The sequence below is a fragment of the Durio zibethinus genome, chromosome 1 (genome assembly GCF_047325235.1).
Source record: "Durio zibethinus cultivar Kanyao isolate XHJ-2024 chromosome 1, ASM4732523v1, whole genome shotgun sequence".
Lineage (NCBI taxonomy): Eukaryota > Viridiplantae > Streptophyta > Magnoliopsida > Malvales > Malvaceae > Durio > Durio zibethinus.
This window is the reverse complement of record NC_143162.1, coordinates 34,070,976-34,134,871: the sequence shown is the minus strand read 5'-3', so window position 1 is coordinate 34,134,871 and position 63,896 is coordinate 34,070,976. Positions and strand designations below refer to the sequence as shown.

The 63,896-nt window shown below is 30.1% G+C and overlaps 5 protein-coding genes across 6 annotated transcripts; 3 read left to right on the top strand and 2 right to left on the bottom strand.

The window, feature by feature from the left end:
• The first annotated feature begins 22,921 nt into the window (after positions 1-22,921).
• On the top strand, positions 22,922-31,856 carry LOC111312465 (serine/threonine-protein kinase CTR1-like). The gene is made up of 16 exons (XM_022912735.2): positions 22,922-23,131; positions 23,204-24,212; positions 24,442-24,740; positions 24,847-24,991; positions 26,707-26,822; positions 27,384-27,592; positions 27,673-28,095; positions 28,207-28,247; positions 28,904-28,972; positions 29,336-29,436; positions 29,525-29,609; positions 29,692-29,790; positions 29,876-29,944; positions 30,385-30,516; positions 30,714-30,808; positions 31,190-31,856. Exons 2-16 carry the CDS (start codon positions 23,352-23,354, stop codon positions 31,284-31,286), a joined length of 2,841 nt encoding a protein of 946 aa, XP_022768470.2. The 5' UTR covers positions 22,922-23,131; positions 23,204-23,351; the 3' UTR covers positions 31,287-31,856.
• Positions 31,857-32,840: 984 nt separating this feature from the next.
• Positions 32,841-33,984, top strand: LOC111310800 (uncharacterized). Its single transcript, XM_022910199.2, has one exon. The coding sequence runs from the start codon at positions 33,192-33,194 to the stop codon at positions 33,828-33,830; it is 639 nt and encodes a 212-aa protein (XP_022765934.1). The 5' UTR covers positions 32,841-33,191; the 3' UTR covers positions 33,831-33,984.
• A 16,890-nt stretch (positions 33,985-50,874) lies between these two features.
• Positions 50,875-51,749, top strand: LOC111311317 (uncharacterized). Its single transcript, XM_022910691.2, has 2 exons — positions 50,875-51,170; positions 51,293-51,749. The coding sequence occupies exons 1-2, from the start codon at positions 51,020-51,022 to the stop codon at positions 51,493-51,495; spliced, it is 354 nt and encodes a 117-aa protein (XP_022766426.1). The 5' UTR covers positions 50,875-51,019; the 3' UTR covers positions 51,496-51,749.
• Positions 51,750-51,844: 95 nt separating this feature from the next.
• On the bottom strand, positions 51,845-55,651 carry LOC111312464 (geranylgeranyl transferase type-2 subunit alpha 1-like). The gene is made up of 8 exons (XM_022912734.2): positions 55,509-55,651; positions 55,231-55,393; positions 54,852-55,012; positions 54,641-54,745; positions 53,478-54,269; positions 53,197-53,377; positions 52,767-52,953; positions 51,845-52,411 (listed from the first exon to the last, which is right to left on the bottom strand). Exons 1-8 carry the CDS (start codon positions 55,622-55,624, stop codon positions 52,023-52,025), a joined length of 2,094 nt encoding a protein of 697 aa, XP_022768469.1. The 5' UTR covers positions 55,625-55,651; the 3' UTR covers positions 51,845-52,022.
• Positions 55,652-57,429: 1,778 nt separating this feature from the next.
• On the bottom strand, positions 57,430-59,913 carry LOC111312462 (double-stranded RNA-binding protein 1-like). 2 transcript variants are annotated; one of them, XM_022912732.2, is made up of 3 exons: positions 59,712-59,913; positions 58,833-59,095; positions 57,430-58,560 (listed from the first exon to the last, which is right to left on the bottom strand). In XM_022912732.2, exons 1-3 carry the CDS (start codon positions 59,734-59,736, stop codon positions 57,709-57,711), a joined length of 1,140 nt encoding a protein of 379 aa, XP_022768467.1. In that variant the 5' UTR covers positions 59,737-59,913; the 3' UTR covers positions 57,430-57,708. The 2 variants fall into 2 exon arrangements, with proteins under 2 accessions (XP_022768467.1, XP_089622360.1); XM_089766234.1 differs by lacking the exon at positions 59,712-59,913 and having other exon boundaries at positions 58,833-59,414.
• Between the last annotated feature and the right edge of the window lie 3,983 nt (positions 59,914-63,896).

Genomic DNA, 63,896 nt, shown 5'->3' with positions numbered 1-63,896 from the left:
TTGTATTATATATTAATTTATAATTTTGTATATGAAATTTAATAATTTTCTTTGTTATTTTGATATTTATATTGTTGTCAATTCTTTTGATATTAGATTAATTCTTGTTATTTTTGTGTAATTATTGAAGATTGTATTTATTATATAATTATTGAAAGTTATTTGTAATAAAAAAATTTATATCAATTAGTGTATCAAAAGATTAACTTATTTAAAAATATTCTTAAGATTAAAATCTAAAAATTAAAAAATTTAGCGTAAAATCAATTTTTAATGAAGTAACAAGTAATATTAATATTTTTAAATATAAGTTTATTTTTTTTTTATACAAAACAGCAAGTATGCCCTCACATGAAGAGTTTCCGAGTAAAAGAGTAGAGGGCGGGCCAAATGATGATATAGGTTGGTATTTTGGAACACCTGTGCCAAATACAAGAGGAAATGTTTCATGTAACTTTATGGTAAAGTTGTAAAAAGAAGAATAATACGTTTCAAAAAACACATTGCTCATAAAACTAGCAATGTTGCACCATGCCCCAACGTTACTGGTATGTTATGTTTTTATAATTCTTTTGAAAATATTATTGTTAATTTTTTAATAAAAATTATAAAATTACATAAGCATGTGTAACTAATTTTCTCTTTTTTTTAAAACTATATTATTAATATATATAGCAAGAGAAAGTATGTTGAAACTCCTTCAAGAAAGCAAATAAAAAAAAAGTTGATAACAAAAAGAGAAAAAATAAATTTTTATCACAGTTAAGAGGCAAAGATGATTATGAAGGATTTATTGATGAAGATATCGCTACTAGACAAGCCGTGCGAAATAGTATCAATCACAACATGAGTGGCACATAAGACAAGAATTCAGACAAAAAACTGGTGGTTAAAGTAACATATATGAAGAGAGATGAAGCTCTCATGGCTCAATTGCTGAATATTTTGAAGAAAGAACAAGGAAATCAACTCCAAATGAGTTTGAATTTTCATTAAATGTAGCTATACCTAAATTGGTTAGAAGTAAGAGTTCAAGGCAACCAAAAGTAACTAATTCATTTTTAAAGACATTAAGAAGAAAAATGGGTGAATCAATATCAAAATTTTTTATATACGATCGACTTCCTTTTCAGTTAGCAAATTTTTCATGATTGCATAATTTGATTTCTATGACAGCAGAAGTTAGCCAACATATAAAACTTCTAACACCTTATGAGGTCTCATATATGTATTTAGAGTCAGAGTATCAATAAGTTCATGAATAAGTTAATGGATTAAAAGCTTATTGGAATGAATTGGGTGTCACTTTGATGTGTGATGGTTAGACCAATAGTTTGAATTAAATGCATATCATTAATTTCTTTGTTTACTATAGTAAAGAGACTATTTTTTAAAAATCTGTAGATGCTCAAGTGTTCGTAGTAGAGATATAAACTTTTACTACAGATTATTAGATGAAGTTGTGGAATAAATTGAAGAAAAATACATTGTTCAAATAGTCATTGATAACGAGGCAGCATTTAAAGCCGCAGAAAAAAGATTGATGGAGAAGAGAAAATATTTGTATTAAACAACATGTTCAGCTCATTGTTTGGACTTGTGCCTTAAAGATATTGGAAAAAAAATGTGGCAAAGGTTTTGGATGATGTAAAGAAAGTGACTTGTTTTATATACAATCAAATTTAGACTGTTAATTGGATGAAGAAATATACACAAGGGAAGCAAATACTTTTTTCTGCTCTTACCCGATTTGCCATTCATTTCATACAGTTAGAAGAAATAATGAGGCAAAAGCAAGATTTGAGATAGATATTCAATTCAAAGATTAGTACTTAGTAATTAGGACAACTATTTAAATTTAGCATCTTTTTATGATATCATTGTTTAAAATATTAATTTAAAATATATTATTCTAAAAATTTATTGATGAATATATAGGAATTTAAAGATTCAAAATGGGGAAAACAAAAATCAGGACCTGCTTATGAAGCCAAAAAAATCATTTTGGAAAAATATTTAAAAAAAAAAGTAGAATATATAATAAAAGTTTATGAGCCTTTGGTAAAAGTGTTGCGCCTTGTGGATGGTGATGAAAAACCAACAATGGGCTTTATTTACGAGGCTGTGAATAGAGCTAAACAAGCAATTTAACAAAATTATCATTATTCTGCTAAATATGAAAAGATTATTGACAATAAATGGAGTTTCATGCACTTTGACTTACATTCAACTAGTAAGTAAATCAAGAATATAGATGATATTTAAAATATATATTTTATTTTTATACTTAAATTGCTTATATATTTATTTTTTATTACTTTAATATAATATTGTTATGAATTATGTTTAGGTTACTATCTAAATCTATAATTTTAATTTGGAGTGAAATATTCTATGAATGTATTTAAAGAAACATTAGAAGGTATAAAAGCAGTTATTGAAAGATTAGAACTTTTGATAAATACTCAAATTAGAATGATTAATCAGGTTAGTATTTAATACTATTTTATAACTTTAACATTTATTTTATGTATTAAAAATTGAATTATTTTTTATTTATTCATTTATTATTGTATTTTCAATCGACGTAGTTGTTATTATTTCGAGACAAACGTGAAACATTTGGTACTTCACAAGTATAAAGAGCTCGAAAGCAAATGAATCCAGGTACATAGTAAATTAAATAATTATAATTTATTTATATTATTTAATTGTATAGCACATTTAAATTAATTTATAAAATTTTATACAGCTGAGTAGTGAATGATATATGGCACTTGTGTTCCTGAATTACAAAAGCTAGCAATCAAAATGCTTAGTCAAACAACATCTGTATCAAATTGTGAACGTAATTGAAGCATATTTAGCTATATTCACACCAAAACAAGAAACAGATTGAAGTTTGAAAGACTTCAAAAACTTGTATATACCTATTATAACATGAGGCTAAGAATGAGACATCAGAAAAGAATGAGCATTGATGAGATAAATAATAGTTTTAATCCTATTAACCTTGACCATATTTTTAAAGATGATGATCCACTAACAGAATGGCTGTAATAGAAAAAAAATCTTCTGTTAGATGGTTTAAACTCTGATTGGTTGCCCGTAAATAATTCTGATAATGAAATAAATGTTGAACAATAACGCCAATCTCAAGAAAGGATGTGTCTCATTCAAGTTCAAGTCTAACACCAAGTCAGAATGATGATGGTGGTGGTTAAGTCCAGACGATGATGATGATGGTGATGGTGATGGAGATAGTGATAGTGATGATGCGAATTTTAGTGATAATATGGTTACAAATCGACCTTACAGCCCACTTGAAGGAGAATTTAGGCTTGCTGTTATTGGTGGATTTTTCACTAATATGGTAAAATACGAAGTAAATCCATTTTTTAAATCTAGTAAGGGTCAAAGTGCACATATAACTCGATCAAAAAGAAAAGACAAGAAGCACCACTATGATATTTCTAGAGGTTATTCATCTTCAAATGGGAGACCAAATTTTAGTAACTTTGAGTATAGTGAATCATCTACTAGTACTAAAAAACATTACTATCCATCGGAATAACTTAATTTTTGACCTCCCCATGGTTATCCACCTTCATATGGTTATTATCCACCTCAAATGTATCATTCACCTCCTCAAATGTATCATCCACCTCAAATGTATCCTCTACCTCCTCAAATGTATCCTTCACCTTAAATGTATCATTTACCACAAATATATCTCCCACCATAAATGTATCATTCTTAAATATATCTTTCACCTCAAATGTATCAAGAACAAATACCTCAGGGATGGAGATGGAGTCAACTTGGCTCTCAAAGTGAAGATAGAAAATTTGATCCTCCTCATCATTCTACCATGTAGTAAAATTTAAAATATATATCAATAATTGTAGTTGATGGAATTTGAAATTATTATATTTTTAAGTTTGTAATTTTATTAAATATAGATGCTTGGTATTTAACATATTATGTTTTGTTAATATTTGATTTGTCTAAAATTAATATTGAATATGAACTTGGCTAAAAAATATTTTATGGATAAACCAAATATGAATGTTTTTTATAATCTAAACAAAATTGTGAATAATTTTTTTAGAGAATAAAAAACATAGAGTGTCATAAACTATTTTTAAAATTATTGAATAAGAGTTTTTATAATTATAATTATTACATTTTATAATAAATTGTGTAAAAAAAAAAATCACAACCGCGATGACTGCAATGATCGCAATGATCTTCGTTATATCTGAAAATGTGATAAATGCTACGTGACCAAAAACGTGACTGCGACCGCTATTTAAATCCTTGAGTTAAGCATATACAAGAATAATACACAATCATGAACAAATTGCCAATGCTCAAAGATTCAAAACAGGTTTCTTCTCTAAACCTTTTAACTTATTTATCAGAATGAAGATATTCCCTTTAAAGGTATTCTAGTTACAGCATAGATTCTATGTCATCATCACCTCCTTCTAAGTTGTTAGCAGTACATTCTTTTTCTTGGATCAAATCTAGGAAAAAGAAAACATGACATGCATTGGTTGATATGAATGGGTAACAATAATTCTATAAATGGTTTAGTGAAACTAGAGTAATATGAAAAAATATTTAAAAACTTTTCAGACATGAGGGCATACCTTATCAACAGTGTTCTCATATCTCTCCCACAGTGAACTAAAAATTACCTCATCATCTACTTTATTAGGAGAAAATACCAAAAAGAATGTAGAATCAAATGAACTAGTAATATTTCAGCTCAAACAAAATGAAGGTTCAGGTGCAACCAAGGATTTAAATAGCAGTCACGGTCACATTTTCGGTAGCATCATGTTTATCACATTTTCGGATATAACAAAGATCATTGCGGTCACTACGGTCATTACGATCATCGCGGTCATCAATTTTTTTTTTACACAATTTATTATAAAATGTAACAATTATAATTATAAAACTCTTATTCAATGATTTTAAAAATAGTTTATAACACTCTATGTTTTTTATTTTCTAAAAAAAATTCACAATTTTATTTAGATTATAAAAAACATTTATATTTGGTTTATCCACAAAATTTTTCTTGGCCAAGGTCATAGTCAATATTAATTTTAGACAAATCAAATATTAACAAAACATAATATGTTAAATACCAAGCATCTATATTTAATAAAATTACAAACTTAAAAATATAATAATTTTAAATTCCATCAACTAAAATTATTGATATATATTTTAAATTTTACTGCATGGTAGAATGACGAGGAAGATCAAATTCTTTATCTTCATTTTGAGAGCTAAGTTGACTCCATCTCCATCTTTGAGACATTTGTTCTTGATACATTTGAGGTGAAAGATATATTTGAGGATGATACATTTATAGTGGGGGATTCAATTGTGATACATGATACATTTGAGGTGAAAGACACATTTGAGAAAGTGGATGATACATTTGAGGTAGATAATAACCATATGGAGGTGGATAACCACAATGAGGTCAAAAATTAAGTTGTTTCGATAGATAATAATGTCCTTAAGTACTAGTAGATGATTTACTATACTCAAAGTTACTAAAATTTGATCTTTCATTTAAAGATGAAGAACCTCTAGAAATATCATAACGGTGCTTCTTGGCTTTTTCTTTTGATCGAGCTATACAAGCATTTTGACCCTCACTGGATTCAGCAAATGGATTTACCCTATATTCTACCATATTAATGAAAAGTTCACTAGTAGTAGCAAGCCCAAATTCTTCTCCAAGTGAGTTATAAGGTCGATTTACATCCATATTATCACCAAAATTTACCTCATCATCATCTGGACTTAAACCACCACCATCATCACTCTAACTTGGTGTTTGACTTAAACTTGAATGAGATATATTCCTTTCTTGAGATTGGTGTCATTGTTTAATATTCATTTCATTATTAGAATTATCTGTAGGTAATTAATCAGAGTTTTGACCATCTAACAGAGGATTTTTTTTCTCTTGCAGCCATTCTGTTAGTGGGTCATCATCTTTAAAAATATAATTAAGGCTAATATGATTAAAACTATTATTTATCTTATTAATGCTCATTCTTTTTTGATGTCTCATCCTCAGCCCATATTATAATAGGTATATACAAGTTTTTGAAGTCTTTTAAACTTCAATCTGTTTCTTGCTTTGGTGTGAATATAGCTAAATGTGCTATAATTACATTCATAATTTGATACAGATGTTGTTTGACTAAGCACTTTGATTACCAATTTTTGTAATTCAGAAACACAAGTGCCATATATTATCCACCACTTAGCTGTATAAAATTATTTAAATTAAATTTGAATGTGCTATACAATTAAATAATATAAATAAATTATAATTATTTAATTTACTATTTATCTAGATTCATTTGCTTCCAAACTCTTTGTGCCTATGAAGTACCAAATATTTCATGCTTGTCTCGAAATAATAATAACTACATCGATTAAAAATACAATAATAAATGAATAAATAAAAAATAATTCAATTTTTAATACATAAAATAAATGTTAAAGTTATAAAATAGTATTAAATACTAACCTAATTAATCATTCTAATTTGTAAATCTATCAAAGGTTCTAATCTTTCAATAACTGTTTTTATACCTTCTAATGTTTCTTTAAATACATTTGCAGAATGTTTCACTCCAAATTGTAATTGTGGATTTAGATAGTAACCTAAACATAATTCATAACAATATTATATTAAAGTAATAAAAAATAAATATATAAGCAATTTAAGTATACAAAATAAACATATTTTTTAAATATCATCTATATTCTTGATTTACTTACCAGCTGAATGCAAATTAGAGTGCATGCAACTCCATCTATTATCAATAATCTTTTCATATTCAGTAAAATAATGATAATTTTGTTGAATTACCTGTTTAGCTCTATCCACAGCCTCATAAATAAAGCCCATTGTTAGTTTTTCATCACCATCCATAAGGTGTAACACTTTTACCAAAAGCTCATAAACTTTTATTATATCGCATACTTTTTTTCAAAAATCTTTTTCCAAAATGATTTTTTGGCTTCATAAGCAAGTCTTGATTTTTGTTGTCCCCATTTTGAATCTTTAAATTCCTATATATTCATCAATAAATTTTTAGAGTAATATATTTTAAATTAATATTTTAAACAATGATATCATAAAAAGATGCTAGATTTAAATAGTTGTACCAATTACTAAGTACTAACCTTTGAATTAAACATCTCTCTCAAACTTTACTTTTGCCTCATTATTTCTTCTAACTAGATGAAATGAGTGGTAAATCGGGTAAAAGCAAAATGAAGTATTTGCTTCCCTTGTGTATATTTTTTTATCGAATTAACAGTCCAAATGTGATTGTATATAAAACAAATCACTTTCTTTATATCATCCAAAACCTTTGCCACATTTTTTTTCTTCTCAATATCTTCAAGGCACAAGTCCAAACAATGAGCTAAACATGCTGTCCAATACAAATATTTTTTCTTCTCTAATAGTCTTTTTTTTGCTACCTTAAGTACTGCCACATTATCAGTGACTATTTGAACAATGTATTTTTCTCCAATTTCTTCCACAACTTCATCTAATAATCTGTAATAAAAGTTTACATCTTTACTACGAACACTTGAGACATCTACAGATTTTCAAAAAATGGTCCCTTTACTATAGTAAACAAGGAAATTAATGATATGTATTTGATTCAAACTATTGGTCCAACCATCATGCATCAAAGTGACACCCAATTCATTACAATTAGCTTTTAATCCATTAACTCATTCATGAACCTATTGATACTCAGACTTTAAATACACATCTAAGACCTTATAAAGTGTTGAAAGTTTTACATGTTGATCAACTTCTGCTGTCACAGAAATCAAATTATGCAACCATGAAAATTTTGCTAACTGAAAAAGAAGTTGATCATATATAAAAAATCTTGATACTGATTCACACATCTTTTTTTTTTAATGTCTTTAAAAATGAATTAGTTACTTTTGGTTGCCTTGAACTCTTACTTCTAACTAATTCATGTATAGCTCCCCTTAATGAAAATTCAGACTCATTTGGAGTTGATTTATTTGTTCTTTCTTCAAAATATTCAGTAACTAAGCCATGAGAGCTTTGTCCCTCTTCATATATGTTACTCCAACCATTAGTTCTTTATCTGAATTCTTATCTTCTGTGCCACTCATGTTGTGATTGGATATTATCTCGCACGGCTTGTCTAGTAGCGATATCTTCATCAATAAATCTTTCATAATCATCTTCCCCTCTTAACTGTGATAAAAATTTATTTTTTCTCTTTTTGTTGTCAGCTTTTTTTTATTTGATTTCATGAAAAAGTTTCATCATACTTTCTTTTACTATAATATTAATAATATAGTTTTAAAAAAATGAGAAAATTAGTTGCACATACTTATGTAATTTTATAATTTTTATTAAGAAATTAACAATAATATTTTCAAAGGAATTATAAAAATATAACATACCAATAATGTTGGGGCTTAGTGCAATATGGTTAGTTTTATAAGCAATGTGTTCTTTAAAACGTGTTATTTTTCCTTTTACAACTTTAACACAAAGTTTACGTAAAACATTTCCTCTTACATTTGGTACAGGTATTCCAAAATGTCAACCTATATCATCACTTGGCGCGCCTTCTATTCTTTTACTCAGGAACTCTTCACGTGGTGGCATACTTGCTATTTTGTATAAAAACAAAATAAACTTATATTTAGAAATATTAATATTATTTATTACATCATTAAAATTTGATTTTACGCTAAATTTTTTAATTTTTAATTTTTAATCTTAAGAATATTATTAAATAACTTAATCTTTTTGATACACTAATTGATATAAATTTTTTTATCACAAATAACTTTCAATAATTATATAATAAATACAATCTTTAATAATTACACAAAAATAACAAGAATTAATCTAATATCAAAAGAATTGACAATAATATAAATATTAAAATAACAAAAAAATATTAAAATTCAGATACAAAATTATAAATTAATATATAACACAATCAAAATATAATATTTAATTTTAATTATTTTTCATCTAACTTATACAAAAAAATTTATCAAAAATTTTCATCTAAAATCTCTATATATATTATATTAAATTATTAATTTCTTATTTTTTTAATTATAAATTTTCAAAACCTCTAATTAAATTTTATCTAAAAAAATTTCAAAAATTAATTACAAAATTAACTAAAAAATTCAACCCCCACCCCTCCAACGCCCCACTACACCCAATCCCTACCCACCCTATCCAATCTCTCCCAACGTGCCTCAATATCCCCCAATTTGTTTAATTCTTTCTAGCAAACCTATTTAGAAACGTAGCTTGCTCTCTTCTATTCATCTTCTTCGTGCTTCTTGGCTTTTCATAATTTTTTTTTCATCTCTCATTTTTTTTCGCATCCCTTCATCACTATCACTTGTCTAGTACCTACGGAATACCTCGTTCATCTCTCTCAAACTCTCACAACAGACATCATTTTACAAAAAATTTACAAAAACAAAAAAAGTAATTTAACTTTCTTTTCTTACCTTATTTGATCTTGAATGTTGATTGAAAAATTAAAGCTGATTTGAATTTGGGTGCCGAAGTGTGATTGAATGGTTGAAACTTGAAATAATTCATTTGTTTTCTAGCTCGTTTTTTTATTAATTTTGATGTTAAAGATCTGAAACTTTGAGTTTTATTTTTTGTTTTTGCTTTTACTTTTACTTTTACTTTTGCAGGCTTATTGTTTTATTCTGCAGAGTTGAAATTTTATTTTTTTCTTGAACTATTAAATCTGTGAGTAGAAAAATGAAATAGTGGCAATAACAGTCAGTTATTGCAGCTATTTCCCATTACGTCGTTATTTTGCGACAGTTACGCTCTATTTTTACTGTGAATGAATTTTTCAACATCATTTCATCCAATAGCGGTGATGGGTGGTGGCACTACCACAATTTTACAGCCACTATTTCGTTATTAAACCACTATTTAAATCTTTAGGTGCAACAATTAAAGATCAAAAGCATGCAACAACACCCAACAGATAAATAAATCCTTCTAGCCACAAACTAGGTACAACTAGACTCTTGCAAAATAAGGAACTAATCAACTTGCTCAACAATAAGTTTACACTAAAGTGCTAAAGCATCTCCAAAGTTTACTTACTCAGAAAATCAGTTGTAGCACCCACAATAATGGAAAATTATTTAAACAAAATAACAATCTGTAAGCATCAGGAACCTAAAGCAAATCCTTGGAATAGGAGGAGACAAGCTCTCCCCTTATGCCCCTAATGAATCTTTAGTTTGGCCACTAGATGTCCGACGAATAAGGTCGGCAACACGTTTCACAATGTTCATTCTTTTCGCCAAGATTTATGCAATAAGTATTCAGCTTCATAATACAACAATCAAGAAGCAGATGGTCATCCCAAAACTTTATTTTTCGCCAAGATCAACTCAACTGTTGATATTAAACCACACACAAACAAGGATTTAAATAGAGGTCGGATAGCGGTGTCGCGACCACTATTTTGCGATCGTGCCACTATCCGTCACCGTTATTGGAAAAAAAATGGGGGAAAATTTTAATCTTGTCTATAACGGATGAATCGCGATCGTGAATTGCGGTATAACAGTGAATAGCGACAATAGCGGTCCGCTATTACCGCTATTGCCGCTATTCCTATTTTCATTCAAAAATTTTAAAAAAAAATCATTTGATTTTCTTTAAAAACTTAAAATAAAAACAACAAGAAAGAAAATAAACATCAATTTACAAATTCAGAAAAAAAAAAAAAACCCACAAAACTTAAACTTTCAAAAAAATCAATTCTCTCAAGTTCAACTTCAATCAAAATCAAGTATATGCAATTTAAAGTAAACAATTAATTCAACACTCAAATTATCTTTTTTTTTATTTCCAAATTTGCCATGATTTTGTGTGTTTGGGATTAGATTAGGCTATGTTACATTGATAGAATGAGGCAAGAGATGCTGAGACTTAAAATAAGAGACAAGAGATGAGTGTGAAACTTGAGATTTATAGAAGCAAGCAGATAGCACACACCAAATAAAAAGAGAACTGAGAGATGGGGATGAAGATAAAGGTTTGAAGAAAAGAAATTATTGAATATAAGGTGAAGGGATGAGAAGTTGTGTGGGTCTGTGTAATTTAGTCAAGAGACAAGGGAAGTAGACTTGAGGTTATTATTGTTGAAAATCGCCCATAACATGGAGCCTGTTAAGTTTGATTTATTGTAAGTTCATAAAAAGCAATTCTTTTGACTCATAAATAATAATGCTCTTACTTAATTTATGAATACCTAATCACTTATTATTTGATTTATGCATAATATAGTTCGGTAATAATTTGATGAATACGATAATTAAATAATTAAATATATTATTCGTTATGAGTATTTATTTTTCACATATTTATTTATCTCTTTTTATTTTTTAATTATTATATAAATAATTTTTTAAATATGAATATTTTACTATAAATATTTTTCTTAAATAAATAAAACACATGATATGATATAAATTACTTTAAAAATTATAAAATAAGAGGTTTTATGATTAATAATTAAAATTATTATATTTTATAGTAAGTTGAGCAAAATTTAAAAAAAATTCATGATCGCAATAACTGCAATGACCGCGAAGGTCTCCGTTATATCCGTAACCGTGACAGATGCGATCGAAAACGTGACCGTTACCATAATTTAAATCCCTGCACTCAAATGCTTCAATAGAGTAAAGCAGGCAGTTATAAATTCAGTTATACAAATAATTCAAACCATAAATTTCAAATTTTTTTTATTTATTATTTTCAAATACTTTTTATCATCTGAGTTCTAATGTCCTCTTCTTTTACAGAAAAATTCAACGCCGAAAAATTCTAATTAACTAAAACCAACCCTAGTTATTACATGCTCACGAAGAAAATTAAATTACAAAAAGATGATCAAATGGAAGCCATTACAAACATTCTTTAAAACGGCAAACATTCAAGAACGCGCTATTAAAGATTAAGAATCTTGAAAAGTAAAAACTTAAAAAATCTCTTCGATATTCTTCAATCATTCAAGCAATGAAATTAAAGACGAGATAAGTAAAGAAGTCGTTAATTACGAAAGATAAAAATACCTGATCAGATCAAACGGCTAGAGTTGTATCTAGAATTTTAAGGTTTTTGGTGCAAGATTTGAGTTCTGATGGTTTTCTCGAGCTTGCTTCGATGGCTCTAATGATGAATGAAGAAAGGGAGAATATACAAAAAAAAAAAAAAAGAGTGAGAGAAGAGCAAAAGGAAAAAGGAAGAAGGTGGAAGTGAGTTTTAGCTTGAATGCATGGGTTAAAGAAAGTAAGGACGAATTTTATAATATTAATTTCAAGATTGGTCCTTTTTCTGTATATAAAATAAAATAAAATAAAACGTAACCGACTTACTTCAGGCGTATGATGCTGTCGTATTAAGCATTTCGGTAAAACGACATCGTTCGGTCAGTTGGAGTTTTATATTTTTCAAATTTTTATCCTATTGCCAAGAAAATCGACCCTTTTGTCTGATACGTATGCATTAAAGTTATATTTGATAATTTAAAATATGATATAATAATATAAAATAAAAATAGTATGATTTAAAATTTAAAAAATTTATAAATAAGTTTAATAAAATTAATATTTTATATTTTATAATTTTATATCGATATAAATTATAATAAATAATTTTTATATAAAATACGATGTAAATATAATATTTTACACAACTTGATAGCATAAATTATCATATTTAATTAAATGTTGCTTTCTTTTTTCTTGATGGACACAAATTAAGAAAAAATAATAACAAAATAAAACATTATTCAGAGTGAAGCAACCCTAGTTCACATTTTTCTTTTCTTTTTTGACATTTAATTTTTAAAATAAATAAATAATTAATTAATTAATTAATAGAGGTCCACATGATTTATTCTGTCTTAGATAAATAAATATAATAATAATAGTAAAGGCTTAATCTAAATGCTCTTATTTTTCATAATAGGGATAAAATCTAAATTTTTGTTTCTCTATCAACTTGAGCTTCCTCTCTCGTATCAAAACCAAAAATAAATTATAATTAAGTTGATATGCAAGTGAAATAATATAAGGTACCTTTTTAATGGTCATGTATGATATGCATCATATATGATAATGGTAGTTTGAATTTGGATTTTTTTTTAAATAAAATAAGTTTAATGAATAATTGGACATAATTGTTTAAATATATAAAATAATAATAAGTGTAAATGATCACAATAATTAATGAAAAATGTTGGTTATAATTATACTTAATTACTATTTTCTACATTGATGGAATGATAATAAAGCACTAATTACTCTGACTCAATTTTATTAAAAATAAAAACCAAATTAACAACTAAAAAATTTCATTAATATTATATTTGGCAGAAAAAGAAAAAAGAAATCAGAGGAATGAAAATTATCTTTTTTTTCATTGCAATTGGCTTGAATGATAAAAAATAAAATTAACAACTAAAAAATTTCATTAATATTATATTTGGCAGAAAAAGAAAAAAGAAATTAGAGGAATGAAAATTATTTTTTTTCATTGCATTAGACTTGAATGATAAAAAAATAAAAATAGTATAGGTAAAAATGTAAATAAAATTATTAATTTAAGTTGAATGAATTTTTTTTCTTACATTTGGAATGATTAGATTTAGAGGAAAATGAAAAATGCAAATGCCATTTTTTTTCTTCCATTTTCTCATTTCTCTTGCCAAACGAAGAAGATAATTTTTTTCTCCTCCTCTTTTTCCTTTCTATTTTTCCTCCTATTAAACATTTGTTTGAGAAAGTGGTGGGTTTTGGTTCACTGGTCACTTTCGTGGGCTGAAATAAGTAGGGATGGTAGCTTAATTCATATTTGATGAGTCTCCATTTGATCTTATTTTTAATAATTAATTTTTTTTAAATTGAATTTTAAGTCAAATCGGATCAAGCAATTATAAAATAAAATTGAAATTGAGTTTTAGGTAAATTCGTTTTAATTTGACTTAATATATATTTTTTTAATTAGTTATTTAATTTTATATTTATATTAAATAACAATATTTTATTAATTTATAATAGGATTAGATTAGATACAATTTCACACAATACCAAATCAGATCGATTTGAATATAAAAAATTTTTCAAAAAATAATTAGATCAAGTTAAGATAAAAATAAATCTATCTCAATCTGATGTATTGCCATCATCTTAAGGCCACAAACTACAAAGCAACCTTTAATAGGCTGACTAATAGCCCAAGGAAATTTAGAAGGTTTTCTTTTATCACATTACTGGGCTTAATGTTAGCATAAATTTTCTAATCTTAAAATGTCTTTAGTACCAGCCTTGTTATTAGAGATCCCAAAAATATTTTTTTACCTTCTGATTCTGAAGTTCAAATTTGAGAACTTCCAGTTTAGAGTCGATTTCAATACAACTGAATTAACAACTCATTGGTCTCAATTGGAGATCGTTATATACAAAAATGGGAGTAGAAATTGTCAAGAACTTTAACATCAAGATCTATCAATAATTTCTCCATTACCAATAGGAAAAGCATGCTTTTGTTTTATAGTATCTAAGCATAATCCCTTAGCATTAGCATGAGGCCTTTAGATATTTTGTAAACAAAGAATTTCAATCTTTTCATACACTTTGTTTAATCAAAATGTACCATATTTAATATATAAATAAATAATGGAAAGTGGAATTTGCATCATATTATGTTGATATATAATACTTAATGCTAGTGGCTTTGGTTTTATATGCTCTCTCCAATCTTTTTCTCTGGCTTTTATTTGTAATCTCCTTCACTAATGACATAGGGTTTTAGTTTTTCTGCCTGTCGTTGTTTTTTTTTTTTTTTTTCTTTCAATTTATGGTGGATGACTCGGACCATAAGAGCACAACCACATCAATCACTTTTTTTTTTGCCAATTAATCTTGAACCTTTGGTTAGATTCATTTAAAAGGCTCACGTGAGTTTGTGGACATCTCTTGCTTTTCATGCTAACCAAAGAAAACTTTTTACCTAAGATTTCATGAAGATTTCCTCCACGGAAATGGTATTGTTCCAACCTTTGCTTTTCACACGAATTTGAATAACAACAACACAAATATAACACTCTAACGCAATTTAAAGTGATTTTTAACAAATAAGTGATCACGTGTATTATCTATTAAGATTTTTAATTTAAATTTTATTATCGCCTACAAAGGTTTCCCCCCATTGATAAAGCTATTTGTTTCGACGTATAGAGTTATAAATAATTATAAAGTTCATTTATGTAATTATATTTGGATATAAATTAGGTTTGAAGAACAATAATTGGGGAAAAATCTTTTCCGCTACTTAAAAAATGGTAGAGATTTCCATTGTTTTATCAACGGTTAATTAATGGTTGAAATTTAATGATTTTAAATTGAATATGAAAATAAATAAAATTAATCAAAAAATAAAAATGATTTACACAAATATTAACCATAGATTTAGGTGAACGCACGTTATTGACCCTTAGATAGAGTAGTGAAAATTTTTACTATTTTTTAAGTAGCGGAGAAAATCTTCTTCCTAATAATTGATCACCCTGTTATTTTACAATCTTTGGAAGAAATTTTTATTTTTGTATATAAAAAGTCATAGCTTTAAGATAGAGAAAAAGGGTTATAAGTACTTATATTTAAATTCAAATTTGTTTGATAATGTTTATTAAGGATGATTGCATAAAACAATATAACTAAATTCTATGTTCGAAGTTCTCTTTCATTTCATTTTGGAGAAGTCATGGATTGACCAGCATGGCCAAGAGCACAAGTTATTTAATTTGTTTCAGCTCACAAAGATTAGCTTTCGATAGGAGCATTAATCCTCATCTCCTATTCCTTCTTTATTCTATAGTGTTTTTAAAAGCCAAAAAATGGTTGGGACTAGGGATCAGTTTCCCATGCATTTGTCTTTAAAAGAATCATGAGAACGTGACAATGGATACATTGGCATTATAAATATGAGTTTCTCCACTTCTCCTTATGGTTTTGTTAGGATATTGTCTGGCCTCCCTCAGCTTGCAAAGATCAATTCGTACAGACAAATTTTGGTGCTGGGGAGTCAGGAAGGCATTTAAACCCAACCGTTTGCTGAGTGAAGTACTTATTTTGGAAGCTTGTGACCTAGCTAGCAAATTATATCTTTCTTTTTCTTTGTTTGCTCTTTTTTTATTAAAAGTCATAATTTACGGATAAAAAAATTATATATATTAAAATTTGAATTCAAAATTTATTAAATATTACTTTTTAAAATTGATTGAATGAATCAATTAAATTAAATTTTAATTATTTTTTTAATCTATAACTTGATATTCTTCTTATCTCAAATGCATCTTGCATTAGAATAATATGCGTCCATTATAATATAAATCCCATGCTTATTTCACCATTCTATCTTGTATTAAGTATTTCAATTAATCAAGAATGATTGGACCTCACCTCACTAGCTACTTCCTATATTTTGGAGTGATTATCGGAAGCAATCTCTTGTCTTTTTGTTACTCATGTCTGGTTGGAATAACACAATTTGTCTATTAAAAAAAAGAAAAAATAATAAAAATAATTCAACAATTGGATAAAGCAAACAGGGGGTGAAGGAAGAGTAAACTGATTTGGATTGATGGAATTAATTATGAATATATCAAATTTTGTTGGGCCACTTTACGATTGTAATTCTTTGTTCATATAACCTAGAAATTAGTCCATATCAAACAAAAAACCTTGAAAGGAGGGAAAAAAAAAACCTACCCCACCTCCCCAAAATCAAAGGGATGCTTTGGCGAGTTCCAAATTTTCACATTTTTATTTTAGCTTTGATTGAACAATATATAAAAGCTAATTATCTTTTGAATCAATTAAAGTATCATTGAAATTGATACACAAATATTACAAATTTCAGAAAACTTAAATGTATAATATTTTTTTCAATCAATTATGTAATAAGATAAGAAAATTTAAAGATAAATTATGAGTTAAAAAAATATATGAAATTAATGATATATGTTGAATTATATATATTTAAAGTTTAAAAATTAAAGTTGATATTTATTTAATTAATTCGTACAATCATTTTTTAAAATACGATTTTTATTATATTTGAATTCAAAATTCAATATTTATAATATCTTTCTTATTTTTAAGTTAAAATATTTTTTACATAAAAAATATTAAAATTTAAAATTTAATTATTAAATTAAAAATTTAACACTTTTATCAATATTATTAACAAATTAAATACATATTCAATGTTTGGTCGTAAAGGAAAAGAACAAACTATATCAAATAACGTGAACTTCTCATATTTTTCATAAAATTCCTTTTTAATAATTTAGGGACGAAAATTAAACCTGATTATCAATTTCTGGTACGTATAAAAAAATTGGACCACAAAATCTATTACTACAAGTTTTACCAAATCATAAACATGATACGCAGCACAAAGGCAAAAAAAAAAGGAAGCGAGTTTGCAAAGCGTTGTCACGAGTAATAAAGTTTGATCATTCACGTGTAGTGTGGGAGCGACTCAACCAAATTTGGTTAAGGCCGTCCCACATTAATTGATCAGCTAACTCTTTTTCGCAGTCAGACGGACCATATTCAACCAATTTGGTCTCTCTTTCTCACCCTGCTCGGTTGGAGGCGTAACATGGATTCTTTATGGGCTGTCCTTTTTTTTTTTTAATGATTAATTTCAATTTTTCTTACCAAATTAGGATTTAAAATTATGATGATTTAATCTTTTTTTTAACGCACAATTTAGGCTACAATTTTTTTTTGGTTAAACTCTTGTCCTTCCTGTTTCGTCTGAAGCTCCAAAAAATGACTTGAATTCTCACATCTTATAAGCTATAGGGATTTAATTGTTTGGAGTTTAAAAGTTTAAGCCCTATCTTGAATTTCAGTACTCCAAATGCTATTAATAAAATAACCTATATAAGTTTTGATCTTAGCAAGGAGTATTCCTATAAAAGAGGTTTGATTCAAGAAGTAAAGCAAATTTCTCTATCGATCTACACCCCCCCCCCCCCAACCTTTTTTCCCCATCTTTATCCTCTAATATTTTGGTCCACGTGTGTTGACATGCATGTATGTGCCCATTAACAAAATTGGTGCATTTTTTTAATACAAAAATGAAAAATAATTAAAAATAATTAAAAAATAATGAATAAAGAATACCAAAATGTACCAGTTATTTTTAAATAAAGAATACTTAGAACTGAAGTGGACATAGTTTTATTGTATGCAATATCAATTAAAAAATTTTAAATATATGGTATTCCCATTCAGTTTGGGAGGGCACTAAGCTCTTAGATTAATATATCCTTAGCAAGCAACCATAAGTTCCATTTTTCATCATCAAATTTGGACCCACTGCCGTGATTCTTTGACTTTGATGAAAAGAAAACCTTATTATAATCTATTTAATATACTTTCATGTGGAAAATAAAATATGCATCATTGCCTTTGGCTATTGGAAATCGTTCATTTCACTATTTTGTTTTTTTACATACATTGCAGTAAGGATAAACTTTCAATAACTATATTGTTTATATTATAATCCATGCATTTTATATATACATTATATATTCTAAATAAGATCAAAATTATAAATTGAAATTTCACACCAAACCATAACAAACAAAGGTACGAGTATGTATGTACTTAATTTTTTTTTATTTGATAATTTTATTAACTTTAACTTTTGAAATGAAACATAATAGTGTTTGATATTATTTTTTAAAATTATTATAGTTATCAAATCATTGTGGTGATTAAGTCATTTTGATGATCACCACTGATTTTAGATTACTATATTTAATATTATATTATAAATCACTAATATTTTTAAATCATTGTATTTTGTGTTATATGAAAAAATAAATCCTATAATACGATAAATTCAAAAGAACCTTATAAAAAAATCAAAGTATCTAATATTTATCGAATCAATAATTTATAAAATAATTAAACGTTATTTTATAGAAAACTATAAAGTGTAAATCAATTTAATAAAATAATTTCTAAAAAATTATTAAATAAATTTATTATCTCTTTTATAATCAATATAAATTTATAACATAAAACATTTTTTAAAAATAAGTGATTATAAAAATTGATTTTTTTAATTTTTAGTGGGCAACTTTAATGTTAAATATAATTTTTATGAAAAATTTAATCAAAAAATAATATTAAAAATTACTTTCTTATTGTGATAAAATTTTCTCATCATATAAGTTAAAAATCATATTGCTTCTCAAGGTAATGATTTTATTATTCCAATAATTTAAAATCACTCCCATATAAGATATGATTTATAAAGCTATCAAATAAAATGATATAATTATTAAATATAGATTAATGTGATTTTTAAATAGATCACTTCACGCAAAATATTCTTCCAATGACAAAAGTTAGTTGTAGGCTTAGTAGAATTGACTGAATTTGAAAAGTTGCTCGATATTTAATCGAATTTGAACATAATTCAACTCAAATTAATTTTAAAAAATTAATAAGCATAATTCGTTCAATCCAAATTTAAAATGATTTATATATATACATACAAATATAACTTTATATGATTTGAAAGTATAACTCAAAATAAAAATTATTTAATTTTTTAACTCACTAATAAACTTGAGTTGAATACAAAACAAAATCATTCAAAATCCGGGATGAGTTGGATACAAAACGCTCAATAGCAACTTCTATTTAGTAGCCCGTCAGTGAAATTTGACTCCTCTTATTTTAGTACGATAAAGAAATATACATCGATCCAAGGGCGAATGCGCTCTTGCCTTCTGGCACAATATAGCAACGACTACGAACTGTATCGCAGCCAACGATGTTGCATCAGCACTCGTGCTACTTGTCAGCTTACGGCGCTTCTTTAAAGCATGACGTGAGTTTTACATGCAAGAGAACGGAAGAGGAAAGTATTGTTTTTTTTTTAAGAAAAAAAAAATTTTGTGGCTCGCATTTTAAGTGAGTCGGTGAAATTCGATGAATAGTTACTTTTTTTTTTTCTTATCCTTTTTGTTTTGTTTTCTGTTTGTTTATAACGAAAACCGTGCTGGATTTATTCTATCCCTTCTGTGAATGGGAAAACTTATTTTTTAATCCCTTGCTTTAAATAAAAATATACAAGTTTTCCGTTACCCTGTTTTTTATTTGTAGCCAATCACTTCATGTGCAACGTGAAGGCCCTTTTCTTTCAACGAGGAAAATCAAATCAAGCCAATCAACCAATCAAACAAGCTAAGCACACAAACTTATACAAGTGAAGACATCGTTTGTCTTCATGATAATTGGATTAAGACAAGAAAATCCAATTGGCGAATCAAAATTCATCAGGCTTCAAATCATCAAACTAATTAATTAATGAATGCCTTAAATACAATTATGATATTTCAAGATTTGTTACTAGGTCATGAGTATACTTTGATATTGGGTCCATAAAAGTTTTATTACTTTTTTTTATTAATTATCAAACAAATATTAAATTCCTACAATCTCAAGTTTGATGAGAAATAAATAATTGTGATAATGTAGTGCAATTCTATTTTCTTGAAAGATTAATTTGGATGGTCGATAAAATTAGTTTTAATAATATTAAAAATAATAATAAAAGTTATTATAATTATAATTATAAAATTATAAAAAAAATTATATTAAATGAAATTTATTGAAATTAATAATTAAATTTAACTAATAATGTGATAAACTGGACTGCAACGCATTAAAAATACAATAAAATTCAAACTCTTATTAAGTTCATGAAAAAAAAGCTGATTTTCTTATTAAAAAACAAAAGAAAGTACTACAACAATAATATAATTATTTTAATTATGATATCATTATGACAATTTTAGTTTCAAATATAAAATTGTAAAAAAACAAAAAGAGATTTTGAAATTTTGGTGACAAAAGCAATCATTTGGTGTTAATTTTCTTTGATAATGTCAATTGACTTTAATTTAAGTGATTAATGTGAGATTGTATTTAAATACAAAATCTGAATAGTGTATTTCTCTCTTAAAAAGCATTTGTGTGATATATATGTATATATATAATATGATTACAGTGTTTTTATATTTTATTTAGATTTAGTTTTTTTAGATAATCTTAAAGGTATTTGATTTATTTCAAAATTTATTTTTGAAATATTTCAGTAAGAATTAAGTTTTTATTAACGAAAAAATAAAAAAAAAATGTTTCATATGAGTCAAGTAGTCAACATATTATACTTGTAAAGTGTATTTGCGCTAAATCTCATAAGGGTTACAAGATTTTGCCAGCTTGTATTGTCTTCGAAAGTTTTGTAAAAAATTCAATTAATTAATAGTTAATTTAATTGGTTAAGAATCATTTTTTTTTTTACGAAAAAATTTTGAATTCAAATTTTATTGATAATCATTTATTAAGATCATATTAAATATATGACCTACAACTATCTATTTTGTATTATCAAATATAAAATATCTTATCTTAATTTAAGAGATTGAATAATTTATTTATCTTAAATTTTTTTATAAAAAAAAAAAAATTTATAAAAAATCCAACATTAAATGTCAATTGCTAAAGTCATCAAATTACGAGTGACGCTGACATAATGCAATTTTTTTTCTTCTAATCGTTATCTAAGAAATATCACAAAGCATGCAACCATTTAAGCCCTGTTTAAGTCAAAAGATTTGCGGAAACATTTTTTTTGTGAGAAGTCCCTATCTTAAGGACAAACAAAAATTTGTAAGGACAAATATTTAAATTTTAAATTTATTAAATATTAATTTTTAAATAATTATATGTATCGAGTTAAATTTAAATTTTATAAATAATTTGGATTAAAACATTAAAGAAGGTCTTAAATTATTTTATTTTTTAAAAAAATTCTCATAATTTTTTTTATAAAAAAAATTACAATTTAAGAATTATAAAAAAAATTATAAACACTAAATTTTAATTTTTTATTTATCGATACCACTTAAAAATTACTATATAAACAAACTAATTTATTGATTCAATTTAATTGCACTCAAATAAATACTTATTTTTTTATTTATATCAAAATAAATTTTTATTTCAAATAAAAAATTAATTTATATTAAAATTTTATTTAAATACAAATAAAATATTACAAATTTATTTAAATATAAATTAATAATTAAAAATTTATTATGATATAAATTAAAGTTTAAAAATTTATTTAAATATAATAAAATATAAATTTATTTAAATAAAATAATAAAATGTATTAATTTTTTTATTATTTTAACCAAGAATTTATCTTAATTTAGACCAACGTTTCAAATTCAATTATTCCAATAGTCAAAAACCAGAATCTAGATTAGTCTGTAAACGCCGCCCCAAAAAAGAGGAAATTGAGGGATAAAAAACAACCTTATTTTTAATAAAAGCCCAAAAATAAGTGGCAACATCACACTTTTCCAAGGAAAGAAAAAATGGAACACCCAAAATAACAAGAAGAAAAACTCCAAAAAAAAAAAAAAAGAGTCCGTCAGCTTTTTACAGCACAGATAACAAACAAATCAAACCGTCTAAAATATCAAAGTCTCTCGAAAAAGTTTCTTCGTTAACAAAAACCGTCACATGCAGTTACTCAAAGCTACCGAAGACCATTCCAATGGCAATCCCGTCATTTGGAACAAAACTAAGGATACTTTCGTCATTTCAACTTTACTTTTCCAAATGACGACATGATCTTCCCATTCCCATTCCCCTCCCCTCAGACACTATACAAGGGCTCCCGTTTTGTTTTTATATGCAGGAAAACCCGCGATTTTCTCGATGGTCATTACTTCGGCGCTTATATTAAAATATTTCATTTTTTTTTCTCATTGATTCTTTCTCTTTGCAGTGACCAAAAGAATACATAAAACTTCTGTCTCCTTTCTCTTCCAAAACCGTTTGTGCGTTCAGTTTTGGTTGGGTTATAACAATATTAAAAGCGAAATCAACTGTATGTAGTCTGTTCGATCTACTTGTTTTTTTTTGTTCATTGATTCATTGACTGATATCTTCGTTTTTTCAGAGCTTGCGTGTCTGGGTTTTTCTTGGGGTTGTTTGATTTGCAGGAGTTGCATGGAACGAGCGAGTAGTTTTGGGAGGAGTTGACAAGTGAGGGAGGACGAAGAAGAGAGAAAGAGAGAGATAAGTGATCTCGTGAGGGCCGTGAGAAGATGCCCCACCGAACAACTTACTTCTTCCCTAGGCAATTTCCCGATCGTGGGTTCGATGCATCTTCCAAACAACTATTGGATCACGAGAAAAAGCTCGTCAAGGAAACGTCAACAACAGCTACATCAACAGCGGCTACTGTCGAAAATGAACGCAATAAGTCAATCTCAAGGAGAGCTACAAACGAGTTTACCACGCCAGCTGCTAAGACCAACAACAACAACAACTCTCCGCTATCAGATCTTTTCAAGGACGAAAATTTTCATGCCAAAAAGCAACAGCTCGCCGCTTTCCGCGATTGGTTCATCCAGAAAAAAGCTACTACTGACAGATCACGTCACGTGAAACCTTCCTCTCGACGTCTCTCTTCGACTACTGATCATGATGAAGATCGCCAGCTGTTATTACCTCCGGAACCAGCTCCACCGCAGACAACTTCCCCTCCTTCTCCTTCTCCTCCAGCACCTGCTCCGGAAACCACCACTGTCGTGAATGACCGTAGCGTTGACCGCAACTTTGATTGTCAGGTGTCACTGCCGAGGTTCTCGAGTGGTAGTAGTTATGCAGGGAGTTTGTTTTCTGGGACGGCATTGGATGGCAACTTTTCGAGTGAGGTTAAAGATATATGGACTAACGAGTCGTCGTTGACGACTGTGCCGGCGACAAGGGAAGTCGAGGAACCGGTGGCAGAGGAGGAGAGTAAAAATAGCTTAGTGCTCAAGTCAAGGGAGAGTTATTATTTACAGCTTATGCTGGCCAGGAGGCTTACTTCTCAAGCAAGTCTCCTCAGTGAACCCTTGCTTTTACAAGAATATCGTGGACCTGATGTCGCCGATGCAGAAACTGTTTCTTATCGACTTTGGGTATTTTATTTTCTCATCATTTTCGCCTGAATTTAATTTTATTTCTCTTGCAAATTACTGTATATTCATATTCAAAATTAATGAAACTATAAAAGATTTATCTCCCAAGCACAATCCAAAACAAACAATAAATCTTCATGTACAATAAAAAATCCATTTTCCTTTTCAAGTTTTGTATTTTTTTTTATAATTTTTGTATTAATGTGATGGCTTTGTATTTAATTTTCAGGTTAGTGGGTGTTTATCATATAGTGATAAGATATCAGATGGTTTTTATAATATTCTTGGGATGAATCCGTATCTATGGGTGATGTGTAATGAGTTTGAAGAGGGAAGACGCTTACCACGTTTGATGTCTCTTAAAGAAATTGAACCCAGCGAGACATCCATGGAGGTTGTTCTTGTTGATAGACGCGGGGATACACGCCTCAAAGAGCTTGAAGATAAAGCACAGGAGTTATATTGTGCTTCAGAAAATACCTTAGTGTTGGTTGAGAAACTTGGAAAGCTTGTTGCTATATACATGGGGTAAGGTGGTTTTTTTTTTTTTTTTTTTTTTTCAATTTTCTCGATGAGGTATTTCTTTTTCACTGTTTCTTATAAATTCATTGTGCCTGAATTGTTTTGAAATTAGGGGAACTTTTCCAGTGGAGCAGGGGGATCTTCACAAACGCTGGAAATTGCTTAGTAGGAGATTGAGGGATTTTCATAAGTGTATTGTGCTCCCCATTGGCAGCCTATCAATGGGACTTTGCAGGCATCGTGCAATCCTCTTTAAGGTGCCAAAAGAATGGCCTGTTTTTGTTGTACTTTATCTCTTATGCACAAATTCTCCATACTCCTATGACCAATCCACACTAGCACACGCTAACTGCCGTGGCCCTGTGGTCTGTTAGTCAAGTGCTAAATTCTTAATTACAATGATCAGGTTTAATCCCTGCCAATTATAGAAAAATCCACACGCAAATAAAAATAAAAATGATAGGGGTGGTTTGACATCTGCTTCTTTTATTGGTATAAACTATAAAGAAGAATGTTTTGATTTGAAGAATTGCTGTCTACATTTGACAAGCCTTTAATTATCCTTGTAGATATAACTTTGAACAATTGTTTTGTAGAGATAGTTTTGAAACCATTGGATGTTATTATACTTTTAGTTAAGTGGTTGGATAGTCTAAATCTTGGATTAAACTTCTAGTATTATGTTCCTTAGAATAATGACGAATAGATATTCCTTGTTTGGTATTGGCAATGACTTTGTTGTAGATCCTCTGTATAAAAATTTTCAAAAGAAAGTTTAATTGAGGTAGTAAATGAGCAAAGCCAATATAATGAGTTGAAGTGGATTAGCAACTGCTATTTAGTCTGTGTCGGGACGTAAAATGGAAGGGCAGATTGTGACCTAGTTGATCTTGGGATGTCTGGAAAAGAGGGTTGGCGTTAATCATCTTTGAGAAACCGTAGTTTGTAGAGGGTGGTTGTGTATCTTTGGTCTCATTTGCCCCATTGCTAAACAAAGTTCTGGGTACGGACAAAAATTAACTTGAATGTTATTACTACTATCTTGTGTACTAAGAATGATTTAGTATATTTCATTTTGTTAAAGTATACGCTTGGTCACACACATTAAATTAAAGGAAGGAAGTTGCTTTTTTTCTTTCTTTCTTTTGGTACGTTTGTTCTGTTTCTTCTTTGGCCAGAAATCCTCTTCTGAACTGAAAAACCTTTTGCTTATATATATTTTGTTTGAAGATTTGGATTGGCAAATTTTTCTTTTTTATTTTGATCCCAAGTGTTTCTAAAGTTTTTATATTATTGGAAATGCCTCTCTTATATAAATTTTTAGTAACAAGGACTGCGATGTCATAAAGTACAAGAATTTTTTAAAGCATATATAAATGTCTTAACAGGGGGCATCAGTATTGCAACCAAATTAGAAGCATCAGTGACACCCAGAACTATAGCAGTCTCTCTATTCCATGATAATTCAATGAGGTATTTGTAGTCTGCCATGGTGAATTCATAAGGTTTTTGTAATAGTTGATTCTTGTGGGGTCTTCATGGGAGGATCAGGCCAATTTCTTTCTCTTAACCACATTTTTTTTCTTGAAAAATGAATTTTGCTTTTTCAAACCAGGTGTTATACAATGAACTTAGCTTCTAAAACTTTTAAATCCTCTCTCTTTCACAATTTAAAAGATTTAAAATAAGATGTTATGAATAATCTACTTGCCAAATATGGGTTATCTTATTCTTGATTGAGTGATGTACTGCATTACTTGGTTCGCTTAGTGGCTTTATGCTGCTAGACCAGGATATCAAATGAAGAATGTTTGAATTTATTGGTTTGTGTGTATATGTTAATGCATGAAATGTATTTATGTACTTACGGCCTGATCACCCTTCAAATGTAGATTTAATATATGATGATCTTGCAGAAGATGCGTCTCTTTTGGGATCCTTCACTAAGGTGGTGTATTGTTTGCATATGCAGAAATTGGCAGACTATATAGGTTTGCCATGTAGGATTGCTCGAGGATGCAAATATTGTGCAGCCGATCATCGTTCTTCTTGCCTTGTCAAAATTGAAGATGATTGTCGGTCATCAAGGTAAGATACTCAACTTTTAGTTTGTATATTTGCTAATAAGATGAAGATAACAAAATATTTAGGAACAATTTTATGTTATTATTTAATTACTTGCATTAAGAAAATTTGTTATTCTTTAATCTTGTCTATTTTATAAATTGTTGGTTGGGTCGGGCAGAACAGTTCTCCTGAAAGAGGAGTTTACCAGACGAGTTTACCCTCTCCATTCCTTTCTCTCTTTCGGATGAGTAAGGAAATGGGCCTAACTCCATTCGCTGATGAACCCTTAACCTCGTTCTTGGTGACGTGTGCCGTCTACTCAAAATATTTAGGAACAATTTTATGTTATCATTTAATTACTTGCATTAAGAAAATTTGTTATTCTTTAATCTTGTCTATTTTATGTTGTCCGAGTGATCTAAATCTTTTAGACTTCATACCATCATAGTTCATCATTCCTCTATGATATCATTATGTCAGGATATTGATAGAATTTCATCCTGTCTCCAAGTGTTTTTTGTTCAAGAATTTGTCTTTCTATTTAATGTTTTGTTGCTCAGAGACGAATACATTTTTTAACAGGGAATATGTAGTTGATTTAGTTGGAGAGCCAGGAAATATCCATGGTCCAGATTCCTCTATTAATGGAGGATTCCTCTCTTCAATGCCTTCACCATTTCAAATTTCTCATCTAAAAGAATTCCAACAACCTTACATGGATAATGCATCATATTGTCAGATTAGAGACTCAAAGAATTCAAGTTCTCATTTCGAGAATCCTCTACATTCTGGTACATGTTTTTACACAAATTCTGCAAAATAGACCAAAATTTTAAAACCAAATTAAAAAGTGGAGATCAATCTCTTGTAGGTGGCATTGAGAAATCTCAACAGTTGAAGGACAATGGTTTGCTTGAAAATCAAAAGTCATCAGTATATGTACCAATTGATCAAGATTGTTTTGGAAAGGAATCATATTTGATGCCTTTTGAAACTGCAGCTGGATCAACAATGCATGAAAATTCTAGACTCGGTGAAGACAAAGTTGCCTTAGAACAAACTCTTAGAAAAGAGATTGTTGAATCTGGAAGCTCAGTCGTTAAAAGTGTGAAGCAATTGAAAGTTAACTTGCCTAGTCAGTCAGCTCCGGAGGAGATAGGGGCTGAACTTGATAGTCGGGGCAGATTCTCCGCTGTAACCATCCCCAGATATCTAAATCTTGAACCTTCTCTTGCAATGGATTGGCTTGAGATAGCATGGGATGAATTGCATATAAAGGAGCGTGTTGGTGCTGGTACTTCTTTCTTCTTAATTGGATATAAGTTCTACTTCTCCGTTATCTTTCCTTTTCTTTTGGCTCCTCTATCAGAAGATAACTGGTTTTGCATGAAATCTCATTTTGCAGGCTCATTTGGAACAGTTCATCGTGCTGAGTGGCATGGATCAGTTAGTATTTCCTCTATTTTTTTTCTCGCAACTGAAAATCATTGGTGTTTTAATTCCATGGATGAATGATTGTGACATCAATATGTTTCCTTAAATAATGAATCTGATGTAGAATGCAGTACTCTTATGCATATTTTGCTATCTTTTGCCAACTTGGCTTGATGAATGAATATCTTTGCCGTGTTTTATTTATCCTAAGTGAGGAAGGTCCGGTACACTTTGTCAATCAGTTTCTAGCACCGCAGATTAAAACCTTGCCTGAAGGAATCTAGTTTACATTATGAACTTAAGTTCTGTTAAATTAAAGGAGGTTGAGAATCTTGTCTTCAACTGATTCTGTAATGAACTAATAAATGAACTTACGGTGATTGTACCTAACACACCATGTAGGAGTAGTGAGTATTAGTGATATATGACATGCTCGTGCTGTTGCAGACGTGTAACAATGTACAAGTTGATTTTTCTTACATGATAGACCATACTATCTTGAAATACTTGGTATGGGCATTAGTCTCAGGAATGGAATCAACTGTTTTTTTTTGTTTGTTTGTTTATTTCTTTGTTTGGCTACATTATCAGCTTATTTTTGGGATATTTTTCTTTTGTCACATTGTTTTATTGCCTTGAGCAAATAAACAATTGCTGTTCCAATGCAGGATGTTGCAGTCAAAGTCTTGACTGTACAAGATTTTCATGATGATCAGTTGAAGGAGTTTTTAAGAGAGGTGTGTACTGGATAAAACATAAAAAGAAAAATATTGTTATTATCCATATTGTGTTAGCATTACATATTTCTTTTGACCGGTTCTACTTTCTCAATGCATACGTGTTCTATAATTTGTGTACAGATGTCCATGCTACATCCTTTTTTGGGACATCCATTTACGTGCATTAATGCATTCCAATTTTGTGCTTTAGGGTCAATCCTGTAGTTATAAATATTTGTGCTTGGAAAGCTCTTTCCTTGTGATACATTTGGCATGTTGCATACAAGTTCTCATGTAAATTACTCCTATCTTTGCATGTTCTTGAGTGAGATGATAGTCATTTGATACGACTATAGCTTAAGTTCTGATGCATGTTTTTAGGTTGCTATAATGAAACGTGTTCGACATCCAAATGTGGTCCTTTTCATGGGTGCTGTTACAAAGCGGCCTCATCTGTCAATTGTGACAGAGTACCTGCCAAGGCAATCAACTAATTTCTTATTATGATAATGAACTGATATTTATTTGTGAAAATATATCTATGGCTAAGACCTGGCTTTTGTCAAGCAGGGGTAGTTTATATCGCCTTATTAATAGGCCAGCTGCTGGGGAAACACTTGATCAGAGGAAGCGATTACGCATGGCATTGGATGTGGTTTGTACTGTTTTTTACTTGCACATTTTATACTGATGCCACTTGTTGTTAGGACAAAATTCATGTTTTATGTTGTAAACAGGCCAAGGGGATCAATTATCTTCATTGCCTTAATCCTCCCATAGTTCATTGGGACCTTAAATCACCCAATCTTTTGGTTGATAAGAATTGGACAGTAAAGGTATGATAAAAAGAGTTTTTCGTTTTGCAAATTCGTGTATTTTTTGTTTCAAATTCATGACTTCATCTTCTTATGTCATGCTCAGGTGTGTGATTTTGGACTGTCCAGATTTAAAGCGGATACTTTTATATCATCAAAATCTGTTGCAGGAACTGTAAGTAGCCCATGACCTCCTTTTTCACTTGCACATAGGCAAACTACCCATGTACAGACCCCAATAGGTGGTCACTAAGATTGCTTTTAAACTTAATTATTTCAAATAACGTGAAATATTTGATTAAATGTGACTATTTGATCATGAACTGTTGCCAAAGGCAATATCAAATATAAGGTGCTTGAGCCGTTGTTGGTTTGCCATGTGGGTTGATTCCAAATCATGGCATTATATTCCGTATTAAGGGACAACAAACACATTATTCATTATTATAAAAACTTTTCTATGTTCAGTTTTGTCCAATGATAGATATCATAATTGCAGACTCGCATTTTGTTTTCCATATAAAGTCAGCTATTTCTGTCAATCTCTTGTCCATGGAAGAAAATTTTTCTCACGTCATCAATCAAGATGTAAATCTCTTGTTTTTTTATTTTCAGCCTGAGTGGATGGCTCCGGAATTCCTTCGTGGAGAGCCTTCAAATGAGAAATCTGATGTTTACAGTTTTGGAGTGATCCTGTGGGAGCTAGTGACCATGCAACAACCTTGGAATGGACTCAGTCCTGCCCAGGTGGATCTATTTGGTTTTTCTAGTTTTCATTCTGGTTCCTTTCTTGTATATTTCTTACCATATGCAATCATAAATGTCAAATGTTATTGTTGTTGGAGTTATTATGAGTAAAAGGTAACGAAAGTGCATTTCCCTGCTGTATATGTAGGATTCCTATTACCCCCTTTCTTTATGTCTAATGGTGGCTCAAATTTTAGGTGGTTGGTGCTGTAGCTTTCCAGAACAGAAGGCTCTCCATTCCTTCAAATACCTCCCCAAAGTTGGCTTCCCTCATGGAATCTTGTTGGGCAGAGTGAGTATGCTTAGTCCTATGATTTATTCACCGCATTTCGATTTGTATGATGATGACTTAAATTGGGTAAAATGTAGAAGGCTACCTTTTGTGTGTATTGCATTAGCTTTAACAAAAAAGAAAAAATGACAGGGAGGGCATATTGCTGGTTTACGTTTGGGTTGGTCATGCAACCAGCTTGCTTTAGATGTCCTTGACAGATTACTGTAGTTATGCCTTAAAAAATGGATAGTTACTGTAGCTGAGTATTTCTCAGATTGCTCAAGTCATACCAAGAATACTAGAACTTTTTGTGCTTCCTTAATATTTGTATGCTTTTGTTTACATTAATCGCATGTTTTCTATTCCTGATGATGGTTACATTTTGTTCTTAATTTGTAGTGATCCTGCCCAACGGCCATCTTTTGCTAACATAGTCGAAGCATTAAAGAAGTTGCTCAAGTCTCCATTGCAGTCTATGCAGATGGGAACGCAGTAACGATGGCCCTCAACTGAAGCCATTCCTTCTGTTGGAATAACCTGAGCTGACTTTGGAGATTTAATTAACTATAGCAGCACCTGCAACTCTTGGCCGTGTAATGTTATTCCACTAACCGAACCTTTTCAGCTCCAAGGCAACTTTAGATGCCATCTAACTCATTTGGAAGGCGGTTATAAATCCCATTAAAATTGAGGCCTACAATTATATATATATATATATATATATATATATATATAGCAAAGCGCTATAGCTAACTTGCTGTGTTTATATAGGTTTTTCGATGGGGCCGCCTTCCCACATAAGCTATTTTCAAAGTGAAAATCCGAAGGATTTAGGAATTCGGAATTTACTTTGATATGTATTTTCTTTGTAACTGATGCTGCATATGGGCTTCAACCGTAATCCGTATTCTATCAATGTTGTTGCTTTCTCATGCTAATAGTAGAACCAAACTTTAAGATGCCAGTAAGTCCTCTGGCCTGTAGTTTGTATTTGTGCTTTTATGCTTTTCAGGAAGTCCGAAAACTAACCAAATTCCATTCTACTAATTGAAAATGCACTTTGTCTCGGGTTGTTCTGTTCTGAAGCTGCTGGAAGTTGGTTGTGAGATCAAGAAATTATTCAATCGCGAGTCATTTTTTCTACTGCTGTAATCTGAGATAATGTGGGGGAAGACAATCCCAATATAGCTTTATAAACAAATGTCTTTTAGGTAGTAATGTATCTATCCAACATAACATCAAACATGTGAAGGGCTGGACGATCAGTCCTTATATCGTCAACTATAGAGAACTTTTGAAGTATAGTTGGCCAAAAGAAATTACCAAAGGATAAACCCGAGCTGCAAGGCTCAGCCGGAAAGGAAAAATGAAGCACAAATGTTATGAATTCTATCTCGATCTAATAGCTCAAGGGATTCTCAAAAGGGAAAAAAACACTAGAAAAAAAAAAGGATAATGCTACATATACATGCATTATGCACTATTTTTTTTTCTTAATTTAGTCTTTATATTGTTTAATTTTTGTATGAAATTTGTGTAAATTGTTATGTAATCGTCCACCACACATGGATGAAACTTGGGGGCAGGCGATGGTGGTTGCCTTTAGAATTTAATTTTATATAAGTTTAGACAAATAAAAAAAATTATAATCTCGCACTAAAGTTAAATATAAAGTTTTCATCTCTGAAATTGAAATCCTAGTTTCGTTACTGCCAAATAAAAGAATGGCTGACGGATTTTTTTTTTTTGGGTGGAATAAATGGCTTACAGATTAAAAAAAAAAAAAAGAAATTTCCTGTTTCTAATGAGCAGTTGAGTTGTTTCTAATTGTTGAGTTTAATTCCCAGGTTTATAAGGTTTGGACCTTGGGTCCATCTAAACCATTCATTTTTATTATTTTTTTTAGAAAAGTTTAAATCCAATTTTTTTAGCATAAATGGATTAAGTATTATCACATCAAATCTATTAGGAAGTTAACACGATCTTTTATCATATAAAATTGTTTCAATTTGTCAACAGTCATCAAGAGTTTAAAATTCTAAAAATCTTAAATATTAGTAAAAAGATATTTTAATTCAAATTTAAGTTAAACATTACTAACATGAAAAAAACCCTTAACTATTAGCCTATGGGCTATGGACATGGGAGGAGGGGACATGGTTTAACTTCATCTTGCTCTGGCTTAGCCCGACTATACCTCCAAAGCAAAGGTGCGTTTGGACTAGTTCACTTTTTTTGTACCGTCCGTAGTTAATTCGTCCAACAAACAAGGAACTTCCATCCAAGTTAAACCAAATTGACGGCCAATGTCTCAACCGTCGTAATTTCAACCACCATTTCCTTCCCCTCCAAAAGCATACCTTTTTCTTTTAGTCCTCTGTTTTGAAAGGTTAAGTGAAAGATGTGGACTGATCTTCTTTTACAAGGCGCTTTAATTCTTGTTACGATTTTCATGTTCCTCGCCATGCACGATATCCCCAAAAAGATCTTCACTAAATTCCGGTATCGGAATCGAGCCGACTTCCAAGCTAAGCGCCACTTTGTCCTCGGAGCCCAGCTTCTTTCTCAAGCCAGATCCTCCAAGTCTCGCTCATCCACCACTTCTTTAGCCAAACATGCCGAATCCGAAGCTGAGAAGGCTATTTCTCTTGACCCAAAAGACGCCGCCGCTTACATCCTCAAGGCACTCGCTCTTGATCTCCAGGGCTTCAAGACCTCCGCTCTTGACTCCCTTGACGTCGCTCTCTCCCCTCTTGCTTCCAAGTCGTTGACTGATGAAGAACGAGGCGACGCTCTGTTTAAACGAGCCGAGTTGAAGATGTCCATGAACCGCCGAGGCAGCCGAGTGGACTCGGCGATCGACGATTTGACCAAGGCTGTAGAATTGAGTGCGGATAACGTCAAGGCGTTTTGTCTGTTGGGAGAGTGTTATAAATTGAAGAAGATGAAAGCCGAAGCTAAAGCAGCTTTCGAGGAGGCTCTTAAGGTCGAGCCCAGCTCCAACGCTGCTCGCACCGCCCTTGACCGGTTGAGCTCGTAATTGGGTCCTCTTTTTTTTTTTTTTTTTTTTAATTCGTCACCTTGTTTTTGACGTTATTGTTTTAAAATTTTCTATATATTGTAGCTTAATTGGTTAAAATTATTACAAATATAAAAGACAAATGCTTGTTTTGAATTTTGTTCAAATTGGAAAAGATTCTCGACTCCATGAATCTGTTGTAAAAAAAAAAAGAAAGGGAAACAAAACAAGACACAGCTGACAACAATGTAACATATTGTCAGTTCATAAATGTCGTTTTGAGGTTTGTCCTAGTTTCTGTTCATGTAGCACTTTTGGTTTGAATTTTCAATGAGAAACCATTCCCGAGATCATCTTGTAAGCGTTTCAACAGAGGATCATAAATCTACAATGTTGATGTTCAAATTAACCAACTTTCAGGGTGATCCTATGGTTCTGGTCCGGATCTTTGCCACATTAATCGCCTCCCAAAATATTCCCCGAATTTGGATTATCTTCATAAAAGGAACTGTTGTAACAATCTCAAACAAAACAATTCAACTTAACTTCTATAGAGGAATTTGACAGCTTCTTTCGGTCTCCTTTTCCCGTGTTAAAGCTGCTTTTTTCGGAAAAATAACATTCAATGTGACTGAAGGAAAATGAAGCATGACTTATACAGATACACCCCTAGAAGTTTCAGCGTGAGTTTTTTCAACCGGGGCTGGCTACTGGGCTCATTTTAGTTCTGAACCTGGCTAATATAAGCAGAGCAGGCTCTGTTTCTAGATGGTTAGGATGTATCTCTCAGGTAAATGTTACAGTTTTGAGACTCTCTTTGCATAAAAGTATGTAATTCCAACCAGGAATGAAAGTCTACTCGAACTTATGGTCTTCCTCTCTGGTTGTCTCAAAATGTTAAAGGATATGATGCAGCAGCCGCGTAATGAACATACCATTGTTGGTTGACTAATACCATTCAAAGAACTTAGTTGAAGACGAAGAAAACTAACCCCGAGTAGATTAGGCTAACCCCAACTATGTTTCTGACCAGAAAAGAGAAATTTTTACTTGATTACTCCAATGACCCACCTTGGAACTTGACCTGGTTAGATGACTCATTGCAATCTGCTATTGTGTATTAAATTGGTAATCTGAGAGAGCAGAAGCACTCCCTCATTGCTTGCATTAGCCTTCAGTAGCTGAAAAGAAGCTAGAAAGTTTCTATAATGGACCAGGGATATTTATCTCTGTGCTCTGCTTGGAGTGCTTATATATGTTACCTTAAGCACATGTTTCCATGAATTACATAACAATTTGGAGGAACAGAACAAAGAACATCTCGCGAATATGTTGAAGCCTGAAAACGCTGTGAACAAATGAGGGACGAAAAGAAAAAGTAATCAAATTAATTTTTCCACAATTTCTCTTTTTATGGATTACTGCAATTTTAGTTTGTTTCTATTCACTTGTGACTCATATTTGCAGTTAAGCAACAAGGCTTTGGGGCAAGAAACATGAGTGATGGCTTCACAGCATTGGCAATTCAGTTCCTCCATTTCTTCCTGGCGAAATGTTTGCAATTCAAATACCTTCTGGTGCTGCAGCCTGCTCCTTTTATGTCTATGCCATTTTGTCTATCATTTATGCGATCAATCTCCAATCAACCTTAGTAATAACTTTTCAAGACATAACTCTATGGTAGAATAAATCTAAACATGTTTTCTCTCCATATTTACATTCATCATTTCATTCTGAAGTTCTTATAACTGGTTATTAAACAGTTGATACAGAAGGACATAAACATTTCTGAGTTCATAAACATTTTTTAGTTCATACCGAGTTCAACATCTGGATAAAAGGAATTTTTTTACTACGCAAGGAAGTAGAAGGAAGTTTTACATGTATAAAGTGAACAAGTACTAGATTAACGTTTTACATGTGTCCAAGCAGACTTATCTATTGGTCGGACTAGATCCGACTGGCCTTTGAAATCCCTTGACCGATGCCAATGCCAACCCATCGGCTTGAAAAGATCAAATTACTGTTAAAAATATTAAAATAATAAAAAATATATTTTATATTAATATTTTATATATCCTTAAAGTTAAATTTGAATAAAAATATTTTTTATTAATTTATTAGGATCAGGTCAAGTTTAGGCTCCAAAATTCATATTTATAGCCCAACTTATAAACAGGTCTAATGTAAGTCCAATAAATCTATAGACCAGACAACGTACTCAGCAAAACAAAAGGGTTAATTAATACTATGATTTATTTTGTTGGAGGTTGACTTTGTGCTCTGCAAGACTCAAATCTGTAACAAAACAATCATTTCTTATATTTAAATTACATAAACTTTTATATGGCAAACCACCAGATGCTGAGGAAGTCAGACAAGAAAGATCAATGAACAATGAACATCCCTACTTCCTCGTTTAGTTTTGACAGAAAAGCTTCAAGATTATTAAAAATTATTAATCAAGCATGACCCGGCAGATTGACTCGGTTTCTGATGGGATATATTTCGGCAAAAAGACTCTATTCCATTCGACCAACAAAAGTATAATTAAATAATTAATTAATTATATAAGAGACAATAATTTAATGTAATTTGTCTTAATCAACTTATGTCCATGAATAAAAAATTCACTAATTGTAAAAAATTACAAACAAATATTAACTCAAATACTTACAATTAATATTCATAGACCCTCTTAATCTACTTTGGTTTTATAGAGTATTTTTAATTTAAATAAACACATACTCATATGCACCTATACCCCATACCTATGGACTCTCTCAGTTTCTTCTAGTTCACTCACAAATATTCAAATATACACACCATGTAAATCTTTAATAGTCCTATGAGATGTCTATCCCATAAAATTCTATAATTCTCTTACATATTTTTTTCATACATAATCATATAGAGACTTTATCTATTTATAAGTATACAAATTTACCTATCAAAAATCCATTTCCTTTTAAAATTTTTCTTTGCAAGTTTTCTTATCCATCAAATGATATTTAGCCAATCTCAAACACTACTTATAAGCATACAAACTTATTTATCAAGAATTTATTTTTTATTAGAATTCTTTTTTGCAAGTTTTCTTATTCATTAAGTAATATCTAGCCAATCCCAAACAAATCTCTTATAGGATTTGAGCCATTATTCTCAATAATCTCTACCTTATCTCAAATTCTATCAAATTATTTATCTTCATGCTAGACATGTTTGGCTCTACTTGCAATGAAAGTCTCTCAATTATCTTCTCTTGTGTGTCTTTACGTTTCACGTAAATCTATTCTCAATCTTCAAAATACAAACTCAAACTCTTTTTTTCAATCGAGCTCTTTTAACTTTATCTCTTCTCATGTTTTAAACTTTCAGCTCTGATACCACTTGTTTGAAAAAAAAGGTGCCTGATCAATTAACCATTCATGCCAGCGGATGTTAGTAGTTTAGAATGTGGTACATCTCACATTGGATAAAAAAATTTAATTGTTAATGAATAAAATTAATTTTTGTATTAAATTTATTTATATTTTAAATAATTATGTTTGAACAAAAACAATTATTATATGACAAATGATCATAACTATTTAATATAAATAGATTATTATTTATAAAGATTATGATTATACAGAAGATCATAACCATCTGAATAAAAGTTTATGTCTGTTCATTTATTATAAATAAATCTTTTAGTATAACTATTTTCACTATTACTGATTAGAGAGTTTAAAGCTTTGTTGTATCTTAAAGGTATAATTACCTTTAAGAAAGTGTTTTTCACGCCTCAAAGCCAAAATTTTTTATTATTATTCATCTTCTCTTATTTATTTTTTCTAACAATTTAAAAGCAATTATTAAAAATTTATATTTTACACATGAAGATACAAAGGAAAAAAATTGGTATGATTTGTAAATCAATATTAAAAGCGGCTCAAGGTGTCAAAGGCTTAATGTTTCTATGGACCAAAATATTAATTTTTATAAAGATCTTTATTAGAGGTATGTGTTTTATGTTTTACATAATTGCTGGTAAAAAGATTGATTGAATAAGATAAACTCGTTAACAATTTATTTCATTAGTATATACAATCAAAACACAATATGCAAAATATTAATTACATTGTATAAGTTTATGCATATACTGAAATTGACTCCACAATTGAATTTAATGAATTGTATTATATTTATTTGAAAAATCGATACTTATAAAGAGTAAGATGGGAAATAGCTTGAAAATATAAAAGAAAAAAACATGAATTGATCTACAGTCAAAAGAATTATCACTTGTTATCAAGTAACGAATTAAATTGGGTCCTAATGGAATGACCGATTGTTTAATTGTTATATCTTTATTATATATAAAACAAACAAATTGTCCCATGGTTTCTATGAAAAATAATCAGAAATGGGTAAAAGAATTTACCATGAGATATTAGATGCAAGTAGAAAATATATGCAAAAAATAAGATTTGGCTACAAGATTAGTTTTATTATTAAATCATGACACCAAAATTGAGATAATAAGTTGAGTCAAGCTATTTGTATAATTCTATCATTGTTGATCATTTATAAATCAAATGTTAATATATATATTTAAAATTTATTATTGGTTCAAATTTTTACTAGTGTTCAATTTCCATGAAAATCAATTAAAATTAAATTGATATACGTGAATAATTATTATTAAGATATGATATTTCATAGATTAATTGGTGGATAATAAACCAAATAATGATTATTATCAGAAACATTGGTAGTATGACATGTATTTTGTTTGCTGGGTGTATTACACTAGAAGTGATTTTACAAAATAAAATTTTATTATGAACAATCACAAAGTGAAAATCATAAAAAATCGTCAAAGAGTTAATCAATAGTTACAAAAAAGCATTATTGCTTTTTACATATGGGATATTGATTAAATGAAAATGCATGCCATTAAAAAAATATATTGAAGCATTTGTCAGTTACTAGCATTTTGAAGGATGCTCATCAATGTCTAATTAGGCATGTTTATAAATTAGAAAAAAAATGCCAATTCAATGTTCTAAAGGCACTAATACATGCATGTGTTTAATTCCATTTTGTAATAGCATGGAGAACATTGGTATAATTTGCCATATATTACAAAAATAAACTAAATGGGATGGAATTTTTTTTCTTATACATATAAGAAAGATATGGATTATGGAGATAGAATGCCATCATCCAATTAACACATTATTGGTTAAAGACAATAAAAGTATTTTTGCTTCTTATACCTAAAAATTGGCCTTTTGTAGGCTGTTAAACTGAAAAGTGAACAAGTTTTCAAGGTTTTCAATAATTTCATGACAATGGCAAGGATGCGGTTGGTTATATACCATATTAATATATGGGCTTAGATAATAATATTGGTTTGTGAAAGCTATAAGCCTTAGAGTTAGCCAATCAATAATTTAACCAATGCAAACTCATCATGAATTTTTTCATGAAATATGAGTAAAACTCATATTATAATTTTATTTATACTATTTTATGAAAATGATCATTTGGATTCATGTTTCATGACTTGCATTGATATGGCGATCTAGATATGAACATATTGGTCACAAAATGATTGTGAAAGTATTTGAAATTGGAGTTAAATATATTATAGACTTTTATTGTATATAGGCATATTGGTCCTATGAGAAAGTTTGAATTTATTATATATCCAAAAATATTTTGACCAATAAAAAATGATAAATAATAGAGATATATAGGCTACACAATGGTGGAGAAATACGTTCTCATAAAATTTTGAAATTAAGTTTCGAGGTTTCAATAATCATGAACTTGGAATTGGCCATAAGGCAATTACTATAAGTAATGAAAACTTATGATAAGATTTAAGACAATTGGTTTTCACTAAAAGTTATCATTATAAATAAGATAATTTTAATAATTAAATCTATATAATTTATACGTATGATGTGGATTATTATGGTTGGCTTAGAATAATCATAAGTCAAAATTGATGCCACAATTTTGATCACATTGTGGTAATTTTTTTATGTATATAGTCTAATTCATGGACTGTACAAATGATTTATCATCAATGGTTTTATATAGTAAAAAATTTCAAAGTATATTTACTTTGAAAGCCATGGTTTTTTTATGTATATAGACTAATTCATGGATTGTACAAGTGATTTATCATCAATGGTTTTATATATATTTACTTTGAAAACCATGAATGATTCAAAGATTTTATGAATTTGAAAACTTTTATAATAGCAAAAAGAATTCTATTCGATCCATTTGGGTGATCAAAATGGCTCTGTTCATGATAATAAAAAATTATTAATAATATCCATGATGAAATAGATTCATATAAATATTTATGAATTCACATAAAAGTCTTAAAAGAAGACTATAGAAGCATGATTATATTAGAAATCTATTTATTGATGTAAACTCTTATATTGAGTTTAAATATAAAAGTTTTGAAACTTTTATTAAAATATTAAGATATCAGCTAATTATCTTTCATTAATGATGGCTTTAAAGGCCTCTTACTTTAAAAAAAAACACCAAATAGTAAAAAAATAAATGAAATAGCAACTTAATTAAATATATATGATATCTTGATAATTGAATGAGATATTCTTTAATAAAAGAATGCATACCTGTACATGGTGGGGGTGATAAGAATCAAAAGAAATAAAAATTACCACTATACTATTGTAAGATTTTAGTACCACTATAATGTTGTAAGATTTTAGTTTAATTTTGTGAGCAAATTATACAAGCTAATAAGTTTAAATACTTATTATAGTAAAGTCATAAAAAGATTCTTAAAAATCTTAAAAGGACTAAAATCGTTTAGTTTATTCATTGAGTTTATCCAATTGTACTAGAAGTATAATTGTATTAAAAATATATAAAAGTATGGAAATAGAATGGTTGAAATTAATAAATATAGAGTTATGGCTCCAACCAAAACCAACTATTTTTTAAAATGATAAGAATAAGGCAACAATGTCTGAAGCATATAAATGATATACAAAATGAAAAGTTTAGACATTTAGCCTGAAGTGATTATATTAGAAATTCAATATCAAGTGGGGGTAATTATCATAAAAGAAAATTGAATTTCAAAATATTTAGTTAGTAGTACTACAAGTAGAATGGATTAAACCCTTACTATTAGACACCAATAATGATAACCTAACTTTGAACTAGTAACCTCTAATTACAAAGCTTAATGGGTAAAAACAAGTTATTGTTATTTGTCTGTTAAATACTAGTAAAATCCATTCAAATTTTAGAAACTAGTGTGATCTATTACGCGGGGAGGATGAGTTTTTATACTCTTAATGAAGTTTTAAATATCTAAAGTAATAGAGACATAATGAAAAGTCTATCTATATAAACATAGAAGCTGTGACACTTAAACAAGAAGAATTGGAGTATCTCTTGTAAATGTTTATGAATAGATAAGCATATGGCCATAATAGTGCTAAAAACGATTATAAACCTCTGATAGAAGAATAAATAAGTATTATGTGTGTTATATTTTTAATTCTAACACTAGGAGTTGAGGTTTAATATGTGAATACCATCAATTTCGTTAGAATTTTAAGATATATATGTTAATTGAAGGTTTAAATCGAGAGATACATTCTTGTATTCATAATATTTATTTGTGTGAAAGGTAAAAATTAAGCACCAACATTCTAAATTAATGGGAGATTATTGGTAGTTTAGAATGTGGTGCATTCTACATTTGATAGAAAGATTTAATTATTGATAAATAAATTAATTTTTGTATTAATTTTATTTATATTTTAAATAATTATGTTTGAATAAAAATAATTATCATATAACAAATGGTCATAACTATTTGAATATAAATAGATTATTATTCATAAAGGTCATGATTATATAGAATGTCATAACCATCTGAATAAAAGTTTTTATCTGTTCATTCATTATAAATAAATCTTTTAATATAACCATTTTCACTACTTTTAATTAGAGAGTTTAAGGCTTTGTTGTATCTTAAAGGTATAATTGCATTTAAAAAAGTATTTTTCTTACCTCAAAGCCAAATTTTTTTTCTATTATTCCTCTTTTCTTATTTATTTTTTCTAATAGCAGAAACGAAATCGAACAATCAATCACACAAAAGATAACAATTTGGCATGGTTCAGTCAAACAGACCTACATTTATAGATGAAAAAAAGATTCACTAATTGTAAAAAATTACAAACATATAATTCATATCAATCAACACTCAATAATCAATACCCATAGGTTTTCTCAATCTCTTCTAATCCTATTGAATATTTTCAACCCAAATAAATACATTTCCATGTGCACTCATGCACCATACTTATGTGAACTTTCTTAGTCTCTTTTAATCCACTCATAAACATTTAAACATTTACATCCACAAGATGTAAATCTCTAATAGTCCTATAGATGTTTATCTCATAGAACCCTACAACTTTTTTTTATCTTTTTTTATACCTAACCTTATAGAGACTTCACATATTTATAAACATACAAACTTACTTATCAAGAATCCATTTTCTCTTAGAATTTTTTTTATAAGTTTTTTTTTATTCATTAAATAATATCTAGCTAATCTCAAATAAATCTCTTATAAAATTTAAGTTATTATTTCTAACAATATATAAGAAGACTATGAGATCCTTGGAAAAGCAAGATCTTATTGTTATGAGTCAACCTTGTATAGGGTTAAGACTGCACATACATTGTCATGAGCCACCCATGTATAGGGCCATGTTCATGTAAAAGTGCCAAGGGGAAAGGTAGATCTCATGTGCTAGAAAAAAATATCCCTATTTCAAACATTGTAATAGTTCTTGATAGTATAACTATAAAATCTCATTTGCTCTTAAAGGGGATGAGCAGTCTGTGTATTGTTAAGCTATCTCATTGGCTAAGGTATGTGCTAGACCACCCATCAAAGTCGCTTCTCTAATCTTGAAGATGGTGGGAAGATTTATTGTACTATTCTTGATATTAATAAAATATTTTTTATATGAAAACATCGGAGGTCACCTTGGTGTGCTCCAATTTTGTCATGATATATCGTTGTGTATGCTTGATATTAACTTGTGACTTGTTGATTGCCTATTCAGATATCGAAGTATCCTTGGCTGACTTGTGTGAAAACATTCATTCAAGTGCTGCATGGTCTATTACTTTATTAAAAGAAAGTTTAATCCGTGATACGTGGTATTGGAGCATGGTTGAGAAGTGCTAAAGAATTGATAAAATGGTTACGAGTGATGGATTTAGTGATCAATAGAGGATTGAAGAGCTTGAGGCCACGGTAGCTACCTTTAAAGCTCATGTGGTAACTCATAATCAACTAAAAAAGATTAAGACATCTCAACAGAAGTTGTCTGATACTTTATATAATTTGGGTAAAGAGACTAGAGATGCCTTGAAAGTTTTTTAGAAAGAGTTTGAGGAGCTTCGAGCCCAAGTAAGTGTTCTATAAGTTGTTGTGGCCAAGTCAAGTTCTAGCTCGATGAAAAATGGGAAAAGGGCCAAGATGCCAGAGCCTCGATGTTATGAGAGGGCAAAAGATGCAAAAAAGCTTGAAAACTTTTTGTTTGACATAAAATTATACTTTCGAGCTGTACACACAAAATCAAAGGAAGATAAGATTGCAATGGTGTCAATGTATCTCTCTGAGGATGCCAAGCTATAGTAGTATTCAAAATTTGTAAATGATGAATGCCCTATTAAAATTTGGGTAAATCTTAAGCAAGAATTGAAAAACTAGTTCTTCCCTGAAAATGTGGAGTATATAACCCAAAGAAAGTTTCGAGCATTGGTGCAAACGGGAATGGTGCGAGAGTTTGTAAAGAGTTATTTTACCTTGATGTTGGACATTAAAGATATATCCAAAAAGGATAAGATGTTTTATTTTCTTGAGGGCCTCAAACTTTAGGCTAAGATAGAATTACAAAGACAGAAGATGCAAGATGTGGCCACATCTATGGCTGTTGTTGAACGTCTTCATGATTATAATGATGACTTCTTAAAAAAGAAACATCTTTCATCAGGTGGTAATAACTCAAACTTTGAGAATGAAAGAAAGATGGCTATAGTGGATCGACCCTTCAGAGGGGGATCAGATAGAAGGTCTTCCCATCAAGGCAACACCCAACCCAAGGCAAACAATGCATTAAATTTTAAATTGAAGCAACCACTAGCTTACTTCTTATGCCAGAGACTATATCGGGTGGCTGAATGCCCACATAAAAGTGTCGTTTATGCTTTGAGGGCATTATCTCAAAAGTCTATAAAAATGCCTGAAAAAGTTGAAGAAGTTGAAAAAGAGCTAGCCAATATAAACTCAATACGGTTCTTTAATACCTTTCATACCCAATTAAACATGATAAAGAAAAAACTTAAAAGAAGTTTAATCATGTGGATTTTGTACTCAATGGGAAGACCACAAAAGTCATGGTAAATACGAGTGCAACTGATACCTTCATCACATCAGAGAAAGTAAAAAGGTGTAGTTTCAAGGTTAACAAGTATTGTGGGCAAATGAAAGCGATTAATTCACTAGCCTTTGCGATAAATGAAAGCTTCAAGAGTGTGATAACTAAGTTGAGGCCATAGAAAAAAAAGGTAGACTTCACAGTTTCCCTCATGGATGACTTTGATATTATCTTAGGATTAAACTTCATGATGTTAGCTTAAACGATCCCAATCTCTATTGCTAATTGTCTATTATTCTTGGGGGAACGCTCGTATGTTATGCCAACCACAATCTTTTTTAAAAGTGAAAAAAAAATTATTTCAGCATTATAATTTAAGAAATGGGTAAAGAGAAAGAAGCCCTCCTATGTGGCTATGTCGATTTACAAAGAAAGGATTGAATTGGAATTGATATCTGTAGGGTTAAGGTCTCACCTTTTTAAAGATCGATGGATCATGAAATTGAGCTTCTCTCATGAGTCAAACCACCAACTAGAGTCTCATATCACATAGTTGCATCAGATTTGGCTAAATTGAGAAAACAATTAGATGAGCTTTTATAAGTCGAGTTCATTAGACCATTGAAAGCACCATTCAAGGCACTCGTGCTATTTCAGAAAAAGTATGATGAGAGTTTATAGTTATGTGTGGACTATAAGGCCATGAACAAAGTCATCGTGAAAAAAAATACCATATTCCCTTTATTATGAACTTATTTGATTAATTGAGCCAGTCCAAGTACTTCTTCAAATTGGACTTGAGATCTGACTATCATTATGTTAGAGTTATTGAATGAGATGTGCCAGAAAGCACTTACGTAATGCGGTATGGTGCATTTGAATTTTTTGTTATACCTTTTAGATTGATTAATGCCACTACCACATTTTGTACCTTGATGAATCAGGTGTTCCATAAGTATCTTGACAAGTTCGTGGTCATTTATTTAGATGACATAATGGTCTATAGTTCTATGTTAGAAAAGCACCAAGAACACTTACGTCTTGTGTTTCAAAAATTACAAGACCACCAGTTGTATGTTAAAAAGGAAAAATATGCATTTATTCAAACATAAATTCACTTCTTAAACCACATTGTTGAACAAGGCTATATTCGAATGGACATGAAAAAAGTTATATCAAAGAGTGGGCAACACCAAAAAATGTCAGTGAACTCCACTTATTTTAGATTGGCCAATTATTATAAGAGATTTATGAAAAGGTACTCTCATAGAATCATGGCCCTCACCTAGCTACTAAAAAAAGAGCAGAAATGGTATTGGACAAGTAAATGTCAATAGACTTTTGAGGGATTAAAGGAAGTTATGATAAAGGACCATGTCTTGGCTCTTTCTGACATTAAAAAGCCCTTTGAAGTTCAAATAGATGCATCTAACTTTGCTATTAAGTGAGTATTTTTACAAGAATGGCACCCGATAGCATTTAAAAGTCAAAAGTTGAGTAAAATCGAAAAGAGATATATGATTTAAGAAAAAAAAAAACTACCGATAATAATTCATTGTCTGAAAGCATTATGGCATTATTTGTTAGGTTCACACTTCATTGTGAAGATGGACAATACAATTAGTCATTTTCTCACCCAATCGAGGCTCACAACTAAGCAAGCTAGATGGTAAGAATTTTTAGTCGAATTTGAATTTTGTTTTAAGCACACAACTAAAAGAACCAATCAAGTGGCAGATGCATTGAGTATACGAGTAAAGTTGGTTACTCTTAGGAAAATTGCCCTAATGGCGGCTAGTAAAGTCACAACAGACGTCTGCAAGCTAATTGAAGATAATTTAAGAAAAAACTCACAGGCTAGTACCATTCTGAAGCTAGTAGAAGAAAAGAAGTCCAAGTACTTTTGGTAAAAAAATGAGGTCTTGTTAACAAAGGGCTCTCAGTTGTTTGTGCCAAAAATAGGAGATCTAAAATAGATGCTAATGAGGGAATACCATGACACACCATAGGCGGGGCACCCTGGTTGGCAACGCACTTTGGCCCTACTGAAACAAGGCTATTATTGGCCTCATATGCGACAAAATGTGATGGACTATATGATGACTTGCCTTGTTTGTCAGCAAGATAAAGTTGAAAAAAGAAATTGATAAGTATGTTTGAACCACTACCTGTGCCCCCAAGACTTTGGAAAAGTATCTCCTTTGACTTCATATCGGACCTTCCTAAAGTTGGCGGTCTTAGGTTTGTTATGGTGGTGATTGATCGTTTTTCGAAGTATGTCACATTCATTCCCACACAAAAGTATTGCACTGCTGAAGATACAACTCGACTAATGTTTAAACATGTAATCAAATTTTGGGATCTTCCTCAAAACATTTTCAATGATACGGATCCAAAATTCACTGGGTTATTCTTGAAGGAACTTTTCAATATCTTGGGATCTCAACTCAACATCTCTTCAAGCTATCACCCGCAAATCGATGATCAAACCAAATGATTCAATGGGTTGTTAGAGGAGTACTTAAGACACTTTGTTCAAGCTAATCAAAAAAATTAGCCTTCATTGTTGGATGTAGCTCAGCTTTGTTTTAATTCCAACAAGTGTTCTTTCACAAATAAGAGTTCATTTGAAATGGTCACTAGATAATTACCAAGACTACCACATACTTTCTTAGAGTTGTATGGAGGAAAGAATCCGCAAGCCTTCAACCTTAACAAATAATGGAGACAAAATATAGAAATTGCACAAGCATACTTAGAAAAGGCATCGAAGCACATGAAAAAATGGGCAGATAAGGGTCGTAGGGTATAGTAATTCATAGTTGGTGATCTTGTTCTTGTCAGACTAGTGTCTGAACAAACCAAGTTCCTAAGAAAACAAGATCATAAATTGGTGCATAAATATAAAGGTTCAGTGAAAATCCTTTCCAAAATGGGGAATGCCTCTCACAAAATTGACCCACCAAAATAGATGAAGGTGCATCCAGTGTTCCATGTTAGCAACTTAAAGCATTTCCATGTAGATCCCATAGATGCAAGCCGTGGGGAGTCAACCAGGGTCATCATCAAAATGTCAAGTTGAAGAGATTTTAGTTGACAGGGTATCTAAGATATCTCAAAGAATAGTTCATGAATACTTAGTGAAGTGGAAAGGCTTAAGACCAAAAGAAACCAGTTAGGAAAGAGATCATGACCTTTGAGCTTTTAAACGAAAGATCGAAGAATTTCAAGCTAACAAGTTGACGAGGGCATCAATAGGATAGATGAGGAAAGATGTCATGAACCAACGTTGTATAAAGTCATGACCGGGCATAGGTTGTCATGAGTCACCCATGTGTAGGTTCATAACCGGATAAAGATGCCAATGGAGAAGGTAGATCTCATGTGCTACGAAAAAATGTCATCATTTCAAACATTGTAATGGTTTTTGGTAGCATAGTTATAAAATCTCATTTGCTCTTTAAAAGGGGTGATCAATCGACATATTGTTGTGCTATCTCACTGGTTAAGGTATATGCTAGATCATCCATCTAAGGCTGCCCATCTAGCCCCCACGATGGTGGAAAGACTCATTGTACTATTATCAATATTAATAAAATATTTCTTTTTATATGAGAACACTGGGGATCGCCTTAGTGTGCTCTTATTTTAGCTCGATATATCATTATGTATGTTTGAGATTAACTTGTGGCTTGTTAGTTGCTTATTCAGATATTAAAGTATCCTTGGTTAACTTGTGTGGAAACATCTATTCAAGTATCGCACGATTTATTGCTTCATTGAAAAAAAAACTTAGTCCATGACACTTATCCTTTTCATTGTTATCGAGTGTAGAGTATTGCTTGAAAAAAAGAAAAAAGTGAAAAGTAGGGAAAAGGTTTCAGATTATAGAATGGCATCAAAGTTGGAGAACAACATGAACAAGGCTCTAATTTTACATGCCCTGCTTGGACTGCTTGTTGGTGTCATTGCTGGCACATATTTTCAAGGGTTGGAAAATAACGTGGACGAGATTCAGAAGAATCAAAGCTACTGTGGACAACAATTTGGTGAGTTCCATTTTGAATATTATTGATACTGATAAACTGTTTTCCAATATAAATTCCCTTTTTTCTGATTTCCAATGTTAATAAAATTTTTCAGGTAAACTCGCTGGTGCTATGAAAAGAAGTATTCAGGATGACTTTGTTACATTGGCAGTCAAATTTCTCCATTTCTTCATTTCCAAGTGCTTACAGTTCGGATATTTGCCAGCCCTGCTTGTTGCACGTTCTACAATGTCTCTGTTATTTTAGGTAGCATTTACTCGATCAATCTCATCGATGCCCGACAAACGTCTGTAAATTATAATACATTTTAAACAGATTCATTATAATCCACTGCGCGCAACTTTATCTGGAAAACTTAGAGAAAAAAGGTAGGAGTTGAGGTGTAATCAATCGAGTTTGAGTCGATACAGTATTAAGTGTGAATTCGAACTTGATTCAAAATTTAAAGTTTGATATTCGGTTCGAATTCGATCGAGTTTCATTTTTTTAGTTTTAATTCGTTCGATTAGACTTGATTAACATATAAAAATAAATTCAATTCTTATAGTTGATAAAAGCTTGATTATTTATATTCGAGCTCGAGTTTAAGATATTTTATTAATTAAAATAATAAAAATATATTTAAATATAAAAGTTCAATTAGGCTCGCGAGCTATTCGAACTAAATATAAGAATGTTTGAATTCGGCTTGATCAATGAATTGTACTCGAACTCGAGCTCGGCTCGATAATAATCGAATCGAATTCAAGTTTTATTCGAATCGAATCTGAATAATTTATAAGTACTAATATATTATTTACATTCCTAAATAAGAGAAAGCGGACACCTAAAGTCACGGTGAATTGGTGATGTTAGGTCCATAATCTTCAACTTTGAGAGAAAAAATTTCTGTAGCAGCAAAGCCTATCAATCCATTAATGATGCTTTTTCTGGTTCCAAGTTGTAGGCAAAGAAAAATGCTATGTCAATTGAAAATCAATTATGAGATTTAAGTGGATTTTTAGCCCTTTCTGTTTTTGTTGAAATCACCTAAGAATGAGATTGAAGTTACTTGTTTTCCTAGCTTCTGGCCATGAATTTATGAACAATCTTTGCTAAACGGCCTTCTTATACTCTTTCCATATAACATACGAATCGGAAATAGACCAGAAAAGGGTCAAGAGTTTAAATGTCATGTCAAATTGAGTGATCAATTATCCTAAAAATTTAAGTTGACAGCAACCCAATTATTATTATACTTAAGCTGTAAACAAAGCCAAACATACTTAAAAAGTTATAACATAGATATTCACTAGCACTTACCCAATGTTGAAATGCTATGTTATTTGATCCGAAATGTGAAAGACTGTTCATCAGCTGAAGACAGTATTGAGAGGAAAAAGAAGTTGGGCCAAATGTTAAAAAGCAGGATAAATAGGGATTAGCGCAAGCGGATTTAGAGTTTGAATGTAAAATATTGAGGCGTGAAATATTCAAGATTGAAATTTTATGAATTTTTAATGATAAATAATTTATAAATTTAAAAAAACTTAAAAGATTTATAAATCTTCTTTTAGATTAATGATTTATTTTTAATTTTAGAGATGAAATAACCTCTCATTCTCTTAATTTTTTTTTCGACAAAAATAAATGTAAAAGCAAGATACACTATAATTTTCAAAGCCTAAATGTATTTTCATTTTTGGGCAAAGCTAAGGCCTAAATTTAATATACATATTGTCGGTAAGATTAGTATTTTAAACTTGATCGACCTTTAGAAAAGTGTTTATAATTCTTGGGGATGATCCTCTCTCTTGCATAGATTTTTCTTATTATGGCCAGTTCGAAGAAAGTTTTCAGGTCTGGATTTCTATCTTTATAATTCAACAATGAACAAAAAAAAAACCGTGAGTTATTACTGAAGATTGAAAAGTAACCAAACCTCTCGATCATTGAACTTATATCGAAATTTCAAGTAAGCAACTTTTCTTTTCTTTTTTAATTAAGAAAAAATATTTATTTTGATTTTGAAAATAATCAACAAAATCTTTGGAGGATGAAAACACATCACTTATAATTATTATAATATAATATAATTAATTAATTATAATTTAAAATTATATAACGTCTATCAAAATTTTATATAAAATCTATATTGTAAATGATAGATCCTTATATAATTATTTAATGTGATTAAATAATTATAAAATTATAATAAAAATTGTAAATGAGACTTTGTTAATACGAAACAATCAAAATTTGCAAGCATGTTAAAAATGAATAGTTTGGAGTCCAAGAAAAGAGGTTTACGATTATGCAGATACAGGTTGACTTTGTGCTTGGCGAGATTCGAATCAACCATATTTCTCCATTTTCTTATCTTATAAACTAACATAATTTAACGATATATAAGAAATTACAGTTTTATTTTTAATAAAGCCAGTCCCCATTTTCTGAACAAGTTAGCTGAGAAGAATAAAGATTATTATGCATCTTGACCCTATCAATATTGACCAACGAACCTTCCTTCTTACTACCAAATTTTAATTGAATAGTGTTTGTTAATAATAGATGAAGGCTTTGATCATGTGTAGATAAGAGGAATGTGAGATCATTGTTAAGGCAGAAGCGTTTCCCATTCATTTCAATTCAGTTGTTTCGGAAAAGGCCAGAACGTCAATCCAAGATAAGATTGAAAAAAGGAGGGAAGAAATTCCAAATTAGAATGGCGTCAAAGTTGTATAATAACATGAAAAAAGCTATAATTTTTGTTGCCCTGCTCGGGCTGATTCTTGGCGTCTTAGCTCGCTCATGCTTTCAGGGGCTGCAGAAGAATGTGGAGGAAGAGACAGGAAGCTACTGCGGACAACAATTTGGTGAGTTTAATATTCTTAGTCCTAAAACTAAATCAACTTGATTCTGCCTGAATAGAGATAATGTCATTTGTTTTCCATGGTATATTAGATTTGACTAACATTTTGTAATTGGAATTTTGCAGATGAACTATGCAGTAATGTAAGCAGAAGCATTCAGGATACCTTTGTCACTTTAACAGTCAGTTTTCTCCATTTCTTCATTTCAAGGTGCCTACAGTTTAGATATTTGCCAGCATTGTTTCCTGCACCTTCGACCATGTCTCTGTCATTTTGTGTAGCATTTACTCGATCAATCTTATCGATGCCAGATAACCCTCTGGAATAACTTTTGATTTTACCTTTGGCTATCATCCACTGCTGTATTTCCAGCCACATGCATCCGTAACTCCTTTTTTTTTTTTTTATGGGGGGGGGGGGGGGGGGGTTGGGGGCGAAGGGGAGAAAAGGAAACGAGAGATGACTGAAGAGGGAGCAAGGGTAAAGGGTTGGGTTGGCATTGTGATGTGCACGTGAATTTGGGTAAAATAAAGTTACTATGACAGCATAGCCCATTCCAAGTATCTGAGAATGCAAAGCTAGGCAAACTGTTTACTTATGATAGGCAACAAACATGAATTATTAATATAAATCAATAATGATATCCAATTCTAGGTGGATTTCCACAGTTGTTCAAGTTTGACAAAAATAATTGGTCAAACTTTTATTCAATGTTTATAACCAACAACTTTTAACACAATAACATCTTCAACAAATTCTCATGTTACAATAAAGTTCTCATATTACAACAAAATATGGTATGGGTGGGGACTAAGGTGGATATGTAGAGAGGTTACCAAGAATACAAATTAAAACTTAATCTAATAGTTCCCCATCCAGTTGCTTAAGTGTAGGCATAACCTTGACCAGAATTGAATTAAATTTTTCATCAGCAATTGCATTCCCCACAATATCTAATTGCTTCAAGTTCAACTCTTTAAAAATAAAAAAAGCCTCCCAATGGTTAATAAGAGCAACATCACTGATCACAGTTTCATCGTTGTTCCATTCGCTTCCTACTGAATGAGACAAAGGAGAAGAGCACAAGTACCTTGTTGTGTCAATAGAATGTTCACCAATCTGGTTGTATGAAATATCCAATACTCTTAATAACTTCAGCTTTCTCAAAGGATCCAGTGCAGTAAAACTTCTCAGTTTATTGTTTCTCAAACTCAAGCAAGAGAGGAGCTGCATAGCTTCCAATCCTACCATTAAAATTAATGAAAATAATGCATTCAGTAAAGTGTAAGTGGTTGAAAGGATTATCTGTAAACATAAGTAAAAAGTTCTACTCCTAATCAGTACATACAACTCTAGTAAGGTGATAATTGGTCACACTGCAAACTACGAGTATGAAGGGAAAAAAGGCCCAAACAAGGAGCATCATGCATGAATTCATGGTTTTTGTGACTAAGAATAAAAGGGTATGAAGTGGAGTGGAGTCGAGTGTGAAAACAAGAATATATAAGAAACACTAAGGGCAGCTCAAGTGTAAGGAACTTAATTAAACAGCCTCCAATTTGACAAACAATATTTTAAACATTAGTTTGAATATTATACCTTCAATTGATTGTAGTTCATTATGGCTGAGATCTAATATTTGGACCCACAGTAATTTCTCAAAAGCTCCCATTCGTGATAGCGATAAATGATTCAGCCGGAGACAGATAGGTTTGCAAATAGTTGATGAAACTGAGTCCTTATACTGAAAGCAGTGTTTCATTAAAGATTCCCTACTAGAAGTCACCTATAAAATAGATAAATAAAAGGTTTTCTGTTAGCCTCCAAATAAATCTAATAATCTATACTAAAGTTAGAACAAAAGTGAAAACCTACATCTTATCATGAGTGGGGGTCAAAAATGCGTAAAAACTGAGAGGACCAACATGCACAGAAACTTTCTAATACCTAAGTTGAGCTATTTGGATACTAAAAAGCTTAAATGGTGATGCTTTTGGAGACAAAATCACCGTGAAAAGAATGTACTGACCTGCTGCAGTAAGACTAAGCTACGTTCATCCTTGTAGTACGAGTAATGTGATGGATCCAACTTCATCAAATCACTATACAGTTCAAGAACTTCTTCTGAATGAACCAGTTTGTTAGCACATGAAAATGACATTGCATCATAAACCATCAACGATCTGGCAAGTGTAAGCTTTCCAATTTTACTACAAGAAAGAGGAACAAAAAGAAAAAGAAGAGATGTTGTATTAACAACGTTGCTTCTTAAATGTTTAATAAGGTACTGATAAAGTTAACCTGGTTTACCAGTCCATTAATGATAACAATTCGCGGAAGCATTCAATCTCTTTAGCTAAAGCCTCTGCACACCAGTTAGATGCCATTGGTTCATGATCATTCCTCATACTTAGTTGATCAAAAGAGAAAATAGGAATTGATTCCTCAGATTGTGTTCCATAGACCTTGAAATTTTCTCCTCTCCATAAAATACTTTCAGAAACTGAACCTTGAGAGGAATCTCTTTCAATAGGCTGTACATGTACTTTAAAGGAAAATATTGAAGGATAGCTATTTTGAGACCCACTTGCTGAAATTATTCCCTTAGAATGTCCAACACTAACTTTCACTGAAGAATGAAGCTCTGAAGTTGGAAATTTTAAATGTGCAACCCAAACTTGTGCAGTTTGTGAGTTGCTTAGTGAAAGTGGTTTCCAAACAAGATCTTCACTATTATTAAATCCAGATTCAACAGTAACTGTAGATGAGCTTACACCCTCAACAGATTGATTAAAATAAAGAACAATTGGAAATGACCCTGAATTGGATTGCAAAGTTGTGAATGGAGAAAAAGCAGAACCATTATTGCACCTATCTCCCAGTACAAGGACATCAGAACCATGAGCAGGCCAAGAAGAAACAAGGAGAGAAGAGTCAGCTTTAACTGTTTGGTCTAGAAGCCAAAGATGATAAAACCATCCACTTTGATCATCAGGGTCAGTAAATATAGCTTGGTGTATAAACTCAAACTCCTCTGGTAAGACACTCTCTTTGGAGAGAAACCCTTCAGCCTTTTTCTCAAGTAAAGTGGACAATAATACACTGCAGAAATTATTCGCACAGTACAAATCATCAGCAGACATATTGAGCATGAAGAGAAATATTATATACCAACAATCAGCATGTTATTTTGGATGATGATTCATAAATACAAAAAACACATAAACCAATTAAAGCCTAAGTCTGACAACAAATATCACATCACCAAAAGGGAAATTATATTGAATTGCCAGAACTTAATACACTTTTGTCACTACTACCACACCTCAATATAAAGCAACTTCACCATGGAAAACATCTACAACCAACTAGCATAGATAACATATTTATTTAAAAAATTAGCATTTACTTCCTATACACACAAGTAAAGCACCATAAAAATACTTGGACCTTAGAGTTACAAAAAGTTTTACCTGCGATTATGCCATGCTGAGTAGTTGCTAAAGTTCGTATAAATCATATCCTCAGTATACTTCAATTCATCCTGTTTTGATCTGTTCATCAATTCTGCAACAAATCTGGGAAGAAAATCAAAAGAAAACAACATGAATGGCACAAAAATAAGAATTGTCCACGCCTTCACACACACCAAGAATAACAACCCCAATGCCAAAGCAATTTTACCTCCTATAATTCCATGCATGAAAATTACGAGAATCAGCCTTCTGGAACTTGTCCAGCAATATTAGCTCATGATCAATCGACGAAAGGCCCTTGCTTAAAACCCATTTACGATGATGCCACGCTCCATATGACTTAAAATTTTGCCTCAATGCACTCTCTACCTACACGAATTCATTCGATCATTACATTTAAGGAAAGAAACAGAATTTTAAAAAACAAGTAAAGCAAAATAGCTTTAATAAAACTCAAATATAATTCAGATCGTAACTAATCCAAAGTCCAAAACTCGATCTTTTCTTTAATTTTGAACAAAATCGCATTGATTAAACTAAAAATAATGTAGTAAAAATCAAATCTTTGGGATAAGTAAGCGGCGCACCACTCTGAGTTCGTCATCGAGAATGGACTTGGCTGAGTTAGAATTAGACTTGGGTTGACTCAGATAGTGCTCAACAGCGAGTTTCCTATAGTTCCAGGCGGTGTAAGATTCAGGATTGATCTCAAGAAGTTTAGCACTGAGTTCAACTGCCTCTTTAGTGTAACTGACCAATTTTTTCATATCAAAAGGTCGAAAAAAAAAGAAGAATAAAAATTAAACTAGTTGGATCAGAGAAAGTGTAAAAGAAGATTATTAAAAAATAAAAATAAAAAGGATACATTTTATTGTGGTGATAGGAGAAGAATTGAGTTTGGAGAGCGCGTAGCTTCTGGGCTTTGGCAGCAGAAGCTGCTTCGTCTTCTGGTTTGGGTGCTTTGCGAGGCCGACCGTGCATTTTTTTTTTTTGCTTTCCTCTGTTTCCTTGGTTTCGTCTTCTGCTCTTTTCTTATGGAGGAGGAGAAGCGTTGAGTCAAGGTTCTAATTAAATTGGCACCTGGGCTCGGCAAATGGTTTTGGACTCAGAGCCCATTTGAACAGCGGGGAGATTCATTCCGCTCAATGGAAGTGAAATTAATTATTATAATAATTAAATTAATATTAATAATAAAATATATTTTTTGACATAAAATAATGGTGATAATGAAAGATTTTAAATTATTCAATATTTACAAAAATAATAAATTATTTTAAAATTAAATAACAGTTTTATTAACAAATAAATTAAAATTATTTATTAATTAATTTATTATATAATAATAATTTTTATTTTATATTAAAGTAACAATCATTTTTTAGCTTTTAAAAAAAAAAGCTAAAAATATGAGAAAAAATTAAAAAAATCAAAATAAAAAATTAGAAAAAAAAAGTTAAAAGTTGTTAACTTAAAGAGAAAAAAATAAATAAATAAAGAAGTTACGATTGGAATGAACTGGAACCTCTAGCTCCTGTAAGCAAACAACAAAAATCCTAATGCACCACTGTTGTTTGGATATAAAACTTACTGTTGGCCTAATTTTTCATAATAATTATACCGTCATCGAAGGTCCGATGCATTTTAATTGAGGCCTCATTAAGAGATTCAAAAATTCCAATATTGAATTTTGACTAAAATTTTTTATTTAAATTATTAAACTTTAATTTTATATCAATAATATTATTAAACTTTATTAATTATATCAAATTTAGAAAGTCTAATAGATTTTATCTAAAAATTAAAAAAAAAAAAAGATTACAAATAAATCAACCAAAAATCTTCAAAATACAAAGAGGAGAAAATTACTCACAATAATTGATTCGAAAAACAAATCAAAATTAAAAAAAAAAAAAAAAGAACCGGATGTGCTAGCTGATAGGGTGTTGATATGGCACTCGTGGTCACTTACTGGGTAGTCATATCAAATTTTTTATTAATTTTTGGATGAAATCTGTTTTGGGTGACTAGATTTAATGTAGTTGTTAAAATTAAATAACTTGATTGGAACAAATTAAAGTTTAGTGATTCAAATAAAATTTTGATCAAAGTTAATAATCAATGAAGAAATTTACTCAAAATTTGGTTACATTTGAGATTGAAGCATGTTATTATTATTGAAATGGATATTTGGATTTTTTACGAGAAAATAAGGCAATAGGTCTATGTATCAAAGTATATGGTTCACCCTGTTTGAATGTATTAAGTAAATGTCTCATTAAATTTTCTTTATGAATAAGGTATAATTATTTATAATTTATGCTTTTGTTATATAATAGAGCTGAAATCAGGTCTTAATGATGATTAATTTATCAAATCAAACTCTTACATGAGAAAAAGAAACTCAATCAAGGTAGAACAAAATTTGGTGAATACAAGTACACAACTGGAGTTGAACTCATGAAATAAGAAAAACATTTTTTTTTTTGGTCACAACCAATATAATGTTCAAGGTACATGAATCATAATAAGTTTATCAACTGCAACACCTTTAATAACTTTTCTAATAGACCTTTGCCAAAACATTTTAATTGCTCACATGCTTTTTGGCTGGGGTGCATACAGGGTTTGGAGGAGACAAATAACTTTATCGCCAGCAATATTGCTTGGCACATAGCAATAGCATATGATTAGTTGGTTCATGCAAGGGAGGTCAAGCACTCCAAATGGAAGATTCAGAAAAGGGTTCACTATCTTCACAGATATATATATATATATATATAGGATAATAGACACAATTCAAGCTGCTCTTCATTCTTCAAAATGTTCAAATGCAGACATTTGAACCATAACAACAGTACTCATGTGGATCCCGCTCCAAAGTTCCCAATTTACATTAAAAACATTGAAGCAGATAACAGCAACTCTAATCTACTAATCGTGCAAAATTCTCTAGATGTCTGTAAAGAAATCTACTAGGAGTCCTGATTTGCCCTGTTCCCTCCATGGTTTCTCTAATTGCAAAATTAAATCCAGATGATCAAGCCAGCATCTGCTTTTTCCAGGCCCTATGCTTGGCCAGCATTTGCATGGATCCTCTCCACTGCTTGGTTTAAGCCAGGCATGATTTTTGAAGCCTCCATCTGACTCTGAGTTGGATCATTAACCATTGAAGCCAGCTCATCCCCGTCAGTCAATTTAACCAAATCAGTTAGATCATCATAAAACAAGGAGTTATTTTCCTCATCTGGAACCTCAGGATTGCTATGAATAGAATTCACAGCTATTAACTGCCCATTTTGAGAATTATCAGCAAGCTGGGGAGCCAATGCAACCTCTGCAGAAGGCTTTTTTTGCTCACTCAAGTCACTCTCTATCTTTGTATCCTGGAGATTCCTCATGACTTCTGTACCTAAAGTTTCTGAGCTCACGATAAAAGAATCAGTTTGAACCCATTCTGATTTTGGCAGATCATCTGAACCGATGACCAAATTGCCAGTAGTTTTGTCTTGAGAATGATCAGAGTTGTTCCCAGCAAGTTTTGTTTTCAACATTTTCTTCTTGAATCGGGTTTTCTTAGCCTTAGGAACATTCACAGACTCATCAGGATTACTAGCTGTCTCCATTGCCCTCTTTCTGCAAGGAATAACCGTTAGCTGAAAGTTGCCAAGTGCGTTATCAGATGATTCTGATGTACTTGACTGAATAGCCAGTAGAGCGGTTCTGGCAGCTTTGATCTCTGCCTCTTTTTTAGTTTTTGCTGCAGCTCCAATATACCGAATGCCTCCAATCTCAACTTTACATGAAAAGTGAGGCAATCGCCCTGGTGCTTCATCCTTCTGACACTTATATACTGGAATTGCATAATTCATCTTCTGTGCGTACTCCTGCAGTAGATTTTTGCACAAGCCTGTCTCATGCTGAAGCAGACATCCATACAAGAAGGTCATCCATGAATAAGATTTTTCTAAAATGAGAAGAAGCCATAACACCAAACTAAAGGAAAAGTACTAATCAAAACAACACTAGTTAATTTACTACAAGGTGGTTCAACAACTTAACAATAAAGTTTTAGAATTTATCATCACAAGCAACAAACCTCAAGTTCTGAAATGAAATCAATAAAGGAAAATGCCACCACAAAATGAATCCCATAAACTTAATCACAGTAAAATGAGATAAAGAAACTTACAACAGGTTGAGAGATGCTTTCATTAACTTCACCAGCCTTTAACAACTCCGTGAGAGCAACTTCAGCAGCAGACTGCTCTGCGGCCTTGCGGTTAAAAAATCCGGGCAGCGACTCATATTTAACATCATTTACTATCACTGTTGATCTGAATGATGGTTCATGGGAAGGGCCTTCCTTTATAGTCTCAAATACGGGAGTAGGAAGACCCATTTTCTGCGCATACTCCTGCAATCGGCTCTTGAAAACATAGCAATTCCAAACACCTGGTAATAATATTGGAATAAATGGCAACAAAACTAAGTTGCACTCCCACTTAAATGGGGAATGAAGAATTTTATGAATATCATAAAGGAACAATCCCCTACAACAATCAGCCAGGAAAAAAAATAAAAAAAACACAATCCCATCATCGAACCAATAATGTTGAGCTCGAAAAAGCATCCTAGACAATCATCCAGGGTCAAGGAACATGATCTTTCAAAATACTTGGACAAATAACAGGAACAAAAGCTTCATAATTCATCATAGCAATTGAATCACTTGATATGTAACCATATAAATTGGATTTTTTTCCCAACAAAATACCCACTTTCACAATCACAATTTACCATTTACCTTCTCATCCAACGAAATTATACATACATAGATAAATGATAATTACTCAAATTAGATATAAATATAAATTTTATAATCTGCAAAATGATAAACTGAAGATCATCCAAGTTCGTTCAAGTGATAAACAAGAAATTTGAATCAAAAGAAAACCCATTTCAGAATCAATGGCTCATCATATTTATTTGGAAGAGAGATTAAAACGAGTGTTCGTTAATAAAGGAATTTCCTGCAAGTAAATTTTTTTTTTTTTGAGAAAAAAATTACCTGAGAAGTTTTCGTTGGTGGGCATGGCTTACTGGCTACTGCGATTCTTGAGAGCTTTTGATGAATTGAAAATTTGAAGAAAATAAAACGAAATAAAATGAATTTGGGTGAGAAAATGAGACGAAGATACGGTGAAACTTTCCTAGCAGGAGCAGGGTACTGAAATGGAAAGGGTTTCTGTTCAGAATTCGGGGAAACTCGCGTGCACGGGAGTTAATGAAGGTGTGATATCAAGGCCTGCAAGAGATGGTTTGGGCCGTCCTCGTGGATTTAATCCTATAGCCTGTATATGTATATCTAGATGCTCTGGGTCAACTCAAGAGGGTTGGCTATAAGCCAAATCCATGACATTTTTGTATAGGGAAAAACAAAAGAAGAAAATACGTATATTGGAAATCCATTTTTATTTTCTTCGTATTTCATATATATTCCACGTTATGATTTGGAGTCCCAAAGGTTCAAACTTTCATAGTATTTGTTCGATAGACTTTGATTTAATGACAAGAAAAATATTTTAGAATTTTAAATTTTTATATTTAAATTTTATTCTTTTGGTTTGATTATTTAATTATATTATAAGTTATTAATTATTATTCAATAATTACAATTTTATCGTAGTGTAATAATTAATTATTTAATTGATTATATAAATGTAATATTTGATAATAATTATAATTTTTTTTGTATTTGAAATTTTAAAAAAATTTATTAATTTGATTGATTTGAATAAAATAATACAAAAATTCACGCTACTTTTTTTAATTCAAATTAATATAGCGATCCTTCTCACTGCTTGCAATTATAATAATGATTTCCTAATATAAGTAGAAGGAAACATGGAAAGAATGAAAAAACCTCTAAAACTTACAAAATTAATATTAAAAAACTACTTAATAAATTATGAAATTTAAGGATGATATATGCTTCTTATAATATATTTATAAAAAAATACTACATTAATTTTTATTTTTTTAATCTTATTTATAAAATTTTAAAAAAATTTCTCACGTATGAATTAATATTCATTAATACTATAATTATTAAATTTAATTGATAAATATAATTAATTTTAAAAAATAATATCAACAAATAATTAATTTAATCGATTAAGTTCTTTCTTGACGAAAAAATTTTAAGTTTAAATTTTATCAGTAATTATTTATTAAGATCATACTAAATATACGATTTGTAATTATTTATCTTAAATTATCATATATGATATATCTTATATTAATTTAAAAAATTAAATAATCTATTTACTTCTAAATTTTTTTTACTAAAAAACAAGTTTTAAAAATAACACACAAAAAATTTAAACTTTAAAATTTTCTAATAAAACAAAAATAAGCCATTTGCAACCGACGTTTTGGCTAACCAGCCCAAGGGATATCTTAATGTTGAGATAAAAACAACAAATGCCACCGTTACTTTTGAGTCTTGGCCAACAAATTGAGTCATCGATAAGAATGTTAGATAAGCATGCATTTACCAAATTTGTCCCTTTATTATAAATCTGCTGCTTTTCCTCTTGTTCATAAAATGCCAAACAACAGTAAAAGCTAGTAATAAGTTTGCACTTATCCTTTTCTTAGAAATTTTGTTGCTTTTTCACTTCTTAATACACGTGCAGTTAAGGATATAATTGAGTTAAGTGAAGTTGATATAACGAGAAATTCGAGATCAAATTTGATTTATAACTCGTGATTTGATATTCGATTTGAATTCGATCGAATTTTATTTTTTAAGCTCGAATTTAATTCGTGATCGAATTCGAGTTACTTAAACTCACTCGATTAAGTTCGATTAATATATAAAAATAAATTCGATTCGTATACTCGATAAAAGTTCGATTATTTATGCTCGAGTTCGAACTCGAATTCGAAATAATTTATAAATTAAAATAATAAAAATATATTTAAATATAAAAATTCGATTAGACTCGCGAGCTACTCGAATCAGATATAAGAATACTTGAATTCGGTTCGATCAATAAGTCGAGCTACTCGAACTCGAGTTTGACTCAATAATAATCGAATCAAATTCGAATTTTTTTCGAATTGAACTCGAATAACTTACGAGTACTGATATATCATTTATACCTTTACGTGCATCTAACGTTGTCAACAAATTAATTATTATCATTTCATTAATTAATCAACATTAAAAAATTTAAATTTTTAAAAGTAAATATTTCTCTCAAATTTAGTAAAAACAGTATTAAATACAAATATTTTTAAAATAATAATTAAAATTTTTAAATCAATGTTCGTAATCATTCATTAATCAAATTTTTATTTCAAAGACTGTTAAATTTTTTCAATTTAATCTTTAATAAGCTACATTATTCATGCGTTACTGTGAAAATTTTAACTAAAATATTAGGAAATTAAATTTTATTTTCAAATAGCATTAACTTCAACGTATAAATAGATTATTGGCTATAATTTTAAACTTAAAACTTATAAACCATTTTTATATATGATTTATATATTTCTAGTTATTAAGATGTCAAACGAGCAAACTTCACAAAGTAATTCCCCCATGTTTTGTTGGTAAAAAAAAAAAAAATTACAAGATGTTTTGACAGCAACCGATTTTCCCCTGCTGACTTGTCATCAGTTCACTTGGTTCAATTGTGGGACTGTTGGTTAACTGTCAATAACTGTAAAATGGAAACTCACTCTTTTCAAGTCACCGGGAAACAATTTCATCGCATGGAATCGAGTACTTGTCATCCAAGCCAAACCCACAATGTCTCTCATTTCCAGACCCTTTCTGCAAAACCTGAGAAGACTCGGATCCAAGGATTGTTACAATTTGTTCAAATAATTCTCTCATTGGAGAAAATGAAATACCAAGTAATGGTATGATATTAAGCAAAGTTGAAGCAGAATTTTCTGTCTCAAAGGACGAAATAGCTGAATTAGCGAAGTTGATTGCTGGAAAAAGGATGCCTAGGAATGGTCTGATCGAAGAATTGTTAGAAAGAAACGTGGAAAGATCAGATTTTGTAGTATATGGAGCAAAAATGACATCTTATATTTTTATCATTCATACATGATGAGATATGTTATATAATGTAATTCCGTTTCAATTTACACATGAAATAGTATCATCTCATTTTTTATTAAATAAAATTATCTCATATCTATTAAATATTAAATTTTATAATTTTATATAATCTTATATTAAAATATAGGGTTGACATCGAGTCGGGTTCGGACGAGTTTTGCTTGTCCCGAATCCGATCCTACCCAATTTTTTTTTTGTTTTTTTCATACCTGAATCTGACCTCGACCCAATATCATATAAGTTGTATCCGATCCTACTCGAAATTAATAAAATATTTTTTAAATATAAAATATTATTTTTTAAATATAAATATTTAAAAATATCATTATATAAATATATATAAATAAATAATTAAAAAATAAATTTTTATATAATATCTGGTCTAATCGAATTTGCCTAAAATTCGAACCCTACCTGACCTCGATTGTTTTTTAACTTTACCCGACCTAACCCAAAACCCAAAATTTAAAAAAAAAAATCGACCCCATAAGATCAAATCAAGTCGAAACTCGTCGAGAACGGATTGAATTACCGATTATATTCAAATGTGATCTACAAAGTTTTGGGTTTAATAAATTATAAAATTTAATAAATTATCAACTCATTTTTTAAGTTGGGCTTCTCAGTAAATATTCGTATTATTTTATTGTGTTGCCAAACTATTTAACTAATGTTTATTTTATGCTTGCTTTGGCAATATATGGGAAACTTTAATGGATTAATATATCCACTCCAAAATGCTTTTTTTTTCCAAATAATTTTGATATTTAAATTAAAATTTGATAAATAATAGTTTGCTTTTTTGGGAAAAAAGGAAATACTTTTCAAATTAATTGAGAATAAAGTATATTTTAATTAAACTTTAGTAAATGATATTACTTTCACTTCAAAAAAAAAAAATAGTATAAGGTGTTAGTGCACTTGATCACGAGAAAAGCTTTTTTTTTTCAATTAAAATCCAATTGTTGTAAGAACAATATAAAAATAATATTGTGAACGCACTAAGCCGAAGTGGAATAACGCATTCGTAAGATGATTCGATGAGGATTAGATGAAATACTCTGATTGTATTAAAAGAAGGAACCAAATAAAATTGGAAAAAACTTAAATTTA

What these genes read in the sequence shown, in the direction of transcription:
- LOC111312462 (XM_089766234.1), bottom strand. Translation starts at nt 59,273, where the DNA reads ATGCTTTTTCGAGCTCAACATTATTGGTTCGATGATGGGATTGTGTTT. An exon ending in AAAGCATCTCTCAACCTGTT is followed by an intron (nt 58,561 to 58,832) that starts GTAAGTTTCTTT and finishes TGTCTGCTTCAG; the next exon opens with CATGAGACAGGCTTGTGCAA.
- LOC111310800 (XM_022910199.2), top strand. Translation starts at nt 33,192, where the DNA reads ATGTGGACTGATCTTCTTTTACAAGGCGCTTTAATTCTTGTTACGATT.
- LOC111312464 (XM_022912734.2), bottom strand. Translation starts at nt 55,624, where the DNA reads ATGCACGGTCGGCCTCGCAAAGCACCCAAACCAGAAGACGAAGCAGCT. An exon ending in TCCTATCACCACAATAAAAT is followed by an intron (nt 55,394 to 55,508) that starts GTATCCTTTTTA and finishes AAAATTGGTCAG; the next exon opens with TTACACTAAAGAGGCAGTTG. An exon ending in TCGATGACGAACTCAGAGTG is followed by an intron (nt 55,013 to 55,230) that starts GTGCGCCGCTTA and finishes GAATTCGTGTAG; the next exon opens with GTAGAGAGTGCATTGAGGCA.
- LOC111311317 (XM_022910691.2), top strand. Translation starts at nt 51,020, where the DNA reads ATGGCGTCAAAGTTGTATAATAACATGAAAAAAGCTATAATTTTTGTT. An exon ending in CTACTGCGGACAACAATTTG is followed by an intron (nt 51,171 to 51,292) that starts GTGAGTTTAATA and finishes GGAATTTTGCAG; the next exon opens with ATGAACTATGCAGTAATGTA.
- LOC111312465 (XM_022912735.2), top strand. Translation starts at nt 23,352, where the DNA reads ATGCCCCACCGAACAACTTACTTCTTCCCTAGGCAATTTCCCGATCGT. An exon ending in ATCGTGCAATCCTCTTTAAG is followed by an intron (nt 24,992 to 26,706) that starts GTGCCAAAAGAA and finishes TTGCATATGCAG; the next exon opens with AAATTGGCAGACTATATAGG. An exon ending in ATGGACTCAGTCCTGCCCAG is followed by an intron (nt 30,517 to 30,713) that starts GTGGATCTATTT and finishes CTCAAATTTTAG; the next exon opens with GTGGTTGGTGCTGTAGCTTT.